Here is a 72,089-nt window from a genome sequence, read left to right as displayed (position 1 = left end):
AACTTTTACAGTGTACAGCTGAAACATCATTCTCAAATCACATAAAAATGGTTCATGTATTTTATGTATTTCATGAGTAATCATTATTTTGTCCTATAAGACAAAAAATTAAGACTTTTCTAAACACCTTGGAGCTTGTAAATCTGTTCTTTTTATCACTACTGGTCTATTTTTTATCTAATTAATCATCGTTGTATTAACAAGAGATACTGTAAGTCTGATGTCTGTAGCAGTCATAGGTTTTGAGAAAAGTGTACCAGAAGGTCAAAAAATGTAGTTTTGAGAAATATGGTATTAAAGTTTTTTCTGGAATTGAATGTTTGTGCTTATAGCTGGAAGATGTAGCTAGGTTGTTGAATTTGCACCAGCTGTCAGGTCCCCGTGGCAAAGGTTATGTTGTGGTTCCTCATCTGTTGAAATTTTATGAAAGAAAATAGCCCAGTTGGCTCTCCTCATTGCTTCTACATTGTTGCAATTATTTCTAATGGCCATACTATAATAAGTCTGGATCCTGTCTATTTCCGCCTTTGTCAGGCCCCCCTTTACCACCTAACTTTTCTTCCTTACATATCTTTAGAAGTCGTGATCCCATTCATTTCTGTACATGTCCTACACATTCCAGTTTATTAATTTTGACTCTAGGCCCATACGGTTTATCTTCTACCACTTTCCGATAAGCCTTACTGTCTCCGTCCCCAAGATAGTCTGTATAGAGGATACCTCTTGACTGCACAGACCTTTTGAAAATGTTAGCAACACCAGCCACTTCCGTGCCTCCACTAGAACCATCATAGTCCTTTTTGCACACATGTTGTATAGTGGGATTTTTGCTACAGATGTCACAGAACTTAGTAATAATTTCAATATCCAGAACCTTCCCAGAATCAAAATAAGTTGCTGACACAATGCCATTTAGGGATGTATGCCCACATTTCTGCCAACTGCCATCAAAACCAGCAGAAATTTGCCTTGGGTCAGATTTCATATCATTCAACCGAACTGCTTCTTTGGCTGCTTTCGACATTGTAGATTCACTTACCTCAGCTACAACTGCACCAATAGTCTTGTTGTAAACATCAAACTTTCTTGGAGGTGGAGGAATGTTCATCACTGCACAAAGAACAGCACCTGCACTTCGCCCTTTTCCAATAGATCTGAGTGCATACACTAATCTTATATTGTCTTCATACAATCTGCTTCTTGTTACGTGGGATGACACTGTATTGGCAGTACAGCTACATTCCAAACATGCCAAAACTAAATTACAGACAATTCCCTTGGTTTTCACCACATCTTCGTGCAAAGTAATGTTTCCACCACAGTTTTTACAATTTGTGTTTTTTTCGATAAGTTCACGGAATAACCTCATGGAGATCAGAATGTTTGTGTCAGTAACAACAGAAACACTGTTCACACCACATATTGCATTGTTGCGCATTTGAGAGGCACTTGGAAAACCGGCAGCACATAGAAGCTTCTTGCTTGAAGCACTGACACTCGCACTGACTTCACTTTCTATATTATTTTCTGCCCTCTGTTCAAAACTAGCAGTTTCGCGGTTTATTTTTACATATTTATTTCCACAAAACTTAGGCTTATATCCAAACTTCCTTATTCTACCCGTTGTGATATAATGTTTCACAAAATCGATACATTTGTATCACCAAAACGTAAACAACTAGGATGAAGAAACTGACAAATGATAGTCGACAATGCAGACAGGCTGGCAAACATCAGAATAACAATTCTCTCTTGCAACCCAAGTAAAGAGTATTTATATCCCTGGAACATAAATGATTGTTGTACTATAGTCAATGCTGACTACTGCGCAAGACACAGCAAAAATGGACGTGGCACTAGTTACCATGCTTCACGAACAAATTAATAACTCCAAATCTAATAATCAGATTTGTATGAAACAAACGGCATTTTGTAGCCAAATAATTGGAGCATAGATTAAGGCTAAGAAAATCGTTTTTTTTTTTAGCCTGTTCGTGACTGTGTCCCCTCAGTAAACTCTATATTTACCAACAAGAGGCAGATCTACAATAGATCAGCTTATGGCCATGGGAACCAGGATGGCTCCTTCCTATGCCAAGCTTTTCATGGGTTAGTTGTAGGTGGCTTTCTTGGGATCAACAAGCCTTCAGCCCTGGTTTGATTTTGATACATTGATGACATCTCTGCTACATGGATTCATGGTTAGGCTGACTTATTAAAATTCCTGGAATCTATAAATACTTTCTCCCAATTAAATTTCATATGATCCCGACCTATGAACTGCCAACAAAACTTGCATGACGCTTTACAGCAATACACCACTGTTCTCACCTCAGTCTTCACTGGACAGAATTACCCCAACAACCTAGTTCAAAAGCAGATTTACTGGGCCATCACATCCAATCCTGGTACTGCCATTCCCTCAAGAAACAGCTTCGAAGCACACTACTTGTCACTCAATATTATCCTGGTCTCGAATGAGCTAACCAGCTACTTCAACAAGGCTATGACTTTCTAAAATCATGCCCTGAAATGAGATCCAAGCGAGATCTGCAACATGACAGTCATCACCTCGGTGCCCGTTTCACCACACGCACTATCTGGATTCTTTTCGCAGACACCAGATTCTCAGAACTCCGCAGATCGGAACTAACACTACAACATGCCCTTGGTTATTGCCACCCACCTGGCCTTCATTTATGTTAATTCCATGTGTCTCAGCACTTCTTCACAGAAACTACTACTTTCTTAATTCAGTTCTAGTTTTTGATATCTTTCATTTTCTGATCTGCCTATTTTTTGCCATCCCACCTCCTATGTCTGTTACATACAATGCACTTCGTTTTTCACTCTTTTTAATGGGTACATGATGCTTTAGTAGAAATCTTTGTGTTGCATATTAACCTGTCTTCCACCTTTAAGCTCTCAGTTTTTCATACATCACCCAGTGCAGTCCCCAGCAGTCAGTCTTTCCTTATCATTCTGTCCAGCAAGTCTCCCCTGACCTGGGATTATGGGTGACCTTCCTGAATTCTACCCCTTTTCCTAAACTTCTCCACTCCTTTTCTGTCACCCCTCTTCCTTCCCCTTCAACTCTTCTGCTAGGTGGAGGAACCACTGGCTCAGAAATATTGCAAAAGTTAAACGTTTTTATGTGTGTATTCTCATCTTGCCGCTTGGTGAGAAGAGTTTTTTTTATCTATGCATCTACATTATATTATCAACAATTTATTATTTTTGTTGTTATAAACATGATTCCTTGTAAAAGTAACTCGAGTCTCTGTGAGTGTTTCTGAATAAGTGGCATACCTTTTGCTATTTGTCAGACTTTAAATGGGGCACCACATCCTGAGCAATGCAAACACTTTGGTTAAACCATTTCTGTCTAGTTTTGGCATAGTCTCAGACACTGGTTGCAGCTCAAACATCCCTCTCACATCCTCAACATCTTATGGCAAAAACTTACTGTGTGTAATTAAGCAAATAAATATCATTTTGTGTTGTTTTTCTGTCCCACGTACCTCTTGACATACAAAGTGTATAAGATATGGACCATTATCATGTAAACACAGTATACATGATACATCAGAGAAAGTGCAGTAAACACATAAATTTTTTTTTTGCACTTTCACATATAATTTGGGGGCACATCAAAATTTAGATTTTATCAGTAATCAAACATAGAGAGTTTTAATAATAAAAATAAATGAAAGCTGTTGGCTTCAAAATACTATTGTGCATCACTATGCTATAAAGTACTTTGATGTTTCAGAAATTTAGTAGAAATGAATGTACAAAACATACAAAAAATCTTGAAATATATAATATATTGCCACAGGTGGTAGTTATATGGCGAATTTTGTTGAAAAATGAGGTACTTTATTTACTGTTCAGTGTGGGCGCACTGCATTTAGTGTCCTCCTGGAAGCTTCCATTTTAACTACTTGATGGCCACAGATTTAGTTTTAAATAAAAACAGAAATACTGATCATCCCCATGAATCTATCAGCACCCAGCATGCATTGTATCTTATAACAACATTCACTCAAAGATAATAAGTTTTGCTATTGCAGTCAGTTCTTTGATATTTATATGTATAATAGAATCGCTGTGTGGGCAAATACTGTATGCTGATCTAAACTGGTGTTAACATGAATGTTGAGAAAGAGACTTACCATAAAGCCATTACATCAATTCTATTATGTACGCAGAAATCAAAAAACTGTTTTCAAGTGAAAACGTTATGCCTTTCAGTCAAAATCTTTGTATACATTGTATGTTGTATGTTAACCGGGGACCGAGAAATGATGGAGAGGCATCCCCGACGCAGCCGCAGTGGTCCACAACCCCATGACGACTACCGCAGTCCACTTCACCCCTCTGCCGCCCCACACCGAACCACTCTTTCAGGGTTATTGTAAACCTATGTTTGCGTAGTAGAGTAATGGTGGTGTACACATACGTGGAGAACTTGTTTGCGCAGCAATTGCTGACATAGTGTAGCTGAGGCGGAATAAGGGGAACCAGTCCGCATTCACCAAAGCAGATGGAAAACCACCTAAAAACCATCCACAGTCTGGCCGGCTCACCGGACCTCGACAGAAGTCAGCCGGGCGGATTCGTGCCAGGGACCAGGAGCTCCTTCCTGCTCTGGGAAGCCATGTGTTAAACCGCTCGGCTAACCGGGTTGTAGTATGCATTAGTCATTCAGAATATGCAGCTATATTTATTGTGTTAAATCAGTGTTTTATCTCAAATAAAATTTGAACATGATATGCATGTAATTTACCTTTAGTGCAGGATCTCCTTGTTTGCCATTAGTTTCCATCTTGCATTACCTTTATCTTCTTGAGTCAGAGTTTTCGAAATGCTGTGTGGCTAGGGCCTCCCATCGGGTAGACCGTTCGCCTGGTGCAAGTCTTTTGAGTTGATGCCACTTCAGTGACTTGCGTGTTGAGGAGTTTTCATTGCACACATGTAACAGAGTATGAGTCAAGCCCAAGCTTCCTTCAGTTAATATAATTAATGATGGAATAATAATAATCTCATAGACAAGTAACATGTTGCTTACTCCTACATATATCTCGTGGAAAGACCATGGTCCGCAGCTCGTGGTCGTGCGGTAGCGTTCTTGCTTATCACCCCCGGGTTCCCGGGTTCGGTTCCCAGCGGGGGCAGGGATTTTCTCTGCCTAGTGATAACTGGGTGTTGTGAGATGCCCTTAGGTTAGTTTGGTTTAAGTTGTTCTAAGATCTAGGGGACTGATGACCATAGATGTTAAGTCCCATAGTGCTCAGAGCCATTTGAACCATTTGAAATACCATGATAGTGTTGGAGACAGATTCAAAATAAAGTGGAGTCCTAGCAACAATCATTCTTCACGCACATCATTCATGATTGGAGCACGAGAAGGGGAAGTTACAGTTGTACAAAAAGTATCTCCTGCCACACACCAAAAGATGGACTGTGGAATACGGTACAGATCTAAAATAGACCTACACTGCTGGAAAGAAATTAGTACACCCTTTTAAAGTTTTCCAATTCACTCAAGATTTATTGTTACAACAGTGTATGTGGAATACATGAAATGATAACCTTTACAGATCAACATCAGAAGCAGTTCTCGACTACTAGGTACTGACCCATGCTGAAACACCCATATTAGTATGTGGTGTAGTCTCCACAGGCAGAAATGCAGGTTCTGACTACAGCATCCAGCCGATCATAAAGATGACGAATAGTGTCTTGCGATACATTATTCCATGCCTGCTCGGCCAGTTCACTTCATTCTGTACGAGTTGTTGGTTAACGAGTTGCACAAGTAACTTCTCGTCCCATCATATCCCAAATGTGCTCAACTGGAGACAAGTGTGGAGATTGTGCTGCCCAGGGAAGTTGCTATGCATCTTGAAGAGCATGGGCAGTGTGTGGGTGGGGATTATCCTGTTGGAACAACATACCATGTTCCAGTTGCAAGAAAAGGGGCTAACAACAATCTGTATGCACAGAGTGCTGTTTAACTTACCCTCCAGAAATGCCGAAGGTGGACAGGAGTTGTAGCTTATTGCATAATAATAACCTCCGGTGGGGCTGGAGTGTCTTGAATGAATGCACTCTGTGGGACAGGTCTATACTGTATGTACAAACGACCATACTTGTATGCAGACAGAATCTGTTTCATCACTAAAGACCACAGTCTTCCATTCTGTCTTCCAAGTGATTCTTTGACAGCCTCAGTCAAGCTGTGCATGTTGGTGCTGTACCGTGAGTGACTACGCATGCCTGTAGTCTCACTGTTAATAACCAGTTTGCAATAATTTGTGTAAACACATCTTTCTTATTTGTGCGTGGTGGCTGTACAATCTTCCACTGCTGCCCTTACAATATGACGATCATGATGGGTTTTTGTGTTGCATGGAGGACCAGAACCTCATCTACTGGTCACATGACCACTGCTACCAGCATCACTGCACAACTGACACGGCACATCCAACTTGTGTGGCAAGTATTCGAAAGAACAATGGTTCAACTCAGAAGGCCATAACTTGACCCCTTTCAAACTTGCTCAGTTGGTTATATGAAACAGGAGTGTATACAGGGTGTTACAAAAAGGTACGGCCAAACTTTCAGGAAACATTCCCCACACAGAAAGAAAGAAAATATGTTATGTGGACATGTGTCCAGAAACGCTTACTTTCCACGTTAGAGCTCATTTTATTAGTTCTCTTCAAATCACATTAATCATGGAGTGGAAATACACAGCAACAGAGCGTACCAGCGTGACTTCAAACACTTTGTTACAGGAAACGTTCAAAATGTCCTCTGTTAGCGAGGATACATGCATCCACCCTCCGTTGAATGGAATCCCTGATGCGATGATGCAACCCTAGAGAATAGCGTATTGTATCACAGCCGTCCACAATACGAGCATGAAGAGTCTCAACATTTGGTACCGGGGTTGCGTAGACAAGAGCTTTCAAATGCCCCCATAAATGAAAGTCAAGAGGGTTGAGGTCAGGAGAGCATGCAGGCCATAGAATTGGTCCGCCTCTACCAATCCATGGGCCACCGAATCTGTTGTTGAGAAGCGTACGAACACTTCAACTGAAATGTGCAGGAGCTCCATCGTGCATCAACCATATGTTGTGTCGTACTTGTAAAGGCACATGTTCTAGTATCACAGGTAGAGTATCCCGTACGAAATCATGATAACGTGCTCCATTGAGCGTAAGTGGAAGAACATGGGGCCCAATCGAGACATCACCAACAATGCCTGCCCAAACGTTCACAGAAAATCTGTGTCGATGACGTGATTGCACAATTGTGTGCAGATTCTCGTCAACCCACACATGTTGATTGTGAAAATTTACAACTTGATCACGTTGGAATGAAGCCTCATCCGTAAAGAGAACATTTTCACTGAAATGAGGATTGACACATTGTTGGATGAACGATTCGCAGAAGTGTACCCATGGAGGACAATCAGCTGCTGATAGTGCCTGCACCCGCTATACACAGTACGGAAACAACTGGTTCTCCTGTAGCATTCTCCATACAGTGACGTGGTCAATGTTACCTTGTACAGCAGCAACTTCTCTGACACTGACATTAGGGTTATCGTCAACTGCACGAAGAATTGCCTTGTCGTTCTAGGTCTTCCCCAGTAGCGAGTCATAGGCTGGAATGTTCCGTGCTCCCTAAGACGCCGATCAATTGCTTCGAACATCTTCCTATCAGGACACCTCCACTCTGGAAATCTGTCTCAACACAAACGTACCGCGCCACAGCTATTGTTCCGTGCTAATCCATACATCAAATGGGAATCTACCAAAGCCGCATTTGGAAACACTGCACTGACTGCAAAACCACGTTCGTGATGAACACTAACCTGTTGATGCTACGTACTGATGTGCTTGATGCTAGTACTGTAGAGCAATGAGTCACATGTCAACACAAGCACCGAAGTCAACATTACCTTCCTTCAATTGGGCCAACTGGCGGTGAATCGAGGAAGTACAGTACATATTGACGAAACTAAAATGGGCTCAAACATGGAAATTAAGCATTTCCGGACACATTTCCACATAACTTCATTTCTTTATTTGTGTGTGAGGAATGTTTCCTGACAGTTTGGCTGTACCTTTTTGTAACAACCTGTATATGTGGCATGGTTACCTGCTTGCTTAAAACACTGGCACCACACTGAGCCTTCTTGCTGTGAATGTTCTCTATCAAAGGATCGAGACTCATAGCTATGTCACTACACTATCTGTTGGCCGACGACAATGAAGCCATTACCAGTACATCTACTATCCCCCAGGTGGCATATGCCATCATCGGATCAAAATCAACATTGTCTTTCCGAAAGTACTAACTTTTTTCCGGCAGTATAGTTGGATTCTCAGGCAACAGTTTCAGAAAATTTGTTTTTCATGAAATATTTTTGGGCATTATAATATTTTATTTCAATTTAAAATGTTAGATATATCTAAAAACAAAGTTGATGTGACTTACCAAACAAAAGTGCTGGCAGGCCGATAGATTCACAAACAAACACAAACATACACACAAAATTCAAGCTTTTGCAACCAATGGTTGCTTCTTCAGGAAAGAGGGAAGGAGAGGGAAATACGAAAGGATGTGGGTTTTAAGGGAGAGGGTAAGGAGTCATTCCAATCCCGGGAGCAGACACACATCCATCCGCACATACACAGACACAAGCAGACATTTGTAAAGAAAAAGAGTTTGGGCAGAGATTTCAGTCGAGGCGGAAGTACAGAGGCAAAGATGATGTTGAAAGACAGGTGAGGTATGAGCGGCGGCAACTTGAAATTAGCGGAGGTTGAGGCCTGGTGGATAACGAGAAGAGAGGATATACTGAAGGGCAGGTTCCCCTCTCCGGAGTTCTGACACGTTGGTGTTAGTGGGAAGTATCCAGATAACCCGGACGGTGTAACACTGTGCCAAGATGTGCTGGCTGTGCACCAAGGCATGTTTAGCCACAGGGTGATCCTCATAACCAACAAACACTGTCTGCCTTGGTGCACAGCCAGCACATCTTGGCACAGTGTTACACCGTCCGGGTTATCTGGATACTTCCCACTAACACCAACGTGTCAGAACTCCGGAGAGGGGAACCTGCCCTTCAGTATATCCTCTCTTCTCGTTATCCACCAGGCCTCAACCTCCGCTAATTTCAAGTTGCCGCCGCTCATACCTCACCTGTCTTTCAACATCATCTTTGCCTCTGTACTTCCGCCTCGACTGAAATCTCTGCCCAAACTCTTTTTCTTTACAAATGTCTGCTTGTGTCTGTGTATGTGCGGATGGATATGTGTGTCTGCTCCCGGGATTGGAATGACTCCTTACCCTCTCCCTTAAAACCCACATCCTTTCATTTTTCCCTCTCCTTCCCTCTTTCCTGACAAAGCAACTGCCAGTTGCGAAAGCTCGTAATTCTGTGTGTGTGTTTGTGTGTTTTGTTCATGTGCCTGTCTGCCGGCGCTTTCCCGCTTGGTAAGTCTTGGAATCTTTGTTTTTAATATATTTTTCCCATGTGGAAGTTTCTTTCTGTTTTATTTACAACTTTGTTTTTAGATATATTTTTCCCACGTGGAATGTTTCCCTCTGTTATATTCATCATTAAAATGTTAGATAACTTTTCATGATAGATGATTTCAATTACTTTAGGAAAGAGAAATAATGATGAGACTGTTGTATAGTTTCGTATGTTGTAGGTATCATTTGTTTTACAAAGCAGTTTCTCTATTTTCAAAATATAGACTTTTTTCCAGAGTGCTATGCCAGCAAGGTGTGAAGGAGAACTTTGAAGTTTGTAAGGCAGGAGAGAACATACTAGTAGAAGTGAAGCTGTGAGGGGGCAGGGAAGTGGGTTCATTAAGTCATGTTTGGATAACTCAGTTTTTACAGCATTTGCCTGTGACAGGCACAAGCACCAGATTCATGTCCCAGTCTGTGATACAGTTTGAGGTTTGCTGGAAAAATTCCTGTACTAAATGACACATGGGTCATGTTAGTAGTTAACAGTCTACTTTGCTTAAACTGTGTTACCTATCTGGGATAAGTCTTTTTTATGTTTCTGGTTGTTTTTCTCATTTCTGTTAGAGTTACTGGATAAAGATACGTGGTATTTTCATTTCCTTTCTACACTGGTTTAATTTTCTTGCTTCCTGATTAATAGTTGCATCATATACTAACTTTTTGGCTGCTACAGTACGTTTTGTAAATACCTTCTGCTGTGTCATTGAGTATCGTGAGTGGCACAGGAAGACTCGACCAATGCAGAGAGACTGCACAGCAATGCGGTATCGCGAGGCACCAATGAGATTCTAGGAAGAAGCCGTGCATCACATAGTTCCAAGATGCTACCTTTCCATCTCTGACCTGAAATAGCACCTTCAGAAGCCAGAAGGGCAGTTTTGTTTGAGGTCTGATACTACTCACATCTGGGAAGTGCCTGTCAGAGTAATGGTGCTGTGCTGCCTAACTGCTGTGACACAGCCCACGTCAACCGTCTGCTGCGAACTGCACCTAGGTGCCAATGCTGTCAGCACCGTGTCAACAAATGTCTACGAACTTGTGTTTTCCAGAGATTGTAGTGAAGCCGCAGTGCAGCCATTCTGAACTTGAATTAGTTTGTCACTCAGAAATTGTGGATCATTTAGTGTGTTCTGAACTGGAAGACCACATGTGCAGTGCAATAGCTATGCAAAACTATACAAAGTATTAGTTAGATTGTTCTAATTAACTGTGTTGTTACTAGCCACCTCGGTGTCCAAGAAATCAGATGGAACAGCTTACATATCGTTACAGAATTGCCATTTTGTATTGCTACAGCATTATACTTTTCTAAGAGATTCTAATTATTGCAATATGCCATATGTTATCCATGTATTTGAGGTCTGTGGGAATGCTACATCATAGTTACAGAAACAGCAGTCAAACATTTTGTTGAAATTGTCTAGGGCCTTCTTTTATCATATTACTTTTTGTAGCATGCAACTGGAACATGGACTGCTTCAATTATCTTATCTTCTTGCAACATAGTTAACATCTAGTCTGTAAATATTACTCAGCTCATTGCAAGTACAAATTTGATTGCCTTATTATCTGAAAAACCAGTTTCTGTTACCTAAGTGCCATAATCATATATCCATCCACCAATACATACCTGGTCAGTTGCTGTTTCAGTCCCCTGGCTATACCTGCTGGTCTCGTGTACCTTTGGACACAGGTTTTAAGAGACTTATAATGTCAACAGTCGATCACTTTTAGCACTTGCAGTTCTGGGCTTTACACTGAAGTCGCCTAGCACAATTGTGCATATTGATTCAATTTTCTAATCTTCTAACACCTTCAGTATTTTCTGAAAACAAAGAAAAACTGTATGTTGGTGATCTGCATATTAATTTTTCCATTGGTTCACAAACACAGTACTTAAAGTCTCTTTCACTGACTTCCACCTGTTTTAGTTTTACACCTCTTGATTTACAGCCCATTCTAACACACATTCCCTGCCACCATGCCTATGGGTTGGCTTAATGAAGCAGTTTACCGTTTGAAAATCTATAACTGCAGTGGCAGTGCAAGTCTGCATTTTCCTCAACCAATTTCATTGATCAAAAGCACCAAGACACTTAAGTATTCCATTTACAACTGCCTCTAGTTCACTCACTTTGGTACTTAACCTTTGAACAAAGTCTGTTCAAAAAGTTCTAGAACATGGTTTGTTGGAGCGATATGCAGTCGGCATGCCTCTTTAATGTGTAACTGCTGGAAGTTTAGTTGTTGTATGTCTGTTAGCACAATTTGCAAATTTCCTGAGGGCACAATTAGAGGAGCAATGCGTCTGCATTACATTCTGTGTGAAACTCAAGAAAACCTTTACAGAGACACACCTAATGATGCAGGAAGCCTATGGTGATGAGTGCTTAAGCCATACTCGGTGATACAAATGGTTTACACAGTTTAAAAATGGCAGGACATACGTTAAAAGGTGACCCTTGTTTATGGTGGAGTCAATGAAATGAAATATCGTGTGACGAGAGCCTCCCGTCGGGTAGACCGCTTGCCTGGTGCAAGTCTTTCTGATTTGACGCTACTTCGGCGACTTGCGCGTCGATGGGGATGAAATTATGATGATTAGGACAACACAACACCCAGTCCCTGAGCAGCGAAAATCTCCGACCCAGCCGGGAATCGAACCCGGGCCCTTAGGATTGACAGTCTGTCGTGCTGACCGCTCAGCTACCAGGGGCGGACGGTGGAGTCAATGTCTACTGATGACACTCATGTCAGGAATATCAACAAAACAGTGCATGCCAATCTAAGACAGACAGACTGACTGAGAGGTTTCAAAATAATGTGACATTTCAGTTGGATCATGTCATGAAATCTTTATGCAGTTTGGCCCACAGCTCATTCCTCAAGACCAGAAAGTCCCTCAGCTCGCAATCTGTGAAGAGCTTCTGGATCGTGCAAATGAGAAAGACATGCTACTTAAGAGAACCATAACTGGTAGTGAGATGTGGGTCTACAGTTATGGTGTTGAGATCAAGGTTCTATCTTCAGAATGGATTGAGGAAAAAAGTTCGTCAGACTCAAGTCAAATGTGAAAGCCATGCTTTGACTTTGAAAGATTAGTTCATCATGAATTTGTGCCACAGGGACAAACTGTTAATCAATGGTACTATTGGGATGTGTTGCAAAGACTGCGACAAAATGTGAGAAGCAAATGGCCTGAAATGTGGCGAGACAATTCATGGATCTCGCATCACGATAATGCATCCACACAGTCACCCCTGTTGGTGCATGACTATCGCACAAAGAAACAAAATCACTACAGTAACTCATCCTCTGGGCAGTTCAGATCTGGCCCCAGCAGACTTTTATTTCCAAAGTTGAAAACCCCATTGCAAGGATGAAGATTTGCAACTACAGACAAGGTAAAAGAAAATTTGCAGACAGTACTTCACGCAGTCCAGCAGGAAGCATACCAAGACTGCTTCCAGAAGTACGAACGGTAATGGGAGAAGTGTATCAATTGTGGAGGAGTGTATTTTGAAGGAGACCATGCACAATGCGTAAGAGGTAAGCAAAGAAACATTTTGTGGACAAAGTTCTGGAATTTTTTGAACAGACTTCATACATTTTGGTACACCACTGTTACAGTACCTACATATCCTATCTTATACCCACTGTCTACCTCAGTAATTTCTTGGTGCTGTTTGGCACTGGAGCTTCCTTCAATGTGAATGTCTACTCCTCTCACATGCTGGTTGCTTCCAAAGCAACTGGTTGTTATAATGCTCACACGCCATACGACAGAGGGACAGAAGAGTTTTGGCGAGCAAGTTGGCAACACTGGTGTTAACCTTGAACCGTTAGTTTGGCAGTTGAACGTTGCTTCTTGTTGGAGTAGGTCATGTTTAAAATGGCTGTGCCGATTCAGAATCCCGCCAAATGCAAAGTGCACTCCGTCACACGTTTTCGTTATACAAAAGGTCAGCGACCAGCGCATATTCACAAAGAAGTTGTTTCTGTTTATGGGAACCTTATGAATTGACAAAATGTAACAAAATGGTGTAATCATTTCTCTGAAGGTAGGACCGATGTTCATGATGAACAAAGAACAGGTCGGCCATCTGTGAACTCTGATGCCCATCTTCAGAGAATGGAGGAAGCAATTCGTGCGAATAGATGTCTCACATTGAAAGAATTGAATCAGATCATACCCGACGTGTCAATGACAACTCTTTATGATGTTGTGACTGTCAAGTTAGGGTACAGGAAATTGTGTGTACGCTGGGTTCCAAAACTGTTAACAGAAGAACACAAAAAGAAGAGGATGGGCTTTGCACTCGACTTCCTCACATGCTATGCTGAAGCAGGTGATGAGTTCCTTGATCACATTGTGACAGGTGATGAGACGTGGGTTTATCATCTTACACCTGAATCCAAGCAACAATCAATTTGAATTCACCAAAAGCCAAGAAATGCAAAACGGCAATTTCAGCGAAGAAAATCATGACTTCTGTTTTTTTGGAACAGACAAGGCATTCTTATGTTGGAATTTATGCCTCCTGGAACGGCAATTAATGCCGCTGCATATTGCCAGACTTTGAAATGTCTTTGAAGGGCAATTCAAATGCAGGGGACTACTGACAAGTGGAATCCGCTTGCTTCATGACAACGCTCGGCCTCACACAGTGCTCGTAACCAAAGCACTACTCAAACAATTCAAATGCGACATATTGGACAATTCGTCATACAGCCTGGACCTTGCGCCCACCGACTTCCATGTCTTCCATTACCTGAAGTCGCATCTTGGTGGAAAATCATTCCACGACGATGAAGAGATCAAAGATGAAGTTGAAATGTGGTTCTGACAACAGGCGGTAACCTTCTATGACTTTGGGATACAAAAGCTTGTGCACCGACTTAACAAATGTTTGGATAATGGGGGTGATTATGTCTAAAAATAACAAATAATCCAGTTAATAAGATGTAACTGATGTTTTTTAAGTAAATGTTCTATTTAAGGACCGCGAGCCATTGTATCTTTACTTTTAGAAATGCCCTCGTAGTCACATGATGTTCGAGGTGGGTGCCCACATGATGACCATTCTTGTGGAGAACATATGGCCAACTGTCCCCATGTTTGGTTTGGCAGGCACTCAACTACACTGTCATCAGTGCAAACTGTTCCCAAGACTTATCATGAATTCCAAACCACATTTATTGTTGCCATATTTTTTTTGTACAGAATGCATGCACAGAAATATGCAATGAATGGCAAAAATCTTTTGGTAACATTTTTTTGAGTCTGTTCCTGACTATTGGTATCTTTGAAACTGGGGATTGCTCCTATGCACACCTCCAGTATTCTTGTAATTCATGGCAACACTTTGTTTTTGCACAATGTCATTCCTCAAGCTTATTTCTTGAAACATGTCATGGAAGAAGTTGCCCATAACATCTTTTTTTCCCTTCTGTGTCACTAACATCTGATTGTTTCTGCACATCATTACATATCTACATTTCTCGTGTCTTTCATCTTCCACAAAGTCAGGGAATTCCTTTCGGTTTTGCTGCATTATTGGTGTTCTTACTCGTTAGATTGTAACCAAATGTGAACTAGCATGTCAGTTGTCAACTTAAATACAGTAACCCATTCCAAGCAAATGACAAACAATCTCAAGAAACTTAGACTGCTTTTTTTCAAGACAGAATAGTCTGTGTCCTTGCCAGGTTAATAAATAATATTAAATATTAAATAATTAATAATAATATTAAATAATATTAAATATTAATTATCATGACTAATGAGATGTACTGTCAAGTGTAGTGGAGGGTGTATTAATTAATAGCATCAAAACAGCATGCAGAGAAAATGTCAGGTTTGCCAATCACTGTCTGAGAAAAACATTTCAATGGCAGGAGTGAGCAACAATAGAATCCTCCTGTGCAGCTATTAAGGAATAAATTACACATACCCGAGACTTGCATTCTGTGCTTGGAAGCTCAGGGCAGGTGGTGCGAGTGGCTGGTGATGCCACTTTCAGATCACAGACAATGCAGGTTTTCAGAAATTGCCACGCAAAATGTCAGAACATTGAAGCAGGTGGGTTTCTGCAAGTAGCAAAGACACCTAACGTTCTTCCAGTGGGGAGCAATCAAAGGTTGTCTGACAATTACTGTCTGACCAAATTTGAAAACAATAATATGCTAGTAATTAAAATTAATGTTTACAAGAAAGAAATAGTGACATAGGACTGAGACAAAAATGACTATTATAATGAAACTAAAATTTAATGTAAGCAAATATTAAAATATGATAACAGATACTAATTAGTGTTGACCTAACAAAATGTGCTATCGGCTTGTGATTCACTCTCACCTCCTGTAACTGATGATGTGGGAAAGCCCACGGGGAGGTATTGTCAAGTTCACATATAGTAGGGATCTGGTGGCAATTTCTTCATATTTAGGTCTAGTTGAAGTAAAAGTGTGGAGGTAAAGTGTTACACTCTCATGGTAATCGGTAATATTGTTGGAACTACTTACCACCTGCAAATCCAAGATCACACTTTTATTCCTCCTAGGATTGTAAAATGTCACTAGAAACTTGTTAAATGTGCTGACGTTTGTAACACTGCACTAATGCTCAGCTAAAAGCTTTAGTAATGCAAATGTAGTAAACTTAAATGTTTATAATCACATTTGGTGGAGTGTTTGCACTCCTGGTAAGAAACTCAAAATGTGAATAGTAATCTGACTGGTATTTTGTGCCAATTAATGGACATTACATACAGGAATCAGCTCAGATGTAATCACATGTACAAGGCAGTATTTTTCTAACCAATCCATGTACATTCATAGCAAGCATTGGAAAGATGTAGCATCTCCTTTATTCGTCCTGGTGGTGAAGCATGTGCCTGGAAACAGAAGTTGTAGGGTCAGATCCTGATGGGACCACAGAAATTTTCAGTCTGAATCTAAACTATCTCACACCTCTCAACGATGTTAAGAGTTGGCAGGAATGACACGTGGTTCAGATTCGGATCTGACACTGATTTGTAGGTCCTTTCCGTAGTTGAAGACTTGGATAGATTAGGGCCATACAAATTGTCTTAGAGGCAGCCAAATGAAATATTTGCACTTTGCATGTATGGCCACATGAAATTATATCACGTCCACCAATAATAACAATAATAATAATGATGATGATGATGATGATGATGATGATGATGATGATGATGATGATAATAATAAAATCTTATAGCTAATCCTACTATCACCAGTACAACATAATTAATAAAAATTAAACAAATTTACCCAACTAGTTCAAATTTTGTTACACTAATTACTTTAGATTCAATGAAACTTAATGGCTGAGTTTTACATAAAAAATCTTATTGGATTGGGCGAGGAGAACTGTCAGAATTTGTCGTAGGTGCAGGAGTCACTACACCAAAAGCATCAATTTGATAGCATAAGTAGTTGATCCAGTAATTAGAATTCACAAGGTGGCAGCTAATGAGAAGCAGCTGTTTCTCTTTTGAAGGTGGCTACTTGTTAAGGTTTTTCTCTCCAATCCACAGTAGGTGCCAACTGAATGCAGGTCCAACAGTTCCTCCTTGGTCAGGTGCCGAGAAACTGAGCTTACATTGCCTCCTCACTCTGTCATGAACTTCATTTGTGTTAGATCTTGGTCATTTTGATAGCTAAATATAGAGGTACCATTAGTAGAAGATCCATTTGCTTAGAACATCCATCTTGGTCCAGTTTCTGATACAGACAGATTTCAAGTTTGAGGTTGTGATGGCAAGCAGAGGAAGTCAGGCACCTCTCTGCACATTAAGGCACCATCTTTGGATTATTAATTTTAATAATTGTCACATTTTTGTTAGTGATTCACTTCTGCCAAAGCTGCTCACACCAGCACTCTAGACCTCACAAGCAAGCTAGGTAACAGGATCCATGTGCACTCTCACCCTCTCTACGCTCGTCTTGTTCTTTGCAACCTCTTACAAACACTTTACCTTTGCAAATCAATTTCAGTGTGTTCAAGAGCTCTTCATGACAAGATCAAGAGCAATGACTGCTGGTCTAACTACCTGGCTCATCGTAGTGACCAACCCCATTTTCAGTTTGTGATTATTTTTCTGTTAAATAGTTCCCATGAATCCTGCTATATACAATAATTAGTGCTACTGTCTGTTAGTGTTTCCCTTCATTCCAATCCTGTTGTTTATTACAGATACATCACTGACTCTTTTTCACGTATGGCCACTTTTGCTAGTCAGTGGAACTGAATCCCTGTGCTCCCTTTCTGCTGTGCATCTCCACCAGTCACCATCATTTCATGCCTGCATTTGATGACCTGATTGCCAGTTGCCAGCAGTTTCAACATTTTATGAGTTTTTCCTGTTGCAAAGTTCCAGCCATCATGGAGAAATACAGACGTGGAATGGCAACATAACATTAGACTGTAACAGTGGCAGCTGCTGCTCACTTGCATTTGACAGCATTCGGTTAGGTAGGTGGGGAGCTGCCACTGATGTGGGCAGTTCTTCGCTCCACCGTCACCAACATACTAAAAAAGAAGCTTTATCTCACAATCTTTGTGTGTACACTATTTACTTTTATTGCTGTTTACTAGTTCACAGGTCTTGCTGTTACATATGTCTCTTCTTATGTGTCCTGTACACTTTTGTAATTCTAATTAAAGCCTGTTAATGGGATATTATAGACCATTAACAGGGGTAGAGTGTTGGTTAGAAGTTTTTCACACATAAAATAAGAAACATGGCAGTATCAGATGAACAACACATGCTACATCTGCATCCGTTTGTCCCCTTTACAGATGCAAATATAAAGTATCAGAGGTGTGGCGAAGACCACCTGTGATGTAAATCATCTACTGCAACAATTATATTTTGGCATTCATGTTTACAGAAATAGGCTGAGTCAGAAAGATAAAATAACAAAGGGATAAAACATCACTTTAACTGTGTTCCTATTGAAAAAGTAATCTTTAACTGCAATTATTATTTCCCTGTTTTAGAAAATTAGAGATGTTTCTTTGCACAAAAATGTGTCTATGCTTTCATGTTGATGAATAGTTATACCATACAAAAATCTTGAGATTTAGTTCTCCAATTGCTAAGTCAAGTGTTCTACCACTCAAATCACTGAAAGAGATCACAAATTTACGAAATTATAGGAAATGGATATTGTCCCTGGTTAGTGTTCTTTAGAACAATAATTATTCACATACATAGAATCTCGTTTCAATATGTAAAATGACAAACTCCTTCAAAAATTTTTGGAAAATTAAAACCAACACGTAACAGAGGAGTCCATTCCCATGGACCAACCAATTTCAAAGATAATTTTTGTTGCTTGAAAGCACAATGTGAGCAGTCACTTGTCATAACTGAAATATATCAGCTCAGTGATTTAGCTGTGACGATCTTACATTCGTTAAAAGTCCTTGATATTTCAAACTATATAATAAAGCCTTTATCAAGTGATGAAACGAGTAGTCAAAGTGTCGGTAGGAACACAGATGGTAAGAGAATGATCACTTACTTCGGCACCACACAGCATATTATGTAGTTCCTGAGAATGTAACAAAATGTAGGAACAGCCTTCCCTTTTGCCTGCTATGTACAGGGCATATGAAGCACTTGCTTACATAAGATGGTGTAATGCCTACAGAATCACTTACAAATATTTTTACCAGGTGCCGAAAGAATACCTGATACTGAAGACAAAGTGTGAGGGAAAATAAAGTGCAGGGCCAAACTTTTTCAAGCACAGTTGCGTACAATGACTTGAAATAATTGTCTTCACATTTCTGTAACACATTAATATCCCATTTTCACAACCAGTTCTGAACACTGAATGTTGGCAAACTGCAACTGAAACCATTGCACAAGTGTTTGCATTGTTTAGTGAGACAGCATCGATAAACATAAACAGGCTCTGGCTCATTACGTGAAGTATCACAGTCTAAAATATTAGCTGTGAAATCTCTGGTTCTGCCTGAGCTTTCAATCACCCCTTGATCTGGCAATTTCTGTTGGTATTATCTCCACAAAGTGTCTTAAGGCTATAGTTCTATTCTATATTTAATAATTAAAGTAGCGGGTTATGTGTGAATACCTCTAGGGTTTCAGAACATCACTGTGTAGAACATCTCTCCAAGTTTAAGGTTGTAGCAAGTGTTATAGCATAGTTGGACTACAGGGAAGGCATCACAGACCACCTAGACAAATTACCCACTTCATAATGTCACACAGAACTAGTTCTTACTTTTAGACAGAGTATCCTAAGAACAGATGTCCAAATACATCAACTAAAATGAGTTGCATGCAGGTGTGAAATTTTCTGCACCTGAACCAATGCCCATAATGAGATGCTCTATCCATTGATATGTCTTATTTTGTTTCTATCTTAGTTTCTGTAGTGTTGTCTTCTCTAACACTAGGGGTCTTTGCTGATAACATGATATAGGTAAAAAAATAGACTGCAGTACCTTCAAAGGTGCAGGTATATGTACAATCAGCAAATAATAAATAAAAAGAAGTACACAATTACAATTTAGTCTTATTTTCGAGCTTTCGCTCATTCTGTCCAGAGATGCGTTAGTACTATAGCCACAAAGAATCTTTCCACTGTAATTTCTTCTCAAAATCACAGTTGCAGTCTATGATTTCCTTTGTTTTTAATTCTTCCTTTTGGCCTTGTATCTAAATGTTACCATTTTGTTTTTGAGGTGATCAAAATATGGTAATTTTATTTACACTGTTCTAGTATGTTGAAAGGGATCAACATATTTATTTGCGATGCATTTGAGAAATGAAATAATATTTTACTGGGGTTACAGTCAATTAGCATATTCTTGAAAGTAATATGTTCACCTCTGAATGTAAGCTTGACTCAAAAATCAACAAAAATGTTTGATATACTTACATACAGTATGTGTAGTCTTAATGTAAATTTGTTCAAATATAGCAGGAGTTTGTACCACATTGAGCTTGGAGTAGCAGGAAGTCACAAACTTATTAGACTCTGAATATTGTATGTTTAGCTCTACTACAACATGTATCTGAAAGTAATAACTTTAGGATCCTTAACCATCAGGACGTTTTCCGAACAAAAGGTTTGACACAATGTTAGTATCTGTCCTCACTGGTAACTTTATGCTGTGAATGCAGTTGTAGTTCAGCTAGACAGACATCAAAGGTGAGCAGTCCTCCTCTTGCAGGACACAAGACTGGAGTCTTACCTCTAGTACAAATCAACACACATCTTTTAGCAGCATCCCAGGGGAAAGACGGACGACTTTAGGTACACAGTCAACTTCTTCCACATGCCCAAGCATCTGCCAAGTGACACCTCAAGATGAATTAATACTGTCACAACACTGTCACCAAGCACATCCTCTTCACCACACTGCCACTACAAAGCTGATGTATTGTTGGAGCATGTGGCGGTACGAAGTTCCCTTAGGATTATGTGAAGAAGAGACAAACACTGTCAAATTTTAGTGATATTTGCATTCTAGTCTAAAGAAAAGATGTGATCTCCATAACTTAAAACTCATTTGAATCCAGTCCTTACACATTTATTCAGAAATTTCTTTGTGTGGAAGGCAAATATATTGTGCATAAAATTATGTCACCAGGTAAGTACATAAAGATTGCATCATTGCACATGAAAATGTTTATATTCCACAGACTGTGAAGAACATCAGGTACCATATTTCACTGGTTAGAGAAGTACTGTTCACATTCACACATTTGTACTTCACTATTACAGTTAAGCCTACATTTAGTAAACACTGTACTCAGTCTGCAGCACAATTCGCACCCCTCTGGACTGCAGGTAATGACAATAACTGATCTGCCTTCCAGCACATTCAACTCTGAATAGGGGACAATATATAATTTTCATTGCCTGGGTCTTAAACAGCTGGCAACATACTCCTGGTTCCTGTGTAATTGGAAAACTGAACAAATATGTAGGTGAAGCCACGATAACAGCTGGGAGTCACTGTCAAGAACTACTCTGCTTTCTCTTAAGAATAAAATGTTCAAAGAAGATTACGTATTGTGTATCTATCTTATATTACATGTGAAGTCTATCATATGTAAGTAGTAGTTGTCGTTCTCTCCAGTCCAGAGTGCTTTGATGTAGCTCTCCATGCTACTCTATCTTGTGCAAGCTGCTTCATCTCCAAGTACCCACTGCAACCTACATCCTTCTGAATCTGGTTAGTGTATTCATCTCTTGGTCTCCCTCTACCATTTTTACCCTCCAATACTGAATTGGTGATTCCTTGATGCCTCAGAACGTATCCTACCAACCGGTCCCTTCTTCTTGTCAAGATGTGACAGAAACTCCTCTTCTCCCGAATTCTATTCAATACCTCGTCATTAGTTATGTGATCTATCCATCTAATCTTCAGCATTATTCTGCAGCACCATATTTCGAAAGCTTCTATTCTCTTCTTGTCTATTTATGGTCCATGTTTCACTTCCTTACATGGCTACACTCCATGAAATACTTCCAGACTAAATCCGTACTTGATGTTAACAAATTTCTCTCCTTCAGAAACACTTTCCTTGCCATTGCCAGTCTACATTTTATATCCTCTCTACATCAACAATCAGCTATTTTGCTCCCAATTAGCAAAACACATCTATTTTAAGTGTCATTTACTAAACTAATCCCCTCAGTATCACTAGATTTAATTTGACTACATCAAATTTCCCTCATTTTGCTTTTCTTGATGCTCATCTTATACACTCCTTTCAAGACACTGTCGATGCCATTGAACTGTTCTTCCAGGTCATTTACTGTCCCCGACAGAATTACAAAGACATCGGCAAACCTCAAAGTTTTTATTTCTTCTCCATAGATTTTAATTCCTGCTCCAAAATTTTCTTTTCTTTCCTTTACTGCTTGCTCAATATACAGAGTGAACATCGGGGATAAACTACATCCCTGTCTCACTCTCTTCCCAACCACTGCTTCCCTTTCATGCACCTTGATTCTTGTAACTCGCTCCCTGTATTTTACCCCTGCCATCTTCAGAATTTGAAAGTGTGTTCCAGTTAACGTTGTCAAAAGCTTTCTCCAAGTCTACAAATGCTAGAAATGTAGGTTTGCCTTTCCTTAATCTATCTTCTAAGATAAGTCATAGGGTCAGTACTGCCCCATGTGTTCCAACATTTCTACGGAATCTAAACTGATCTCCCAGAGGTTTGCTTCTACCAGTTTTTCCATTTGTCTGTAAAGAATTTGTGCAGCTGTGACTTATTAAATTGATAGTTCAGCAATTTTCACACCTGTCAGCACCTGCTTTCTTTAGGGTTGGGATTATTATCTTCTTGAAGTCTGAGGGTGTTTCACCTGTCTCGTACAACTTGCTCACAATGGTTGAGTTTTGTCATGGCTGGCTCTCGCAAGGCTATCAGCAGTTCTAATGGAATGTTGTATACTCCTGAGGCCTCATTTCAACTTAGATTTTTCAGTGCTTTGTCGAACTCTTCATGCAGTTATCGTACCTCCCATTTCATCATCGTCTCCTTCCTCTACTTCCATAATATTGCCCTCAAGTACATCGCCCTTGTATAGACCCTCTATATACTACTCCCACCTTCCCTTCTTTGCCTAGAACTGGTTTTCAATCTGAGCTCTTGATATTCATAAAAGTGGTTCTATTTTTTCCAAAGGTCTCTCATTTTTCTGTAGGCACTATCTATCTTACCCCTACTGATATATGCCTCTACTTCCTTCCATTTTTCCTCTAGCCATCCCCTGCTTAGCCATTTTGCACTTTGTCGATCTCATTTTTGGGGCGTTTGTACTCCTTTCTGCCTGCTTCACTTACTGCATTTTTATATTTTCCCCTTTCATCAATTAAATTCAATATCTCTTCTGTTACCCAAGGATTTCTACTAGCCTTCCTTCATTTTACCTACTTGACCCTCTGCTGTCTTCACTATTTCATCTCTCAGAGCTACCCATTCTTCTACTGTATTTCATTTCCCCATTCTCGTCAATTTTTCGCTAGCGCTGTATCTGAAACACTCGACAACCTCTAGCTCTTTCGGTTTATTTAGGTCCAACCAATTAAATTCCCACCTTTTTGCAGTTTCTTCAGTTTTAATCTACTGTTCATAACCAATTGATTGTGGTCAGAGTCCACATTTGCCCCTGTAAATGTCTTTCAATTTAAAATCTGGTTCCTAAATCTGTGTCTTACCATTATGTAATCTATCTTCCACATTTACAACCCTCTTTCATGATTTTTAAACCAAGTGTTAGCTATGATTAAGTTATGCTCTGTGCAAAATTCTACTATGTAGCTTCCTCTTTCATTCCTTACCCCCATTCCATGTTCGTCTACAACTTTTTCTTATCTTCTTTTTCCTACTATTTTATTCCAATCCCGCATGTCTTAAATTTTTGTCTCCCTACACTATCTGAATAACTTCTTTTCTCTCATCATATATTTCTTTAATCTCTTCCTCACCTGCAGAGCTAGTTGGCGTAACGTGCACTACTGTGGTAGGCATGGGCTTTGTGTCTCTTAGCTATGATAATGCATTCACTATGCTGTTTGTAATAGTTTACCAACACTCCTATTTTTTATTCATTACTAACCTACTCCTGCATTACCCCAATTTGATTTTATATTTATAATCCTGTATTCACCTGCCCAGGAGTCTCATTCCTCCTGCCACCACATTTCACGAATTCCCACTATATTTAACTACAATTTACCCATTTCCTTTTTCAAATTTTCTAACCTACCTGCCCGATTAAGGGGTCTGACATTCCACACCAGTTTTGTTCCTCCTGAAAAGACATCCTTCTGAGTTGTCCCTGCCTGGAGATCCAAATGGGGGACTATTTTACCTCCGGAATATTTTAACCAAGAGGACACCCATCATTTAACCATACAGTACAGCTGAACACCCCCAGCTGTAGTTTCTCCTTGCTTTCAGCTGTTTGCAGTACCAGCACAGCAAGATTTTTTTGGTTGATATTACAAGGCCAGATCAATCCATCATCCAGACTGTTGCCCCTGCAACTACTGAAAAGGCTGCTGGCCTCTTCAGGAACCACACTTATCTGGCCTCTCAATAGATACCCCTCCACTGTGGTTGCACCCTACATTATGGCTATCTGTATCGCTGAGGCATGCAAGCCTCCCCACCAATGCCAAGGTCCATGGTTGATGGTTGGCATATGTAAGTAATGATCTATAACACACCTATCACTGTGTGGTTAAAAAATGTCTTCTTTAATTTGTGCCATGTACCTATCTTGAATAGAGTAGTTACTCTACAACAGAAAGAAGAAAAATAGTTGTTCAGTTTACTGGACAGTCAAATGTGGCACAAGTCTATTAGTAACTGACATTAAAAGAATTTTTCATTTATTAGTGAAACACTTGTGAATAGGCAGTCAACATTCAAAAGCCATTAGTGAAGAAACACTTATTTGCAAACTATTACAAACTTCAAATAATATTGTTGGCTTTACTGAACTTTGGAAAGTGACACTTATTACATTGAATAGTTGCATTATAAACGGTTATAGTTTAAAAAGAAACAAAGTGATAGCCAGGAATCAAGCCTGTGAAGGTAATGCAGTTAATGATAGATTAGAATTTGAAACTGTTGCATGCAAACCAGCTGATGTTAGAACACTGAGTGTACATTAACTTTGCAACAAATCCTAATTTGTGGATGGCTACCGGTAGCTGTTTCAATGTTAAAGTGTTCTGGTGCTTATTACCTAGTAAGAACTGAGAATATCAAATATTAGATTCCACAGTGGAAGTTGGAAGTAGTTCTAGCAGTTGAACTTTCTGATATAATTTATGGAAATATTACAGAGCAGTTTTAATTAAACAGAAACTGTATATTACTGACTGCTGATGTGAGGCGTCACTGTATCTAGAATGCTCACAATTTACACTTCAATGGTGACTTGTGTTAACTTAGTGAAGCAATTCACTCTCTTATGCAGACTGATGGCCATGTTTGATATTTGACGAATTATTTCATTTATTTGCAGTTAATAGGAGTACTGGAATATAATAGAAAGCTTACAGCATGCAGTCAATCAATGTAAGAGGGTCATTCAATGACTAAAGAAACAAATTGGTCTGGAGAAAAAAAAACTTGTTTTTACAAAAACAATATCTTTCCTACTTTTCAACATAATACCCTTTAACATTTATGCACCTGTTCCAGCAGGCTACGAGCTTTATTATTTCGGCTGCAAAGAACTATATGTTCGAACCAAATTCCCACACACTTTTTCATGTCCTCGAACCTCTACGTCTACATTCATACTACGCAAGCGACCCAACGGTTTGTGGCGGAGGGCACTTTACGTGCCACTGTCATTACCTCCCATTCCTGTTCCAGTCACGTATGGTTGGTGGGAAGAATGACTGCCAGAAAGCCTCCGTGCGTGCTCGAATCTCTCTAATATTACATTCATGATCTCCTCAGGAGGTATAAGTAGTGGGAAGCAATAAATTCGATACCTCGTCCAGGAACACACCCTCTCGAAACCTGGACAGCAAGCTACACCGCAATGCAGAGTGCCTCTCTTGCATAGTTTGCCACTTGATTTTGCTAAACATCTCCATAACGTTATCACGCTTTCCAAATAACCCTGTGACGAAAAGCGCCGCTCTTCTTTGGATCTTCTCTATCTCCACCATCGACCCAACATGGTACGGACCCCACACTGATGAGCGATGCTAAAGTATAGGTCGAACGAGTGTTTTGTAAGCCACCTCCTTTGTTGATGGACTGCATTTTCTAAGGACTCTCCCAACGAATCTCAACATGGCACCCACCTTACGAATTTTTATATGATCATTCCACTTCAAATCGTTCCACACACATACTCCCAGATATTTTACAGAAGTCCGAGTTTCCAGGAACGACATGACACGCGAGCAAAACACATGTTCTCAAATTCTACAACAGATTGATGTCAGAGATATGGGTCTATAGTTTTGCCCATCTGGTCGACAACCCTTCTTGAAGACTGGAACTACCTGTGCTCTTTTCCAATCATTTGGAACCTTCCGTTCCTCTAGAGACTTGTGGTACAAGGCTGTTAGAAAGGGGCAAGTTCTTTCATGTAATCTGTGTAGAATTGAATTGGTATCCCATCAGATCCAGTGGACTTTCCTCTGTTGAGTCATTCCAGTTGCTTTTCTATTCCTTGGACACTTATTTCAAGGTCAGCCATTTTTTCATTTGTGCTTGGATTTAGAGAAGGAACTGCAGTGTGGTCTTCCTCCATGAAACAGCTTTGGAAAAAGGTGTTTAGTATTTCAGCTTTACGCGTGTCATCCTATGTTTCAATGCCATCACCATCCAGGAGTGTCTGGATATGCTATTTCGAGCCACTTACTGATTTAACGTAAGAGTAGAACTTCCTAGGATTCTCTGTCAAGTCTGAACATAGAATTTTACTTTCGAATTCACTGAACGCTTCACACATAGCCCTGCTTACGCTAACTTACATAGTTAAGCTTCTGTTTGAGAGGTTTTGGCTGTATTTGGCTTGCAGTGAAGCTCTTTGCTTTTGTAGTAGTTTCCTAACTTTCTTGTTGAACCACGGTGGGTTTTTCCCATCCCTCACAGTTTTACTCGGCATGTACCTGTCAAACATTTTACGATTGCCTTTAACTTTTTCCCTAAACACTCACTCAGATTCGGAACAGAAATTTTTGTTTTGATCTGTTAGCTAGTCTGAAATCTGCTTTCTGTTACTCTTGCTAATCAGATAAACCTCCCTCCAGTTTTTTACATTCCTATTTACTTCCATATTCAGGGATGCTGCAACAGCCTTATAATCACTGATTCCCTGTTCTGCGATTAGTGTGTCGAAAAGTTCGGGTCTTATCAGTAGGTTCAAGATATCTCCACGAGCCGGTTCTCTGTTTTAATTGCTCAAAGTAATTTTCAGATAGTGGACTCAGTATAATGTCACTTGATGCTCTGTCCCTACCACCCGTCCTATACACCTGAGGGTCCCAGTCTGTATCTGGCAAATTGAGATCACCACGTAAGACTATAACATGCTGAGGAAATTTATGTGAAATGTATTCCAATTTTCTCTCAGTTGTTCCGCCACTAATGCTGTTGAGTCGGGAGGTCGGTAAAAGGAGCCAATTATTAACATAGCTCGGTTGTTGAGTATAACCACCCGTAATATTTCACAAGAACTATCCACTTCTATTTTACTACAGGATAAACTACTACTAACAGCGACAAACATGTCACCACCAGTTGCATGCAATCTATCCTTTCTAAACACTGTCTGTGCCTTTGTAAAAATTTCGGCTGAATTTGTCTGGCTTCAGCAAGCTTTCTGTACCTATAACGATTTCAGCTTCGGTGCTTTCTATCAGCGCTTTAAGTTCCGGTACTTTACCAATGCAGCTTCGACAGTTTACAATTACAATACCGATTGCTGCTTGGTCCCCGCATGTCCTGACATTGCCCCGCACCCTTTGAAGCTGTTGCCCTTTCTGTACTTGCCCGAGGCCATCTAACCTAAAAAACCACCCAGTCCACACCACACAGCCCCTGCTACCCATGTAGCCGCCTGCTGCACGTATTGGACTCCTGACCTATCCAGCGAGACCCGAAACCCCACCACCCTATGGCGCAAGTTGAGGAATCTGCAGCCCACACCGTCACAGAACCGTATCAGCGTCCGATTCAGATCCTCCACTCTGTTTTCAACCTGCTAGCAGGACTGGCAGTCTTCACCAAATCAGATAGCTGCCGGAAGCCAGAGAGGATTACCTCCGGCCATAGCGACACACTTCATTGGTGCCGACATGAGCAACCACCCGCAGATGGGTGGACCATGTACCCTTGATGGCATCCAAAAGGACCCTTTCTACATCTGGAATTAATTTTCATACAAAATTGTTTTTTTAAAGTGAGTCCATTGTTACAGGTGATAGATGTTTTCCACTGATAAGGGTAGTTCAACAATACTTTGATCGTGCAACTCAAACTGAGCACTTTTCTCCAAAATAATTGCCTGATTGGTAAACAAAGAAATACAAATGGGTGATGGTATGAAAGCAGTGTAACATAATTAACAGCTGTCTGCAAATGATCAAAGCATTGAAAAACTTAACCTAAATTTCCTGCGAATTAAAATTTTATGCATACACAGATAAATTATCTCATTGTATTTTAGTAATTGTTAGTTCTTCCTTTCTAATACTTCACTTGCCACATGGGAGGTGTGTGTGTGTGTGTGTGTGTGTGTGTGTGTGTGTGTAATTTGGAAGGCAATGATCAGTAAAAAGTGAAATCGCAGTGGCCTCAGTTTTAATTTGTTAGTGGTTCATACTGTTAGTGTGTCCCCATGTACTTGCAGATAAGCTGAGCTATAGGGTGAGTCCTAGGGTCTCAGCTAGTAGATAGTGGCCTGCTTATCATAGCTAGCGCATTTTTCTGAAGCTCCAGAAATACCCATCTTGGAACCATCTAAAACAAAATGGCCAACATGTACCCCAAGGATGGGCTCTTCAAAGAGAAGAAAAGGAAATGGCAATAGCCTACAGTGTATGTGCACTGCGACAATATCAAGATCTCAGGAAATCTAATGGTTGCTTACAAGAGCCTTTTGCTTGGCTATCACTATTTGAGGAAGGTCGATCATGAAAGAACACAAATAGCCACACCGTCCTGCATATGGATGTGAAACTTTGGAAATTTGGGTTACTGCTCAATATATGCTACACAACACCATGAATGGTGACAGCTTCTGGTATTAAATGGATGCATTTCGATCGCCAGAAGTGGTTGAGAAACATCAATGGATCAGTATTCATGCAAGATGAAGCCCCTCAACATGTTCCACTTCCCATCTGGTGCGACGAGCTATTTCAGACACATTAGCCTACTACAATAATCTCACCAATATCTAACAAAACTTAAAGAACACTCTTGCAAAATATTGTCAATTCAGTCATCTGGAAAAGCTGATCAACTACTGGTGCCAATGTCGTGTAATTAAACCATACTGCAGTCTTAAGAGAAGGATATGAGACAGAAGCTGGTAAGGGAACCAGACAGGGTTGCACCCCCTCTTTAGTGTGTTAAAGGATAACTCATTTAACAGCTGAACATACTAACCTGTTATAGTGTGGCTGTGGAATTAATTTTGAAACAGTTACCAAACTACCACTTCAACTAACATTAACACTTGTGATTTTCATTGTTTGCAAGCCACTGCATTGCCGAAGTTATTTATATGTGAAGGCCCTGCAGGTTATGGTTGAACTTTGAAATAGACACAAACTTCAAGCATGAAAGACAAACACGTTATCTTAACTGATATCTAATTTAATGGTCCTCTGACTATATGATGTCCAGTCCCTGTAACTTGTATGATCAACTTACTTCCTGGTAAATATTTGCAAGAAACACTGAATAATGAATGTACATAGAGGCAAAGAAACCAATAACAGTACAAGCCTTTTATGCAAGTACACTATGCAGGCATTTAATCTGTAATGGCTTAAACTGTTTCTGTAATTACTGTTTTTCTAGCAAATGTTATATACTGTGAAATGATTTTAATCATTTTGAAAGTTGATCACTTCATACAGAAACTTCAATTAAATATTTCTTTACTATGCTTTGAACTTTCAGGTGTCATATGGAGCACCTTACACAAGGGACTACTTACAACTCCAAAAACTATCACTCCATGAAAATAGTTCTCCCAATTACTGCAGTTCAGTTCAGCACTTTCTTCAGAGCTCAGAATATTCTTTCAACAGGAAAAGGATCCTATCATGGTGAGTGACTTAGGATAAATCAAGGTTTGTGACACAGTGTTGAAATTAAGCATTTATAATGTGAAAATTTCAGCAAAACATGGTTCATGCAAGCATATACAAACTTAAAACATTACTTTGCCTGAAGGCAGATATAAAGGCAATAATCTGTGGCTATGACACTGCTGTACAATGAAATCATGGCTCTTAATGTAATGTGCTCTGACTAGTTCTTGGAATCAGAAATGCAAATTTCAGAGCAAGTCAAATGTCATTGTACTGTGGCAGATTATAGTTCACTTTGTAGTCTTACTTAATCCACTTTTCCACAGATCCTTATCTCACCGAGCACTGTATGTTTACTCTTTGAAGCCTAACCACAGAAACTCTTGGCACATTAACACTCACAAATTCACCTTTTACACTCCCACTTAAACCATTCTGTTATGGAAGGACTTCATGTTTTCTGTCACATAAAACACTACATTCCCTAACCACAAACATGTTACATATGTTACACTTTAATACATACACAAAGTCATACAACTTTGACAAAGACATATACAGAAGGATAAAGAAGTATTTACATGCATCTCAGGTTGATTTACTTTAATATTAGAGACCTTACAGCATCTAACATTGACGTAAGTAAATATTGGACAATGACTCAGTAACAGCTGCCAACATGAATAACTTCAAAGTAGATGTCCTCAATGTATTGAAGCAACTTAAATCAATTAATAAAGGTAATTCTTCCAGTCCGGGTTGTATAGCAATTAGGTCCCTTTTAGAATATGCTAGTATAATAGTTCCACAGTTAGCCAACATACACAACAACTCACTGAACAGGAGATCTGTACCTTAAGACTGGAAAGCTGCAGAGGTCACATCAATATTGAAGCAAGGGAATAAGATTGATCTCCTACATTACAGACATCACATTTAATTGCAGTAGGTTATGGAACATATACTGTGTCTGAGCATTATGAATTACCTCCAGGAAAATTATCTATTCACACACAGCACAGACTCTGAAAATGTGAAATGCAACTAGTTCTTTTTCATTCAAAGTGATGGAGGCTATGAAGAGGGGAACTCAAATTGATTCTCTATTTACAGAAAGGTTTGGAATTACAGCCATCATTCAAATTTTATGCCTCTACGTTATCATCTAAGTTTTGTGACTTGACTGGCAACTTCCTGTCAGGAAGGTCACAGTTCATAGTAACTTACAGTAAGTAACAATATCTGCACTACTGTAACTTTTTAGGCTCTTTGCTGTTCCTGATCTATATGAACAATTTAGGTAACAATCAGAGCAGGCATCTTTATTTGCAGATGATGCTGTGATTCACCACCTATAAGTCACCAGAAGATAAAAACAATTCTAAAATGATTTAGACAAGGTATTTACTTGGACCAAAAGGTGGTAATTGACCAAATAATGAAAATTAGATTATAAATTTAATCTGTTAAGAAGGTCCATGTCGACATTATAGCATCTTCCACCTTCTTCAGGCTATTTTAAGTTCGTTTAGTGAAAGTTTTTTTTTGACACCCCCAAAAGTTTGAATTATCAGCTTTACATGTTGATTAGTTCTTTCATCAGTAAAAGGAAATTGAGCTTTCAGCTAGAGTGTGTGCTTTCATATATCTGGCAAATTTTATTTTATTATTTGAACTCTAAACTCAAAGCTCTTCCTGACACCAGTCATGAAGCAAATCTAAGGCAGTCATTGCATCCTGTAAACTCTGTGCCAGTGTGTGTGTGTGTGTGTGTGTGTGTGTGTGTGTGTGTGTGTGTGTGTGTGTGTGTGTGTGTGAGTGTGTGAGAGAGAGAGAGAGAGAGAGAGAGAGAGAGAGAGAGAGAGAGAGAGAGAGAGAGACTCCAAGGTGGAATTCAAGGAGCTGCCCAGCACTTGCCGAAACGAGCAGGCTAGCTAGTTTACCAGCCCAGTCGGCCTGCAGCATGGATCTGATCCAGGTGTGGCTCCTGTGTGTCTAATAAGCTGGCATGCTTTTGTGCATTACACTGTAGAAGCAGGCATCTATTACAGGCAGGTTAGTCATTAATTTTTTTTTCAGTAATAGCAATGCAGCAGCATTTTTTGTACAATTTAGAGAGATTAATGTGCAGTTGATATACTGTCTAGTTGTAAATAGCACAAGTTTCACCTCCACTAAAGACATTTATTTTTGGTGGGATGGCCTGACTAATTCTGACAGGGATAACCCGATTCTGATAACTTTTATTGCTGCCTCAAGATTTGTTATGGGGAGAGCACACACAAAGCACATTGCTGCAGGGCAGTCCAAGTGCTCACATGCTCATTGCATTACTAGCAGCATTCACACATTAGAATACTAGTTAGGTGAATGAAATTTTATGTAGTATGGCAGAGTGTGCACTGTGTTTAAACTTCTTGGCAAATGAAAGATGCGAGCTGGACTGTGTCTAACCTGAAACCTTTGCCTTTTGTGGAGAAATGCTATCAGCTGAGTTACCCAGACAACTCACAACACACCCTTAAGGCTACACTTTTCCTCTCTTCTACTTTCCTTCTACTTTCCCAACTTCATAGAAATTCTCCCTTATGCTTGTATCTTGTGGAATTAATACTATTGGGATTAAACCAAGTCTTTCAACAGCACACCCTTCACTGTCAAGCAAAAATTCATTCCAGAAACACTTCATTAGGTTGGGGCTAATAATTTCTCCACAACACCCTTTCTTCCAGCACTACTACAGCTAGGCATGCAAGAGAACTCCAGTGAGGTTTGGAAAGTAGCAGAAAGGTACTGTGAAGTAAAGCTGGCAGGGCTGATGATGAATGAAACCTGAATGAGAGTAACTGAGTCAGCAAAAGCATTTGCCCACAGAAGGCAAAGGTGACAGGTTTTAATTCCAGCTAGCATGCAGTTTTTGTCCACCAGAAAATTTGTTTCTTCCGCTCCTGTAATCATCTCTGCCTCAATCTAAGGTAACCCAGTCTCCCCACACACCAAACTGTTTACCTTTCACCCAACCTCTCACCCCACCCCAATTCATGCCTAACAGAAACAGGTAGCTATTCTTTAAGAATAAGCAGAAGAAGTAGTAATCCATATCATTTGAATTGGAGAACTGCACAACTGGTTCCAAAAGCTTTGGAAAAAATAGAGTTTATATGTAGGTACACCATTTAAGAGACTAGCCTAGAAAATACTGTTTATGAAATACATTGCTCCAAAATGGGAACAGCCTTTAGACCTACAGAATACATTTACAATAAACCATGCATCTCAAAATACACAGAACTACAACACTAAATCATCAAATGAGAGTATTTTACAGGGCTGAACATACACTGCTGTATCCAATGCTGACTGCAGTTGTTCTGATGATGGCCACCGATGGCTGATAGCCTCTCTGCTAAGAAGATCCACCAAGTACTGGCTCACGAAACACACATCATGGTGGCTGTGGAGCGGTTCAGAGTGCAGATTTTAGCGGAACTTAAAATATGTTCCGAGGATTGCCAATGATGGCCGACTGCGGTTAACCAATAATTTTTCTGTAATTCCATGGAACAAAAGTTTAACTGCATAATTAAAAAATATTCTCTTACCGCCATACTGTAAAGGGTACACACCATGGGCAAGATAGTTCCCAGGAATGCAGAATCTCATGTCGCAGCACTTTGAACCGCTCCATAGCCATCACGATGTGTGTGTCGTGAGCCTGTGCTCGGTGGATCTTCTTAACAGGGAGAGCCACTGTTTCACTTTCTGGAGGCCTCACCCATGCCGAGTTTCAGGGCTCCTCATAGCCCCCCCCAGATGTCTCTCACGCTGTAGTACTTTAGTCTGGCGGTCAGAATACTTCAGGAAGGAGGTGACCAGGTGCAGCTTGGTGAACATTCCTCTGCACCTGGTCACCTCCTTCCTGACATATTCATCTACTAGTGCCTGCCATTTGCTCCGACCCTGGGACACTGTCCACATCCTGGTGCAGAACACTGTCACTGTGACACGAGTCTGTCAGCAAGATAAATATAACATGTCTATATACAGTAATTTGCTAATTTATCTGCAGGAGAGACAAGTCACAGCAGGACAGCCACACATCATTGTTTAGTATCACGTATTTCCAGGAGGTCTTGTGCTTGACCGGGGCAAGCAGGGCGTGTGCCTCTGGGGCTCCCCCGGGTCAGCACACCAGCACCATGTTGTTGAACTTTCCCGCATCCCACTGTTGGCCGACAACTGGAAGAGTAGCCAACGTCTCAGACAGCGAAGAAAGGACAAAGCCAGCATGTTCTCTTCATACCGGTTTTCCTCCCCTGTGGAGAATGCTCCATTGTTGTATTCCATGGCAGCAGACCTGCAACAAGCAATATGATAAAGACGGTAATAGTTTCAGAGGACTAAACGTCAGTGGTACCAGCACCTTTGTGATAAAATATTTTTCACATTAATTAGAACAACAGTATACAATATATGATGTTGCCATTTCTGAATGTAGACTCCCTGCCTGCCAATGCACTGTCTACCATTGCACAAGGTTTACCAATTACCTTACAAACAAGAATTTCAGTTTAGCAGCCAGCAACATATGAGGTTCATCATTCAAATGAAACCTGGTCAGCATGTCTACCTTTTCCTTACAAGAAGTTTGCACCACATAACTGTGGGTATGGGGGTGTCATCTATTTGTATAGAGTGACACATGCACACCATTTGATGCTGCATAGTGCCATTGCGGTTTCACACGAGAGAGAAGGTGGTCACGGAATTTATCGTCCACTACCGAACATGAAGGTGAGTGAGCAAGAACAATGAGGAGTGATTCGATTTTTGCTGGCGGAAGGAGTTGGAGGCCCTGATATGTATTTATGGATGAAGGGTGTCTACAGTGAGACCATCAAAGTGTTGAGGAATGGCACAAACGATTCCTTGAGGAGCGCAAGTAACTGGAAGACGATGCTTGTCCTGGACAGGCTCATTGTGTTATCGAACCAAAAATGGTTGTGGAAGTGAATGCTTTAGTCTTGGACAATCACAGAATCACTGGACGAGATCCATCAAGTTACTGGGTGTTAAAGAGTGGGCACTGCCCATACCATGAAGCATCAATACTTGAACTTTCGAAAAATCTGCTGTGGGATCCCACCAACCGACTGCCAAACTTCGCATCTGCAACGTTATGAGGAGGAATACGGCTTTTTGCTATGTATTGACACAGGTGACTGAACATGGTGTCACCAGTTTGAAGCAGAAAGCAAATAGAGCAAGCAGTTGAAACATGCAACTTCACCACCTCCAAAGAAATCCAAGGCCATGCACACCAGCTCTGGTAAGATCATAATGTCCTTTTGACTACAAGGGCCTACTGCTTGTATAGTTCCTGGAATGAGAAACCACTATCAATGCCCAGCATTATGAATGCCACTTTACAGAACCTTAGCAGAGCCATCAATTTGAAATGCCGAGCCATGATGTGCAATGGCATTATCCTCCTGCATGGCCCGAACAGGGTAAGCTGACTTTATTGGTACATTGTTTCACCATCATTAGGACACATACAAGACATCCAACACTTTTCCTAATACTAAGGTCATTAAGAACATACATGTTAGTTATGATCACAAATAGTGGAAAATTTTTGTAAAAACTGAAGTTAAACAAAAAAGTTTGGAGCATAAATGCTCCAAGGAAACAATGTTTTGGCATCACTCATAATTGAAAGTGATGGTTTGAGACTAAGTTGCAAAGACGATATAAGTAGCTTCATCAGTATGCAAGTGTTGGTGTGAACAATTTAGCGAAAAAGATTAAGTACTTAAAACTTTCGCTTTAGAGCTGATTATTTGCTAAAGCACTGTATTTAAATGCGATACACATCATTTGTTTGTTTGGTTGATACATTCCTAGAATTATCTATAAATCATCTAACATGTTTCCTTCTAATTGCAACATACTTTTTTTTAAAAATTTACTAGATACTTCACATGGAAATAAATTACTGGTGAAGCAGTATTCAAAACAGCTAACTTCTTGAAAAGTATGATCACAGATAAGCAACCCATTATTCTTATTGCCTGTTTGAGCAGAACACTTTCTTTCCTACTGATCAGTTGCCCCAGAGCATTACTTCCATATTGTATAACAATGTAAATATGCATGGAATATCAACTTACTGATCTGTCCCTCAAGATTTGCACTGGTTCAAAGGGCAAGTTAAATTCTCACCAATATGGACACCTAAAACTTGACATTTCCACCTTAGTTTATTACCTCACCAAGTACTTCACTTATTGGTGTATACCTCTAGATGTGCAGAGCTGAATATGTTCTGGTTTTTTGAAATTTAGAGTGAGACCAGTAACAGACAGTCCTTAATACTACTCTGAAGAACATTATTGACCATTTCTTCTGATTCATGTATGTTTGGGATTTATTACAATGCTAGTGCCCTGCACAAAAAGAACGAATTTTGCTTGTTGGCTGTCTGATAGTCATTTACATGCAAACTGTTTCAGCTGCCTCTACCACTCATTTTATGCAACCTGAAATGTTATATCTGACCTTCATGGACCACACACAAGATTTTCCCATTCTCTCCCTCACTACGTGCCAATAGTCTCACGAAAAAATGAGCAAGACTTTTTTTAGGAAATTTACTGCTGTTAAATTTTGTACTGGCATATGTTTTTGGTGGAGGCCACTGTATTCGAGTTATTCAAGAAAACCGTACAAGAGTGGCCTTTAAATGCACTTTCTCCCCATACTCTTCTCATCAGCCAGGATATCCAGTATGTTGTTTATGGCACTCCTACCACTGAACAAACATTTTCAAATACACCAACTATTCACAATATTTGGCCAAGTTTGGTCTCTGATTGGGCAATTATGCCACCAGAATAGTAAGCTACTCCAACATAATATAAACATACCTGTGAGTGTAACAAATGATGAAACTTATAAATATTAAGCTACAATTAATTATGTTGACAACCACAGCAGTTTAGTCAAAGTCTGATGAACGCAATGATGTAATTGTTCATTTTTTGCTGTCAACATTAATATAACTGTTAGGCAAAATTTACATGAACATGAACTGCACAGTTTGTATGTGCTTGACTAGTCAATGAAGACCAAAAGACATTTAATGTGGAAAATAATTTGCTCACTCACAAAAATTTGTACAGTGAGTGAGTGAGTATGAGTAATTTACCAGGAGGTTTATTAGTGAACCCGCAGAAATAATTCTCTGACCACTGTGTGTGTTTCAGTTAAAAGAATGAATGAGAACTATGCTAGTGCGCACAAACTTTATACTTAGACTAAAGCAAAGAACAAACAATATTATGATAGAATCCACCATTCAAAAGAGTTCTGACAACGAAATAAAATTTTTTATTTGATGAACATGTACACAGAGAAAGATCAAAGAAATTAAGACTCATTGACAAAGTCCATATATTATAAAACAAAGTAAAGGGCCAAATGTGGTCATACATTTAAGATGGACATGTATGTGACAGTGCATGTAAATTGCCTAAAAGTTCTTTTAGTTACAGGATGGTTACATCATGTCTGGTAGTGGGAATTACTGTACTACCATTTGAGATTTACTTTGGTCCACAGTGGCACTTCATCCAGATCTACAACTTATAAAATTCCAGTCATCCCCAGGATTATATAACACGAGGAAAATATAGCTTTACACTAACATGGAGAGTAAGCTATTTCATTTTAGTGCCTGAAGAATAAATTTGGAAACACCGAAGTGCATGCAGAGGAATATCAAAAATTAAGCTGTCTGTGCTCAGAGCTGTAGAATTCTGCTGGAGAACACTACTTAATACAAGTGCGAAATTGCGAAACAGGCACTACAATGGCACATTGAAAAAATACATCTCAAAGGATAATTGTACAATTAGTTCATCATTAAGATTAACGAAACAGTACTGAATTTAGTTGGTGATATCAGAAATATATTTTGAACCCAGATAAGTATGATAAATATTATTTAAAGGCAAAAATTGGAGTGTTGGAGAGAGACCAAAATTAAGGGTAACCAGATAGCAAGTTACAACAGTAAAAGGCATTTTAAGAAGTTTTAGCTCAGTTTTAAGTTTCATGGAGAGAAATGAACAGGTTATTACACAGGGGATGAAAGGCCCCAGTCAGCACACCATACAGAACAAGCATTGCACTGACAGGAAGCTACAGAACTACTTTTTGAATAACCATAGCCAACACCAATCTGTAGTGAGCTTAAATGGGAATATGATTGGCTAATTAAAGCACTGGTAAATGCACAGAAAAGTATTTTGAAACCACAATCTTTTGAACAAGCAGTGAAATTTCTATAATTCATAGAAGATATTAAACATAAGCGAATCCCAACTGCACTTACAGTAGACAATGGTTATCAGTAGCTAAAAGTATTTCTCTTGATGCCTTCATTGCAAGAAATATCTTAAGTTACATATGAAACATTCCTCTTGCAGACAGCAGCATGTTTGACACAAAATTTGGCCACTTCCTGTAGAAGTTAATGCAAGGAAACAGTTATTTACCTATTGCCCCAGAGAAAGAGATATTGTCAATAGATGCTAAAACATTATGTAAAGCTGAACAACAATCCATTATCGTGTAAAAAGGTAAACCAAATTCACACAGTGAAAAATGTTTGTTGTATTGTTTACATATGATCATTAGGTGTGAAGCAAGACCTGTTACAAGTATGCCCAAGGATTCTTTTCAAAAGTGTGTAGCATTAAACGAAAGTTCTTGGACACTAAGGGAAAATGTATGTTTCTCTGCAGCACAAAAAGATGAAGGTATTATGTTATGCAGTGGGGATGAATCCACTTATGTTATTCACAGGACAGGTAAATTGAAATTTCTGGGTAAATGTTGATTTAGTGCTCAAATATTGATATAGTCAGAGCGTATTATAACAAAACATAAATATGCTAATGGATATAGAGTTTTATTGTTTAAAAAAAAAAGAATTTGACAGAACTTCGAATTTACCTGTTAAGTATATGATTCGACAGATTTAAATTCAGCATGTCAAATTATACAAATTGAGAATGAAATTTTGTATTGGCAAATAACTACTTTTACCGAGTTTTCATTACGTAGTATTATCAGGAGTTACAGAGTCAATATAGTGATTATAATTGTAAGATCTGTGTATTTAACAATATAAATGTTGAGTGTTTTTGGTACATGTTTACAACAGCCGGTGATATATAATGTGAGAAGATGTGTCAAACAAGATAGTGGACCATCATCGTAGTAGAGAGCTGATCAGGTATCCGCCTGCTTGAAGAGATTTAGGGAAAAAAAAACAAAAAAAAAAAAAACACACACACACAATTTCAGAGAATATGACATTAGAAATAAAGGTAATGTGAGATGAATGAAGCCTTGTACCAACAAGATACCTGAAAGGCAAGAGAATATAGCCATTAATGCTAGTGCCAAGGACAGATAAAAGATGAACCTAAACGAAGTGTAAGAGAAGGGAAGAGTTCAGTTGGATTGCAATTCTATTAAGTGTGTAGTTAAAAAGACTGTCGTGCAACCTTGAAAAGAAGAGAGATCATAATGTGATTACAATAAAGAGTTGCTTAGTGCAAATGTATAGATGAAGGAAAAGAAACCATATTATGTCTATGATAAGAGTTGCTTTGAGCAAAATTACACACCACGATTGTGTGTGTATGGTAACACGGTAAGACAAGTATATGTTGCCCTACGTAATTGAAAGGTTACATTGTGTTTTTGGTAAAGAAGTTGCTTCATGGAAAATTGTGCATCGTAAAGAAAATTCTTAACAAGATAAAGAGTTAGTACCACTGTATGCAGGATTTAATTACTATGACAGAAGATGTGCAATTCGAAGTGAGAAAATGTGTGTAACTGATGTAGAAAAAGATGTAAGATTAATGGAGCATTTATAAAACTCAAGTGTTTGAAGGTTGAAAGCAGTTGAAAAAACAAAATGTTTACTAAAATTTTAAGTGTAAATGAAGAAAAACATTTACTTGTCAAATAAGAAAATTATAAATACAGTAATGAATTTACAAGGCACATGCTATGACAGGTGACAGAGAAACTTAGCAGTATCTGAGAACAAAGACTTCAAAATTTCTGCCTCAGGGACAGGGGTGTAGTGCACCAGTCACACGAGATATTAAGAACTTAAGAATGAGTAGTAATACTGCAGAGAGAGAGAGAGAGAGAGAGAGAGAGAGAGAGAGAGAGAGAGAGAGAGAGAGAGAGAGAGAGAGAGAGAACACAGACACCAGGCAGCACAAGTCTTTGTGATGGGCTCATGGAAGGAACCGAGGTCAGGATGGTGCCCGACCGCATGGGAGGCACATCGTGTGCTTTCATAAATGATGCCACCGGCACTGCTGGATATTCCAAAATGTTTGTGACAGACACAGGACCTGCATTACTCTGCACCCAGGACAGGCCTTAGTTTCTTGTGGCACTTAGCTGCACAGGGCACATGCAGGATTTCACAACAGCATGTCAATGCCTCGTAGGATTCTCATTAATTTACTATCTTACTACGTTGAGTTGCAGTCACCTGGGAGACTTCCTTTTCCCATCGAGTTTCCTTATCAAGGAGTGTTTTCAGACACCTGGTCTACAAGTTGCACGAGGCACTTCACAACTGGTGATAGCATCAGCTCCGATCCTGACCCACTTGCACGCCACAGTGGATTTGCAGCTCACTAAGAGAAAAAAACTCAAAGCCTTAAATGGACAGTCAAAAGTAAAGAAAATTGGCAAGAAATGGACTTCACACTTAGAAATGTGGAATTTAAGAGATATCAACTACAAGAAAAGAATTACAATGGTATAATATGGGCATGGTAGCTCTCACAGAAATCGAGAATAAAGGGAAAGAATAAAGGAAAGCTATGGATACATGCATGGATACAGTGGTCTATCTAAAGACTGAGCTTGAGAAGGAGTACACCTAGCAGACAGAAGTAAGGCAAGTATAAAAATCTGATTTTTTGCCAAATTTTTATAAATTGGTATTGATGTGAGGAATAATTCTTTGGTCAACATAGTACCATATGTCTCAATGGACAATGCCGTAAGTACCGGTAATGACAATTTCTTTTCTGATCTGATGGCAACATTAGGAAACATTGGCAAACAGAACTGTTTCTGACTGATAATGGAGATTGAAGGCAATCTGTTGTGAATAATAATGTTGAAAGATTTATTAATATGAGCAACACAAAGAATTGCTAATGCATGATTTTCACACAAACATTCACAAAGGTGCCTCAATACAACCCACAGGTAACTAAAACTAATCATTGTCGTACAGAAGACTGAACTCAAAATCTCAAATGTCAAAGTCATGCGGGCACAGAAGTGTCTCAGATCACTTATTAGTTGTAGGAAAAAATGTATTTTTCCTACACACACACACACACACACACACACACACACACACACACACACACACACACACACACAGTACGAGACCAGCTGAACTGAATACCCGGAGTCTTAGAAATAACTTTATATCAGATACAACTAGGTATAAAACGGGACAGGGTAACAAAATATGCAGCAAATGAAATGTGTGTTTTCACAGAAATGAGTAAATGAAGCCCTTTGACAGAAAAAACAGTCCTTGGAAGGGAGAGAGAGAGAGAGAGAGAGAGAGAGAGAGAGAGAGACACTTAAGAAATAGTTATTTACACGAAACAGTCAAGGCAGATTAAATTTTGATAAAAGGAGAAGGTACAAAGCAGGCAACACCAAAGCAAATGGACCACAAAAGCTAATCAACAGGATGTGAACACACCAAAAACTTTCTAGGACCGAGTCTGATGTCTGTGGAAGAGTAGAAAACCTATTAACAAAAATCTCCTGATGGAGAAACAGGGCAGGATTCACAGCTGATGAAAACCATCTTGTTGAAACAAACCAAATGATGAACACTAGTAGACTTAGTTGATGTATGCACAATTCCCCCAACAAATGAGGAATAGGAAAGCTACAGATCTGGAAGTGTACCTCTATAATTTCTAAAGGCAACCCCTCAGAATTGTGCAAATTATAGAGGAATCTATGTTATTTGTACAATAGCTTGACTGAGAATAGGTTATAGAGGAGGAATGATTGTTCGCTTTGTTTATCTGCAGAAGACTGTCCCATTATGTAAGTTTTGAGCAGCAATGCAAAATTTTGATATCTAAATAAATATGTCCAGACTGTAAGAAGCTTATATGAGGCTTGCAACAGTACAGTTAAAAGTAGGTGGTTAACAAAATTTCCCATGAATTCTCCGTAAGTAATACTGTGGTGCTGCAAAGGCTAAGACCCCGCTGTACCCAAGCATGAACCCACCAGAGAGTGATTGAGCCCCCTGGGAGGACCCATCTGATGTGTTTGCTGCTCCCAGATGTAACGTTTTTTCACTCTCACTCTATATCTAACAGATCTACATACACAATAGATAACCATCACAGGAATATGTAAAAATGAATGATTATGCAAGCACTCAGTTACAATTATATTTTAATTCTGTATATTTGCTTTCTTGATTACAATAATGGAAGTGGTTTCACGAGAAATGTGAGTAATTTCTCTCAACACTGACCAATGGTATAGGTGGTTGTTACAAGATGCAGGTTAGCATCTCACTTCTGTAGATAAATGTTGCCAGCCTCATCAGGAATTGTCACACATTTAAGGACACAAATATGTGCCCAAGGGGAAAAATTCCCAGATTTTCCCAACTAAAAATGAATGTTCTTCCAGATGAACACCCTTTTTTTCTGTGTTAAGTGACATACTTTGCACTGAAGCTGTAAATCCTTTGAATGGCTGGTTTTATGCACCAGTGTAGAATTTCTTGGCACTTTAGAAAACAAAACTTGGGAGAAGGGGAAACGTTTTGGAAAGATCTTTGACGTGTAGTAACATGTATGCTGCTTATTTTCGTATTATAAAATTATAAATGTGAATTCTACCAGACACCACGTTACTTTCCGAAGCATTTAAACTGCAATTGCGATGTGCTTTTGTAAGCCAGTCACAGCTCGTGTCACGTGATCTTGCCATGACACTGATGACAGCAGATATTCAGAGCATAGGACATGGTTTAGTCACCCAACAGCAACATCACTGTTAAATAGCACAAACACACACAAACAGGGAAAGTTCATGGTTTAAATTAATATACACAGTGTTGCTAAAAGAAAAGCAAACCTTCACATGTAATATTGGTCTGAAGATTTGTGGGGATGTAGACCCACTGGCTCACCCCCCAATAATATTACTACTGTACCACAGCAAGACAACTATCTTTGCCAGGTCAGTTCTTTGTAGTACAAGCTCTATGCTACACACATTGCATAGTAAGTGACGGGGAGTGCAAGTTATTTACCGTTGTAATTACCACACCCACTCTCCCCTGTCTATAGTTTAATAACCTGCAAGAGAAGTTAAGCTTTCACTTAAAATGTTTGTCTCTTTCGTATGTGTTACACTTTAAGATACATCACACAAATGTACCAGTAAAACGTTTAAGAATGACAAATGATCATCTGGACTCTAAATTCTTCTAAATGGATCATCCTCAAAGAGTTCATTTTTAAATGAACTGAAACACTGATTTAAGAAATCCATTGTACATTCTCACATGTAATTCATCTGGCTTAAAAAGAAATTATTTCAAAGCACTTTTCAAACCACCATTCACAATATTTTCCTGCACCCTGTTAGAAATCTGTTCACTTCAGTAGTTGCCAGAGAGTGCCAAGTAACAAGCATCACCGCACTTGTGCAGCTACGATTAAGTAGGAGGCCCGTATGTACATACATTTAGGACGTTTAAATATATTACATTGTCTCATGAAAGAAGACATCAGGATACTACAAGAGCATCGGAATTTTGTGAACCATATTACAATGCATAATTCAGCTTATAGTGCACATTCGCATGTCCAGATTTCTAATCAAGTAGGCCTTGACCTGACAAACTTTAGTGTAAATTTTCTTGGTGTACCAGTACTGTATTATCTCATGTTTGGTTCTTATTGTGGCATAATGTCATATGTGCCAGACGATGAAAATGTGCACTTTAAATGCAGCGAACAGTTTAAGCTAGCCAGTAGTGTAGAATTAAACACTTATTTTCAAATAAATTGACTGCCTCAACAGAAAGATTAATAAAAGCCAAATCATCTTAGCAAACTGACAAAAATAACTTCATTGTTCTGCAAGAATGCTTGCCTGTCAGAAAGGCAGGAATAAAGTAAGATCTGAAACCAAGAACATTTTAGCCCTCCATAATTATGTGAAGGAATTTTTATTCATTTGATAGCTCCCGGGCACATAAATCCATTTTGTTTTCATTTGACATGAAAGCAGTGAACTATGAGTTAACAGCAAAATCACTAATCAACACATCATGTTGAGACTACACACCTCCCCCACTACAACTCAAGACTGCTCTGCTCATCCACCTCGGATCTACGATATTTCGAATCACGCCCTTCCCAAGTGAGGTAGGATACCAAAATCTGAAAATCTAATTACAAAAATTTTCTTCATTTTGTAGCATACATCTTTCTGAACAGTCTTTAAGACATATTTGGCCTTCAGCATGCCGAAGTGCAGTGGCACTCCTTCAGAGAACATTCTTCTATCTCACGTCAGTATTTCACTTTGTGGAATTGAAACGTGTATTTTGTAATGGATGTCATTAAACTATATTCACAACTGTGTGAATTAAAATGTCCTGTGGTGCCTCTCCTGCTCCCAGTCGGCCTGTCCCTCTTACAAAAAATAAATAAATAAATACTAATAGTACCCAAGACGTGTGCTTCTCAATCTGATTACCTCTATTTTGTTACTGTCCGCTAGATGAAACAAAATAGGCCTGTCTAATATTGCAGCAATTTAACAGCCCCCCTCCCCCAAATAAACAAGACTTACCACAAATGGTCGTGACAGAATGTAATTCACGAAGTACCAGTCTCAGATGCCTTTTAGGACTACTAATAACAAAAACCTTTATGTTAGGAAAGTTTCATATTTCATTCATATGCTCCAGCTTCTCAAGTGCAAGAATGAAACTTAGTAGTACGAAATTTTTGTAAATTTGGAACGATCATTCTTCCATAATTTGTGTGATGTGCCTGTTTCTTCTCCTTCCTCGTTCCAACAATCGAGTCATCACTAATTTTGTAACTATTCCTCACCCGTGTTAATACTCATCCTCTGGTTAGCTTCACCAACCCTGCCACAGTCACCAGTTTAGTTATCCCACATTTATTCTCCTGTTAGGTATTATTACGTGTCTGCACAACACGTTTTCGTGCTACTCCCAGAATTTAACGTAAGCGACTACTAGAGACGGGCTGTACACTAGTAAATGCAGCGATCTGGCCAAAACTTTTCTAACAAAATTTCACTTTCTTGGATACACTGAGAAGATAATATGTAATCTTTAACTTATTCCAGTCTTATTTATTTGCACTCTGGTAGTCGATCTCTGGATTTTGCTTGTAATTATAACATAGCCAATCATTCGCAAACTCAGTCAACCACATAAACAGCAATTGGCATTCACCCGTTTGACTTTATTCGGCTAAGCACTTATAGCCCTGTCCCCTTTTGTCTGCAGCATCCCAGTTTGCCCCTCCACCCCCCACCAAGACCCCTAGATCTGGGCTTGAATATGTGGCAGATTAGGCACACCAGTAAAATTTTTCCAGGTAGCATCTGGCTGCTTGCTGCTACTGCCTTTACAGCTTACAGCCACACTTCTGTAGCCAGAAGTGGGTGAAGGTACTACTCATACACAACTGAAGATGCGTACAAGACCACTCACAACTGCTCAAACGAACCTAATGTAAACAGTTCTGACATAACACTGAGAATTTGTCGTCATTAAACATTGCATGTTCTTCATAAACCCTTTGACACATTTTGCTGGTGGCAGATGCTTGTATGAGCACTGTATTTTTGCTGTATGTGAGGCATTTCCTTTGCATCTGAAGTTTTATTTTAATGATTTGTCTGTTTTATTGCTGCAGCATTATTCTGCAGTAATGGGATACAGTAATCCTTTGTTGGAGTATCTGTTCTTACCAAGCAAGATTACAAAAACCTAACTAACTAAAACAATGAAAAATTCCCAGAATTCTAAAAATTCCTGGGTTTTTCCAATTTTCTCCAAGATGAAAAAATTACCAGGTTTTTCCCAGATCTCCCAGGTCAGATACACCCTGTTCATACATTTTGCCAGGAGCAGCATATGAAAACATGTGCAACAAACAATTTCACAATAAATGCTTCTAAACAGCATGTGTTTATTGAGCACTTGCAGGTATTTTAATATCATTAATCACCATGAAGCCCTACTGGATTATAAGAACAGAAACACAGAAACAATGGTTGCTCGTGACTGATGATTTCCTTAATTCTCCTAACAAGAATCCATTAGAATCAGTAACACTCATTCTACTTAATTTCAATTGGTTAACTTCCCAGCTAAGGTAGCTAGTTGCTTATAAGCAGCCATTGATAATATCTAAATAAAAAAGTAATGAACAAAATTCTATCACAAAACCAATAGTCAATTGTCTCTCAGACCATGAACAAAGTGTCTTGTTAAACGTTAATACTGAACACTGTGTAGAACTATTAAATCAGGACTGAAGGGGCTGGGCAATAAGCCAAATATTAGTTATTTCAGGACACTCCTCGAAGACATGAAATGAAGTGATGCACGGGTTTTAGTTCATGCACGTTAACAATAACACTTTATTAATAAAGTACTTATCTTCTTTGAACACCGTTTTCTCCAAAGCTAACCCAGATTAGACTGAACTCTACAATAACACTATGGATTACTCAAGGAATAGAGTTATCATATAAAGCAGAAAAGGAACCTTATCTGTAATTCCAAAACAGTTCTGATGTTGACACTATAGTACATTACAAGACATCTCAAAATACTGAAGATAGTAATATGGATGCCAAAGCAAATACATTAAAAAAATCACATCAGGTAACAAAATAAAGACCGTATCAGATATTGTGAAGGAGGAGACTGGTAGAACCAGATGTGAAGAGAGGCAGTACGAGTAAATGATACATTAACGGTTTAGTGTTGCAGAACTTTTTAACTGTTGTATCTGTAACTGAAAGATGGGGCTGCCGTTCAATAGATACTGCCATGGAGTACCTCAGAACAGAAACACAGCTTCATGAACATTAATAAGACCCCTCACTATTCAAGCAGAAGTGCTGTCCCATCATATGAAGTTTTTAAATCAAAAAAATTCTAGTGGTTACAATAAAATAAGAAAGTTAAGGAGTGTGCTGAGATATCTGTGCAACCAGTAGTTTATCAGGAGGACACTTCCTCAATGGTTGAAACATGCTGGAGGTAAGACAGACAGGAGAAAGAAATACCATCAAATTTCCACCAAATTTCACTTTTGTTAGCATTCTCAATTTTTAGAAAAGGTTATATAGTGAGCTATGACAAATAATATGTTGTCCAAGTTGGTTTGTATTTCTTATGGTTTCTGATATCTAGACTGCTATCTCCACATACAGTGAAAATTTACTTTATACATGTATGACAGCAATTACAGGCTACTGGTGCATTTTGTGGTCTGTCAAAGGCATTCAGCTATGGAAATCACAATAGGCAGTTAAGTAAGTTAGAATATTACGGTGTAACAAGATTCTGCAAAACGTTTCCATTCCTATATCTGACAGGAATCAAGAAAGAGTAATTAGAAGGAAGCAAATTAAGCTATCACGAATCATACAACTGAACTAATTACATGTGGCATTCCACAAGTGTAGCCTTAGAAAGATCCACTAACTAACCCATTTTTTTGTCACAAAACTGAGAAAATGCACTACATCTACATGGAGTCTCTGTAAATCACACTTATCAGGTGTACCAGTATGAACTGAGCATTAAGAAACATGTGTTGTCAGGGAACATTTGTTGTTAACAAGCCTTAATTTCTTTTGTTTGGTTGGTATGACAGCTGTCAAAGATATTTAGTATACATCAAGTCATGGAACAAACATCACACGTTTTCATCATGTTAATGTCAATTCTGTACCAGGAAGTGATGATTTGCAGAAAGCATTAATTTTTGTTTGCATTTGAAACAAAGTGCTGCAGAGTCGCATCGAATGCTTGTCGAGACATATGGTGACCATGCTCTATCAGAAGCAACATGCAAAAAGATAGTTTCAATGGTTCAGAAATAATGATTTTGATGTTAAGAAATGAACGTGGAAGACCACGAAATAAGTTCGAAGACACTGAATTGCAAGCAATATTGGATGATGATACTTTGAGTCAGAAGCAAATCGTAGCAATGCTAAATGTTGCACAACAAACAATTTCTGACTGTTTGAAAGCTATGGGAAAGATCCAAAAGTGTAGAAAATGGGTGCCACATGAATTGAATGAAAGAGATGGAAAACCGAAAAACCATTTGACAAATTTTGCTTCAAAGACATGAAAGAAAATCAATTTTGCATCGAATTGTTACTGGCACAGAAAAATGGATTTATATGAAGAATCCTGAACGGGGAAAATCATGGGGTAATCTAGGACAACCATCAACTTCGACTGGAAAACCAGATCGATTAGACAAGACAATGCTCTGTGTTTGGTGGGATCAGGAAGGTGTGTACCATGAGCTTCTAAAACCCGGTCAAACTGAATACTAATCGCTACAGACAAATAATCAATTTGAACTATGCATTGATCAAAAAAGACCAGAATGGGCCAGAAGACATAGCAAAGTAATCTTTTATGCAACAATGCACCTGCACACAAAGCAAAACTGGTTCAGGATACAATCAAAACACTTGACTGGGAGATCGTACCCCACCCGCCGTATTCACCAGACTTTGCCCATTTCCGATAACACTTGTTTTAATCAATGGGACACGTGTTGGCTGAGGAACACCAATTCTCATGAAGTCGAAAATTGGGTGTCTGGTTTGCTTCGAAAGACCAAACATTTCTATTGGTGTGGTGTCCACAAATTACCAGAAAGGTTGTCAAACTGTATAGAAAGGAATGGTCAGTACTTTTGAATACAATGTTTTTACTTTTCAATTCAAAATTAATGTTTCATTTTCACACACAAAAAAACTCGTTTCATACCGGTACACCTGGTAAGCACCTGGCAGTGTGTTCATCAAACCACCTTCACAATGATTCTCCATTACTTCACTCCGTATCAGTGTGCAGAAAAAACTAACATTTGTATCTTTCACGTGATCTCTTTATTTCCTGATTTTATTACAATGATTGTTTCTCCCTACGTAGGTCACTGACAACTACAGTTTCACAGTCCAAGGAGAAAGTTGGTGATTGAAATTGTGAGGAGAGATTCTGCTGCAACAAGAAACACCTTTTAGTAATGCCCACCTAAAATCCTGTAACATGTCCATAAAACACACCTCCCTTCTCATTGTACTCCATTAATCCTATCTGGTAAGGCTCTCTCAATACACAACAGTACTTCAGAAGAGGATGGACAAGCATAGTGTAGGCAGTCCCTTTAATAGATCTGTTTTATCTTATAAATGTGCTGCCAATAAAGTGCAGTCTTTAGCATGCCTTCACACAACATTTTCTGTGTGTTCCTTTGAATTTAAGTTGTTTGTCATTGTAATTCCTAGGTATTTAGTTTATTTTTCAGCCTTTAGATTTGATTGATTTATCATGCAACCAAAGTTCAATGGTTTCATTTTAACACCCGTGGATGACATCTCACTTTGTGGTCAATTGCCAATTTTCGCATAATTCACCACATGCAATTCAGAACCTCTATGAGTCTTCCCACCACTTTAAGCCTAAAATATGAAAAAGTTGGCAATAGTAAATTCTTGGGATTATAGCTTGATAAATTCAACTTTGAGCAGCACACCACAGAACTGCTGAAGCACAAACCCCTATTTGCAATGTGATTGTTGTTGCAGTAAATATAAAAATGAAGAAGCTAACAGAATGCTTACTTTCATTCCATAATGACGTATGATATTTTTTTGGGTAATTCACCAAGCCAAGATAAAGTTTCCCAGGTACAAAAATGTGTAGCAAGAGTTACTCGTTCTGTAAGCTCAAGGCCTGTTTAGGGAACTAAGGATATCAACTACTGCTTCCCAATATATGTATTCCTTAATGAAATTTGCCATTAAAGATATACCTATTTTAAACCAACAGCTCAGGTCATGGAATCAATACTGGAAATAAGAATAATCTTCAGAGATTTGAGGTCACTTTTGTTCAAAAAAGTGTCAATTATTCAAGAACTCATTTTCAATAACTTACCAGCAGCCATAAAGAGTTTAATTATAAAAACATTCAGTTTAAGGGGGGGGGGACACTGAGTTAGGATTTATTGGTGACCAGCTACTCCCACTCCATTGACAATTTTTTATAAGTGTTTTGTGTGTGCTGTAAAAATTAGGTGCAGTGATGTGATTATAGATACATGCTGTGAAATGATTCTTCTATTCATTGTTATATATATGAAAATATGTTTAAATATAGAGGGAAACATTCCACACGGGAAAAATATATCTAAAAACAAAGATGATGTGACTTACCAAACAAAAGCGCTGGCAGATCGATAGACACACAAACACTAAAGCTCTAATATTGTGTGTATGTGTGTGTATCGACCTTCCAGCACTTTTGTTAAGTCACATCCTCTGTTTTTAAATTATGTTTAAACAATTTTATAAATTTATGCTACATCTATGACAATCATTCCATTGGGAACTGTGAAAGTTACATTAGCATAATGTTTTCATTGTTCATATTTATTGTATGTTCTGTTTTTTTTTGTTTTTTTTTCTGGCGAGTTCTACATCTTGGAGGATCTCCTCACTATCGATCAATTGGAACAGAAAATACATCAAATCTAAGCTAAAACTTAAAATTTATGGCTAACTGAAGTTACAGCATTTTGAGCAAACCAACAGCATAGGAGATATTGTTACACTTTGAACAAAGCTGGCCACCTTGACTTTCCGAGAACATTTGGAATTATCAGAAATTAAGTTAGAAAGTAATTGACATCAAGTTCAAACACTGAAAACTATTTTGATATAATGCTAGGAAGATTCGGAACTTTAGCAAAGTAACTTTATCGCTGTAGTTTTTCTGCATCAGACAGTGTGTCTAATACAGCCAGTAATTAAGATTTTGAATAATTTAGAATCATAAAACACTCATTTCAGGATGGATGCTACACGCGTAAATAGGGGATTTCAGGTGACTTAATAAAAATCTTACATATACTTTTGTGAATTGCTAAACTTTTCCACAAACCAAACAGTGAAGTCTGATGGGTCCATGCAGAATATAAAAATCTAAGTTAACCAAATTTCAAAGCGTTAAGCAGCTTTGGATGTCACATCATATTCTTACATCAGTTTATTAATGGCCACCACTACAAAATAGCTAGTCCGCGATCAGAAAGCACTCTAGCTAACACCTCCGCATCAGCTGAAGTGAAAGTTTTTGTCCAGGAAGTAAATGTTAGACATTTATGCCACTCGAAGTCAGACTGCGAAGCACACAGTTACCATCAGTGTCAGTTCATGCGAAAAAGCTGTATTTAGCTAGCCTGATGCTTACATTTCACTGCTGGCATAGTCAGCAACTGGCTATTAATTGATCAACATCTCTTGAGCGGCACTAATGAACACACTGTTGGTTGTGGTGAAAGTCTGCGCCCAGATACTGTAAGTGCCTTGTCGGAATTCCAGTTCGCATTAAAGTTTGCATCTTTTTAATACAATTACAGTATAACCCCGTGTCTGCAAAGGAAATTAGCATCTGATTTTGTGTTAATGTATTTATACTTTTCCTGTGATTTATGCTTTATGAAAGAATGTTCTTTGAGAAAAACAATTTATGTAAAACTACACTGGCATGGTGTTGGCCATCAAGTAGAGTTCACAAACTTTCCATGGCTAAGTTCCTTGAAAGCAGGGCCCTCTACACAGCATAGCTAAATAGTAAATGTTTAACAGTTCATGCCGTACATCCTGCCACTGCCAAATTCTGCTCAGCATGGTGATTGATGGGAGTAACAAAGTCCACTCTAATAAAGGTATCATGACCAATCAACCATTTCCAAACTGTCAACAACACATGAGCAGCTTCATGATTGTTGTGGTCATCTGGACACCTTTGTTGAACCATTTTTTGCATGTTTCGTTGTTTGGTCACTTGTAGTGCTAGATGACACCTTTACTCAGTTTACATTGGTCAAAGACTAATGTTTTGCTTTAAACACCACAAGTTATGTATTTTCCATGCTTAGCAAGATTTGTTTTGAGAATTTATTCTCATTGTGAAGTTCAATATTTATGAAAGCATTTGTGATACGTCACAAACAATGTTAGTGATAGTCTGCACATGTGCCATTTTCTGCTTAACTGAGGATGCACAATACCTGATAACATCAAGAATGTTATTACAGGGCAAGAGACGCAGAACAACACATGCAAACACCACATGGAATGCTTACGTAAATATTTGCAGTTGACAAGAATGAAGTCTCAAAAAGCATCATACTAAGCACAAAAAAATATGTAGCTTGTGCAGTTTTTTGTTGCTGGAAGAAGGAACGAGAGCTGCAGGCTCTCCAAAAGCAATTATTATGATGTATGAAATTAAATCAAACATTTGTATTTCACAGTTACCAGTTCCCATTACATCAGCACTTCTTATTTGACAAAGGTTTATTATCTAATATAAACAAGTCCCTGGTGTATTTTGATGTGTGTGTGTGTGTGTGTGTGTGTGTGTGTGTGTGTGTGTGTGTGTGTGTGTGTGTGTGGGGGGGGGGGGTGTAAAATTACACACACAGTGCAAAAATGCAAGGGGGAGGTCCCATATGTAACTTTTGCTGCTTAGAATGTTATTTTACACATTTTACGTCATTTTGAAAATCCCGTGAAGAGTGTAGAAGTTGGGATTCACCGTGTTACATTTATTTGAAAATGTGTGTGTTGATGGCACACACAAAACTCATCTGCATCATCTACGTCACGTCATGTTAGTTAATAAAAAACCAACCTTTTAAAGTGTTTATGTTCAGTAATTGAGAGATTCAGCACATTCTGTAACTTTGGTTGATAATTGGCAATTTCTCTTCCACATGTGTTTGGAAAGCAAGAGATGGATTTCTGGTTTTGTTTTGACTGAATTGTAAAGCGAACTCGTGATCAACTGTATTATACAAGGGATACCAACCTTTAAAATTCCTCTCTTGTTCAGCCTACATCATTTGGCACTATTCTGCATAGCATTAGTTTCCATAATTTGATATGTTCTCAGTACATCACAATCAGAGCATTAAAAGCAACACATTAGGGTACAGTGAGCTGAACAGAATCTCTAGTGTCTGAAGGATATTAGATGAACAATGTGATAGAAGGGCAACTGAATATGGTCAAATTAAATCAGGTAATGCCACAGGGATCAGATTAAGAAACGAGCCATGGAGCAGTAGATGAGTTTTGCTCTTTGGGCAATACAGTAATTGCTAATGACCAAAGTAGAAAAGATACAAAATGTAGACTGGATATGCCAAGAGAAGTGTTTCTGAAGAACAATTTGTGAGCACTGAATATATATTTAAGTATTAGGAAGCTGTTTCTGAATTTCTCTGAATTATAGGCTTGTATGAAACGCGAAATGTGGATAATGAACAGCAGAGACAAGAAGAGAATAGAACCTTCGGAAATGTGGTGCTACAGAAGAATGCCGAAGGTTGTGAGGAGGTACTGAATAACTGGGAAGAAAGAGTATTTGTGGTATAACTTTAATAAATGAAATGGTTGGCTGAAAGGACACTGTCTAAGATATCAAAGGACTGCCAATTTACCACCACCACGAAAATTGGCTGTAAGCCCTTCTCTGTTACATCTACCTCTATCTACATCTACATGGAGACTGCAAATCCCATTTAAGTGCCTGGCAGAGGGCTCCAGAAACCACATTCACAATTGTGTTATTCCAATCTTTTATAGCACGCAGAGAAAATGAACACATACCTTTCCATATGAACTCTAATTTCCCTTACTTTATCATGGTGATCATTTCTCCATATCTAGGTCAGGGTCAACAAAGTATTTTCGCATCTGGAGGATAAAGTTGGAGATTGAGGGCAGAAAGGGTGAATGGTAAAGAAGAGGGTATGAAAGGACTGGCAAGATTTAGGCAATAGTGAGAGTTATTAAGAAGTCCCTCTCAATAACTACAACTAGGTTTCCTTCCTGGCCATAATTTACATCAATTTCACTTTTTTTTATGAGTAACTTCCTTTTTCACTCGCTTAAATTTTCTATTTATTTTCTTAACTATTTTTTTTTCTCTCACTCCTCCCCACACCCAATCACATACAATGGACTTAGCTTTCCACTCATAATCTGTGCACAATGTTTTGTCAGTAATCTGCCTCGTGTACTACCCTGTCTTACACCTTTAAGCTTAAGTTTTCTAATCTTGTCCAATGCAATCCCTAATAATCAGTAGGCCTATGTCCCGTTCTTCCTATCTGGTAAGTCTCCCTGAAACCATAGCTCAGGACTTTTCCAAACTAACCATTTCCCTGAACCTCACCAGTCCTTTTCCTTCACCTTTGTTCCTTACACCTCAATTATTCTGCCCAGAGGAGCCACTGGCTCTGAAAGCTTGCAAACTTTAACACCTTTATATGCATATTCTCACATCACTGCATGGTACATAGATTTTTTACCTATCCACTTTCATTATATTTTGAAAAATTGATTACTTTAATTCTCATACTCTTTAGATGGCTTGGCAGCAACAGTCTCGATACATCTAAATGAAAATTAAATGATTTGGCTGTATGTGCTGTTTATTGTACAACAATGATTTCAGCCTTTGGCCATTTTCAAGTACCACAACGTTGTTTGGTCAGATTTCTGTAAATTAATAGTCATAATTCTGGGCTTTATACTGATCAGGAGACAAAAAGAGACTACATCTGATCACCTAGGGGTCACATCGGATAGAACACTGTCTTTCAAACAAAATGGACAATCCAGAACTACCGATACATTCTGACATCAGCAATAGAAATGCCAATCGCCTGTGTTCAAGAAAACCACCAAGAGATGGCATGCACTTGAACAGCAACTACCATTGAGTGGCAGAAGAGAGCAACAAAGGCTGCCCAACGATGCCTCCTATTAAGATGCCACATGGTTTTAACTTCTCTCGCAGACAATAGTCCACACTAAACAGAACCCAAACCAACCACGGAAATTGTGCAGCCTCCCACTTCAAGTGGAACATAATTTCGATGTCCGAGTGTGACTCGTGCTACACAACAGACAATCCAGCGAATCACTGAATGTAGGACAAGAAAACATAATGGCAGTGCTAGTGACTGGTTTCACGACTCCACAAACTATGGACTACATTTATAATCTAGGCATATAAGTGTAAATTTTAACCATGATAGATGTCTCATATCTAGCCATACGCTAAATAAATAAAATCTGTAAATTAAGTCATCAAAATCCATTACCAAGTTTTCGACATCCTGACTGTTTATGAAAGCCTGATCATGCTTAACATTGAAGTAGGCCTACTTGAATTCATGATTGTCTACAAATGAACACAAAATTACACACACTATACAGTCAAATGGTGGAACTTTAAATTAAACAACTGTACAACATTTTAAACAATCTATTGAAATATTAAGAACTGTGGATAGGAGTTATCCTGTGCCATATTTTAATGCCCCAATTCAACAAGACATTGTTGCTGAAAGACTAATATGCCACTCAAGCCCATATACAAGCATGGAGATAAAACTCAGCTCAGTAACACTCAATTCTATTTCATTAACAGTTTTCTCTAGAATTTTAGAAAAATTAATGCATGGTACAATTACTGGACACCTCAAGAGGAGCAGAGTTACCAGCAAGAGCCACTTTAGTTTTCAAAAGGGCTCTGCAAGAAAGCCAAGCTAGTTCGAATGATGGGCGTTGTCGGTAATTGGACACCATCATATCCTGGCGAGAAAAACGGGATCTACAATAACTGAAGTGGGATATGGCACATCTCTGCTCAATCTAAATGGACTCCTCAGTTCCTGTCAAGGCTCAGTTTTAAAGCCACAGTCATTTATAGATTACCACTATGTGCAAGTCCGCCCTGTACACTTATTTGCCAGCAAGACCACAATCTTCACAAGTGGATGACCAGATGACAGTTTTGAGAAGTCAAGGAACAACAAAATGGTTAATTGGTTCAATGCAAATTAATTCAACTAAGACCAGTTTTATCCACAAAAACTAAAAATGATATAAATGTGACTTGGAAATCAACTTATAGAAAGACAATGTGTCAAATATTTGGACTGCATAGTGGAAGTAAAAGTAACTGTCTCATACCCAACCAACCCTAAGAAGATTGAGCTCATCTACATGTGCTATCAGAATTCTCATCATTTGGAGACAACAGTATTTGTCCACATACTTCATGGCTATTATCAGTTATGTGTTATGGAATTATCTGCTGGGTAAATTTGGCTTTGGCAACTAAAATTTTTGTACCCCAAAATAAGACTAAGACTTTATTCCGTAACCTTCTCACCAAGTCACAAATCATGACCACTGCAGTCCAAAATGTGTTCAGTAATTAGGAAACCCATGGTCTATATGACTATATTATAGTCAACAACTCTGGCAAGAGGGGAAACCTGCAGTATCAACTTACAAACCCGATAGTGGTGCAGAACACTGATAAATAGCAAGGAATCAAAATCATTGACTGCCTCCCACAACATAAATTGCCCTAAATAAAGCTGAATTAAAGAAATATTTGTTAGATATATCCACTCATTAAAAGACTAATTTGTAGAAAGGTTACTTATTTAGAAAGAGCTAATTGACTACCTATGACATTCAACCATAACAGTTCACTTTGTACTTATATATGTCACTTATAAATGTATAATACATTTCTTTTGTCATCTACTCTGAACACTTCTCATAAAATGTTCTTTCATGGTTTATGTGACTACTTTTGGACATGTATTTTTGCTCTTTTCCAAATAACACACACACACACACACACACACACACACACACACACACACACACACACACAATGGCTATTTAAGAATCACAGGTAAATAATGTGAATCATTAATTTCTATCTTTGTATCTGACTTTACCTACAAGTTTTATGTACTCACAACTTGGGTTTAATATAACATGAAATAAAGTAACATGTCAGACTGTAGATGTGTTATCTTTTGTCGCAAGCTGCTGTGAGACCAGCAGTAAACTAGTCAAAGTTATCTTGAGTGACTATTTCTGGCTTAACTCTCCACCTACATATGTCATGTTTTGTACTTTTTGCAAAATCTAACATCATTAGGGCATTGATAATATTGAAAAGTTACATAACTTGTTTTTGTAAAACTAAATGGTTTCAGCTTCTGGTTGCAGCTACTGTATTGTGTTGAATAAACCAGTTTAAGTCTCCATTAATTTGCAGCACTGACTGCCTTTACATAAGATTATAGTTACACTGTAATGAAGCAATTCCTTTTAACTATTAATGTGACTGAATCAGCCACAGTTTTAATTTTTGTTAGTTTGTGCAACAAAGTCTACAATGATTTCTTCTGCAAGTTAACATGCAATTTAATTCATTCCACACCCCCACAATTAGGATTTACAGAACACCACACGAATGAGAAGACATTACTCTGCTTTAAAACTGAAATAGGCATCAGTAAATTATCTTACAGTGGAGTAGTGTATCAAGAGTACTTACAAATAATCTGAGAAAGGAACTCCGCATAGATTGTAAACTGGTATTCTGCAAAAATGATCTTGTATGGCTCTTGGTAGACTATGTCCTATTCCAGTGTGGACTTGTGGAATACAGCTGGTTAGCCACACTACTGTTCCTGTTGATACTCAATTTCCAGTATCATCAGTTGGGTGTTCTGGTTCACACAGGAGTAACCTAAACACGACATTTATACCATGCATTAACTATGACACTGGGAAGCCAAAAGCAGTTTTAACTATCATGTAACAGGTTTTGTTTCAACTTCTTGTAAAACTGAAGTTCTGTGTCAATTTCTTTATTACAATGAGTTTCACTGCAAGAAAGTCCAGATAATTAAAGACTCTGCAGTATCACTTCAGTATAAATTATTCTGCATAGTCAAACACGTAATTGCACATTCTGGGTAACAGCTGATATTTTTGCTGTATGTATCATGAGGCTAATTGCATCTGATTCGGAAGTTTGTATCCTTGTAATAACTTATAAAACAGAGAAAGCAATCTTCTCCTAATATGTATCTTGCAAGCTCTCCCCTTTCCATTGACAGTATATTGTGAAGACATACCACTTTTTCCCATGCAAAGAAATAACGCTTTCATATACGAAAGATGCTCTACAAAAATAAAACTTAAAATTTTGCAACAGCAATGTTTTTTGAAAAAAACTACAGGCAATCGTATTTTGTAATAGCGTCAAGTTTTGGATACACCACAACTTATTTCTAGTACCCTAGTAACTCAACTGAAGATGGTACAAACTACTTGTCTACAGCACTGTAAGGGCATGTAGCAATGACAAAATTTAAAGACTATCCAAGTTAGCACACAAAGTGCCGCATCAGGAATTGGTTACAACGTAAGAGTGACTTTAAGCCGTTACTTACAGTTATTAACACTCATGGCTTTAATGCTGGTTCGCATTTTACTCTGTTAAGTCAATGTATGCCTCAGCCATACGCTGCGTAGTACAAAGTACATATAAACTTTGCCACACGCAACAACTCCCACGATAAACAAACCACGCAGACCTTTACAGTTTACACGATAAAGAAATACGTGTCCTCCATTTCACAAGACTACGTGCAAACATGACGTCATTTTGACGTCACCAACTGCTATCGACTTTCGTTACATTCTATGCTGGATGCTTGCGAATGAATTTTGGATTCCGTAGTACTGAAGTATTTAGTTCAAGGCAACGGCACATTGAAGATTTACAAAAACAAACCATTCTTCGCCCGATTTGTGATAATTACACTTCACGTAATGACTGGCGGTTAAGCCCTTCGTGCGGTCTACGATACAACACACCCTATCTCTGTTTCTGTGTGATCATCATGGTCAGTACCTTACAATTAAGCATGATACACGAATAAAAACCATTTGCAAAATTATTGAAAAAATAAGTTTTTTCCAAACAAATTCTTCGACATAAGCAGAAGAGGTATATATTCTGGCACTGGTATACGAGAATACCTGCTCTTGCTTTGTTCGTCGTTTCAGTTTTTTCCAAGCCCAAAGGAGTAATTTCGTCTTTCTCGTAATGCATTGTCATTTTTCGTACAAATCAGAACCTAATTCAAACAATCAGAACGGCTTCCCCTTGGGTCAGCTGAAGTGCGTACTTTCCCCAACACCGTATATAATTACGTAAATAACATCAAATTTGCAGGTTTTACTTGCCACGAAAGAAATGGAAACAATAGTTTCCAAAATTACAATGAATAAACAATCTGCTGCTTTAATTCGTGAGCAAGAATGGCCACCGGAATCACGATACTTCGTTTTTACATTCTTTTCACGGTTTCGGATGAGTGCTCTGACAGTACTACATTTTTTTTACTCTGCTGTACAAAGCACGTACAATTTTATTAAAAATTACGTTGTGTACTCTAATGGTCCTCAAGTGCTTATATAGATCCATTAAAAAAGTCAGTACACAGATAAAAACAAATAACGTGAGGGAAGATGACTTACTTACTTGCGTGTAACTAATAAACCCGTATCAATTTTTTAGTACTAATGAGGCACACGCAATGACTGCGTATTTGCAGATAATTTCTAAAGAGAACGTAACCCTCTCATCCACACATTTCTTTCATGTTTGGAAATAACTGTATTTTGAAAAGTATAACCATTCACATTATTTCAGAGGAATGAACTGCTATTACAAGAACAATCAACACAACGATTGCACTTATTTCCTGTCGAAATCTTCGGCTAATACACTTACCACAGTCACACCCCACCTTAATATCAAGATGGATGACTGTTCTAGACTAACTGCGCCAGCGCTGCCAACGTTTCAGCGTTACTGGCTCGCAAAATTGCAGCGATGTTCATTTTGTCGAAGGATCGTACAGAGCTACAATATAAATGCCGTTTTGTTTGTCTGTAATGAACTTTTTGTTACAAGTGGCGTATCCAGACAGCTTCCAGTGGAAACAAACATTTTATTTTTAATATTTCGTGTCATTAGTGATCGAATTTAAAAATTTGACATGCTATAATCTACTCATTAAGGGTAAGTTAAGTTTAACGCGATTAGATAATTATTACAATTAGAAAGTAAGCATTTGTCTTGAAACTCATGCCGCTCCAATATTACAACTTTGTTCATCTTTTACTCACAAATGATGACACTTCACACATAACTTCAAATCTTTCCGAAACTTTTACTCGCTAACAGTTCCCATACAATGTTACAAGGAAAAAAGTTTATCGTTCACTACATTTTCGCTGTTCATGTGGTCGAACTTGAGCATCTTCATGACGTTTTAATTTGTTACTTCTTAACTACTCATCAAACGAACACCAAGGTACTAAGAAAAAATAAACACTAAAATAACCTAAAACTTTTCTCAGACAGTTTCGGAAGAGGGTTAGCTATAGAACTGAAAACAGATGATGCAGAAGGAAGGTTCAAAATTCAGGGACTAGTAATACCTAATGAAAATTAAGATAAGTTGTTGGCAGTGTTGAAGAAGAATGAAAGAATCATCAAAGGACTATTAAGTAATTATAGGAGGTACTGGTCAGCATCTAATGGCTTTGGAAAGTCGCTTCTAACAAAAAAAAAATCCTTGGGATTGTAAGAGCAAAATTAAGCTCTGCTAATAAAACAATTTATAGGCTTCAGTTCAAAGATATGGTACAGGGAAACTCCCAGTAGTGACCAAATCTAACACAACTTGGATTTGGTCACAACAGTTTGCAAAGGACAGTAAAGATAATGCAACATAAAAAGCACCAAGTATTCCTCCCTGTAACAAAAACGATTTAATGTTATTTCATGTTAATGAGTTACAGTACTTGGCAGACAAAGTTAACTGTAGCGTACTGTGTATTAATGAGCATTGGTTGCATGACTCAGAAATAGATTTGTGTGTACCTTATGGCTACATATTATCCACAAAATGTTGTAGAACAAATATTGCACATGGTGAAGTTGCAATCTACATCAAAGGAAACTTAAATCTGCAGCATTCAGTGATAGACCTACACAAACATTGCATTGAAGGTGTATTTGAAGCAGCAGCCATAGTATTGCATACCCAAAAAGTTATCATTGCTTCTGTGTAGCGTACACCAGCTTCTGATGAGGAAGTTCTTACAGATATACTAAATTCAGTAATCAAATTATTCACTAAACACAAATTCGCAAAATTTTTATTTCAGGTTACTTCAATATAGATGTAAGGGAAAGTACAAAAATGTAAACGACATGGTTAACAGCCTAAAGACACTAAACTACAATTGTATAAATGAAAAACCTGCTAGACTAGATGTATGCCTTGATAATGTAATTCGTAATGTAAATCAGGATCAACTAAAGATTGATGTGATTAAGTTAGAGTCATCTGATCATGATGTGATATGGGTCAGAACAGGCAGTTTGAAGCCAGAGAGAACTAAACAGTTAGTCACTTTCAGAATACTAAAAGAGAGCAATATTATACGACTGCAACATGAACTGAATGTGGTAGATTGGCCAAATAGACTACATAATATAAAAAGTCTTGATGAATGTTTCTCTATGTTTTTTTATATATCATTAAAAATGCAGTAGATATTCACTGTCCACTTATCACAAAAAGATGAACCCCTAACAACAGAAAAATACCTCAGCACTCTAATAAGTGGTACACTCCAGAGCTCAAGCAAATGAGAACACTGCTACTTACACTAAAAAAAAATAGTGATAAAAATGAGGAAGCCAGGAAACACTATGTGACCCATAAGAAGTTGTACAAATATGAAATAAAGTCAGCTAAATGTAAAGTAAATGATGAATATATTGCAGGCTCAAAAAATGCCTGTCAAGCAGCTTGGAATATAATAAAAAGTGAAATCAATATGGACAAACAAGAAGCCACAGTGCCTATAAATTGCAACATCCTTAACGAATATTTTATAAATTGTGCCAGCTCTGATTCTTCTTCTTCTTCTTCTTCTTCTTCTTTTGGTAAACGTAATTCTGGTAATATTTCAGGTGCTGTAACCCTTCTTAAACAACAAGCACCAGCAACCAAGTAATTCTCTTGGTCAAAAATCAACTCCAACCACATTATCAAATCTATGAAGAAAGTTAAAAACTCAAAAACAGAGGATTATTATGGGCTTAGTAACAGTATTGTTAAACACATAACCACTGCATTCTTAACGCCACTAACATATCTGATGAACCGGTTACTTGAAGAAAGAGTATTCCCTGAATGTCTGAAAATGACAGTTACATTCCTGATCTATAAGAAAGGTGACAAAAAATGTCAAACAATTATAGACCCATATCAATAGTTCCCACTACATCAAAAGTAATAGAAAACTGCATACATATCAAAATTTAAAATTATTTTCAAAGTAATACATTATTGAGTAAGAACCAGTTTGGCTTTCGATCTGAGCTATCGACAACCAAAGCAGTTGAATTCCTACTTAGTAATATATATGAAGGATATGAAAACAAGAAACTCACTTGTGCTACACTGTTAGATTTAACAAAAGCCTTCGACTCAGTCACACATGAAATAATGACAAAAAACTAGAACATTATGGTGTTGTAGATAAACCATTGCAATGTTTTTCAGTCATACTTAAGCAATAGGATACAATTAGTTAAACCAAACTATCAAAAGTCAACACCCATGAAAGTAAAGAGACGAATTCCACAAGGCTCATTGCTTGGCCCTTTCCTGTTCATTGCTTACATCAGTAACTTCTCAAATTATATGCCATGCAACAATGTAATGTATGCTGATGATATGACACTAATAACAGATGGAGAAAATCTGCAAGATGTCATAGAATACAACAAATTAATAACTGAAGTGAATTGTGACTGGTGCAGAGCCAGCGTTTTATCAATAAACAAATTGAAAACTGAAGAAATTTACTTCACCCTGAAGCCAATTGAACAGAATACAAAAAATATCAACTTACTAGGTTTACATATAGATCAAAAACTTACATGGGACAGACACACAAATTATCTGTGTGGCAAACTTGCTCAAACTCTCTTTCTATTACACAAGCTGAGAGACGTTTTCAGTAAAAATCTGCTAATCTCCATATACTTTGCTTTTTTCCATTCACAACTGCAACATGGGGTACTTTTTTGGGGTAATTCAGTGGGTTCAAGTACCATCTTCAAGTGGCAGAAGAAAGCAGTTAGGTGCATTTTAGGACTAGCACCAAGACAAAGCTGCAAAAATCATTTTAAGGAACTAAAGACAATGACACTACCTAGTATATACATTTATAATTGTTTAATATATGCTAAACAGACTATAAAGAACTTTAATCTAAGATCTGAAGTGCATGTTTGTAATACTCGAAATAATAGTAACATTGACCTACCGTACACAAGGTTGACATTAACACAAAAGAGCCATAAACACCTTAGCTTGAAATTTTATAACAAATTCTCAAAGACTGTGAGCGAACTACCGATGAATAGTTTTAAGCAAACAATAGAAGTGTGGTTCAAATGTACGACATATTACTCACTTGATGTTTCTAAACAGTGACGCAAAAGAGATATATGAAACAAAGAACTGCTATATGAATTACACCTATATGTTGGTTCCTGTAATGCACCAACAAAGACTTTTTACATGTATACATAAGATGTACCATAATTATATCTTGATACTATTGTATATTTAACTATTATGATGTGTTATTACTATTGTGAATGAATAACTATTGTATTATTAATATTACTTTAGCATACGTATCTATTTGCCCTGCACAGGCACAATTATGTACAATAATAATTATTGTAATTTTAAAATAGGTATTGAACACACTGACGATGCCAGTTGTATGGGAAAAATACTGAAAGGCAAATAAAGATTATATTCTATTTTATTTTACTAATGCTATTCACAACACACTTTGCAGACGTAATCTACATATATCATTGAATGCACCTGCAGAACTATAGCAATGTGCGGCACATAGTTCATGGTGTGTGTGAAGTGATAGAAACTTACAAGAGTCAAAACTAGCTTCTGCTTACATTGGTGAGCATTAAAACTTTAACATCAGGTATGGAGTTTTAATTTATCACTTCTTTTGAATAATGCCATTCACAACACATTTTGCATGTAGTATCTGCACATATCACTGAGTGCACATGTGACATATATCACTGTGCAGCAAACAGTCCTGGACATATGAACCCAGAAATAATGAGATTCGTCAAAAACGAGCTTCTGCTTAATATGCGGCGCAAATTACCTATCCTATAATCATCCAGTATTTAATAATGAAAGCACCTAGAGACTTCCAACAAACTTTAATCATAATTTCAATCCTTTCTAAACTTTTTCTCACTTACATGTGTATCTTCAAGAACAACGGAAATAGAATGCTTTTATGATTGTTACAGTGCAGTGGGAAGAACTCATGTCCGATTATATCACAATAACTTCTTCACATTTTAATTCTATTGACTTTTTAACTTTTAATTAAGAAGCAATTTATAAAAATTAAATACAGTCCATAACATTATTTAAAAATTACTTAGTTATTCGCTTACTTTGGAAGAAGACTTAAAACTGGATTGCAGCGTCATCATCACCATAATCATTGTCACATTATGGGCAGCCAGGAACAGAACAACTGCAGGTGAATGGTCGGGAATGCTGCTGAGCATATTTACAGTAGGAGCAAAAGTTTTGCATGAGCTGCTGCTCCTCACATACTGGCTGGCAAGTGAACACTCGGGAAATAATGAGCCTATTGCCATTTTTCACTTGTATAATGTTCATCGCTTTTAGTCATCATTGGAATATGGAAGTTACAAAATGAGAGCACAAACCCTAGCAGGGCTGCGAATTTTCTCTCGCCAAATAGAGTTTTTATATTGAGTATGTTCCTCCAAAATATGGCCACTTTTGAGCAGTATTTAATATTTTCATCTGTTGTTTACAATAGGGAGTTTCCTCTAGCCATCACTGATTTGTTGTAGATGCGTATCATCATGTTGTTGTGGTCTTCAGTCCTGAGACTGGTTTGATGCAGCTCTCCATGCTACTCTAACCTGTGCAAGCTTCTTCATCTCCCAGTACCTAGTGCAACCTACATCCTTCTGAATCTGCGTATCATCATATAGAGAGACTATTCTTGGCAATTTTGACATAAGAAATATAACAGAGGGAGTTTTTTCGGTTTCTTTGTTTGAAAGAGCCCTTTTAGCCCTCAAAATTGCAAGCAATAAATCATTATCAAAGTTATATATCTTTCCTGTTCCGAACATCCCATCTGCATGAAATTCATTGACCTGCGATAAAAGTCTTTTATGGCATACTGTTCATTATATGTTTCTGATTTCTGAATTGCCTTGGGAACATCAACTCTTAAATACATTTGGCTGTCAGGAAGGAAATTTGACCTGTTGTTGGAGCCAGTGTCAATCAATTTGCTGATTACAACACATGCTTGTCCATGTAGTAAAGCAACATTTCCTTTTTCCCTCCGACCATCTTTTCATGCAGTCAATGATGACAACCATACTACTCTGTATATATTTATTTAAATCTGAATTTCGGTAAAGTATAGGCAAAAATAAACAAAATAACTTTAAAAATTGTCATTAAGGGATCAGCGAATTTCAACTGCAACTAGCCTCTTCTCTAGGTATTTGTAATCAAAATGGAGATGCAAAGCATTCCACTGTTCTAAAATTCTTACTACAAAGGCGCTAAAAGGTAGCCATATAGTATGTGATGGATGCAGCAACTTATTAATTTTGATATCTAAAAACTTTTCAAAATTCATGTAGTTGCGCCTGTCTCTTATCACTTGCTTTAAAATGGTTAGAAATGATCCTATCCAGGTCTTCACAACTTCTGGGAATACATTTACAAGCTTCACTGGCACTTATTTGAAGTGAGTGATATATACATTTGAGAATAATTATGGTAATCCAGGACTTTTTCAGTTAACCAATTAGCAACACAGTTTCTTGAGCCCATCATAGAATTATAACCACCACAAGAAAATACTATAATCTTGATTTCAGCAACATTGCACTCAGAAAATGAAAGCATTAGATCAGAAGAAATGTTTTTATTGGTGCACCTTCGTTTGCCTTACCTACTCAAAAATTTCACAAAGATTCCAAATTTTACTTTCAATTTTATTTGTGTCTCTATCAAAGCATCTAACCACGACACACAACGTTTTAACAGATACTGTATTCACTCATGAAAAAGAACACTGAATTTTAAATTTTTGAGATTTTCTGGAAGTTTGTTCTTATGGCTCCCTCCTATCATATTCTTTATGATCTGGGAACTATGTTATTTAGGATCTAGGAGCATTTAGTGCGATGCAGATTAATGCTATTGGCGATTTTAGGACCAGAAAAGCAAATCTTAACTATTCTCTGCAGGTGATCTACAACATTGAAAGGAAGATTGTGTTGTGCCACGAATCATTCCAATTTAATTTCAGCAATGTGAGCCTGACTATTTAAAGACATATCAATTGTAACTGATTTCAAAAATATACTCAAAATTGTCTGGCTTTTAGACGTCACCACCTTAACTTTTCCTGACGTGTTTTTCACTTTTAGAATGCTTTTCAACACATCCCAGGTAAGACACAAAAGTTACATTTGCAGATTCTACATCTAGACCTTTCAGAGTTCGATTCATCAGCTCACAAAGAACCTTGAAATTCAGTTTTAGTTTCCCAGACTTTTCTATATTTTACATTTAGATTCCTTTGGGATTAGTAGGACCACTATAGCTGTCTTCTGTTCCCACTGAGCCGCTGACACAATTTTGCAGTACCGAACATCTGTCCTCACCTGAGTCATGAAGTTAACAGTAACGGTTTTCACTTGTGTATGAGCACCATGCAGGATGCTAAACAGTCAGTGTTGTGAATTTCCCACGGAATTCTTCTCGTGGAATAACGTAAGTTGACTAATGCAGCTCAATGTAATGAAATTGGGAACTCCAACAGCTGGACAGACTGGCAAGTAGGCTGCTCAGAATGTCCACAGACTTGATACAACCAGAAAAGCCGACAGATATCCAATACGGTCGAAAGTGGGCATGTACAAGTCATAGCGACATTACAGTGAAGTGATACTGTGGTGAATGTAGCGTTTTCCAAGATGTACACAAACCAAGAGTTAAACTAACGTTAATTTTCTTTGCCCAACACTCACATTTTCGAAAGTTGCACACTGATAACATTTTCGAAAGTTAAACACTGACAACAGTAGATCTGTTTACTTACTAAATTCCATTTGTTATTATCAAAGGATATGTTCATCATTGCAAAATTAAAATGTGCTATTTACAATCTATAAAACTAGAGTTCAGGATGATGTTTCTTCCATAAATTTTGTACTGAAATTACATTTAACATCTCTGTTCTTGTTTTATGCATATTCATTATAGACTGATTATGTTGTGGCTTTATTTCATTGTGTATATGTGTTTTCTTGGCATTTAGCTTCAAAGTAATTGCTTAGTTTTTGAAGGTTAAAGAGTCTTTAGAGGTCTGAAAAAATGGGTTGGTTTGCTAAATCAGTATGTTAATTGAAGATAGTTTCAGGGGAAACTTGCCCTCTACTTGAAGTCATTTAACTGTAGGCACATCTTTATACTTACATACAGCATACATTGGTGAAGGAATGCTCACAACCAGAAAGTTGGTAACTAATTTGTTGTGCGAAATTTCGTTTGTTCAGCATTGACTACATCAATGCAAAACAGGCTATTGTTTTAATTTAAGTCGAACTATTACGTGCAATAGTAAACAGTACAAATAGCAGAAGAGCTTCCTGATCTTTTCACTACCAAAATGCACGATTTTTAGAATGCAAGCACTGAAATGACGCTGTTTGGTCAGAGGTAGATGATGATATTGTACGAAAATTATTTATTGAACCTATGTGCAGTTAAAATCAAATGCATACACTTCATGTCAAATAAAACCTATCTTTGTCTTTCTCACACAGTTTTGAACTTCTAAGAATGCTTAAGTCATTCTATACATTATTTTCTACATTTGAAAATTGTGTGCAATTGAGAATACATATTTAATTCATGACTTCAGCTTCCCATTTCCATCACGAGGGGAGGGTAATGCTTGTGTGGACGCTTTTTATATTTCATGTTTTACCTTAAAACTGTTTGAGGCTGGTTTTCAGAGTTTAATACTTTGGATTATTGAGTTTGCACACTAAGACAAGCATTAAATCACTTAGTTGTGTATTCTGTATTCTGACCACCAGCTGAAGAGAAAGGCCCTACAGTCCATCCACATTTATCCCATGCAGTTTCAGCCATGAGAAACCCCATAGCTGAAATTGTATGGTGTAAAAGTGGACAGTGTGGTTTTGATATACATAAGGCCAATCTTTCCAAAAAGTTTTATGTATTCCTTCATATATTTCACAATTATCAAAATATCATTTTTAGTGAATAATTGAAACAGCCAACAAGTTGCACAAATTTTTTTGCATTGAACTGGTTTTGGAACTGATCAAGGGCATCTCCATCAGAGTTAGATATAGTTAGCTACAAAAGATTTTTAATCAATGTAAGAGAATAAGAAATATTTGAAAAATCTTCAGGAGTACAGAGAAAATTAAAAACAGAATGCATATTACTTACCTAGGTTTACACTGCATAGACAAATAGTAAAACCATATGAACTGAAGTGCTCAAGTCAAATAAGTAAAAGTTATACTGTAAATCAGTATTACTTACTTGACTTTAGCATTTCAGCTCATATGGTTTTATTTTCTCACCAAGCAATGTGAACCTGTGCAAGTAATACTTGTTCTGTTTATAACAGTTCTTCTGCTACTTCGGGGTTTTCAGTGTATATTTTTCTTGTACCTTCTATAAAAAAATTTATAGGCAACTATAACTTATGAGGGTCACTCAATAATTAAAGAGCCAAATTGGTCTGGAGAAAAAATTGTTTATTTTTACAAAACAATACTTTTTCTACTTTTCAAGATACCCCCTTTAACATTTATGCACTTTTTCTAATGGACTGCAAGCTTTTTTATTCCAGCTGCAAAGAACTCTTTATCTTGTTGTTTAAATCAATTTCCATAAACTTTTTCATGTCCTCATTGTCCTGGAACCTCTTCCCACGTAATGCCTCCTTCAGAGCAGCAAACAAATGGAAATCACTAGGTGCTAAATCAGGACTGTGAGGGGGGTGAGGCAGTACTTCCCAACCCATTTTGTCGATGGTTTCACGGATTATTTGAGCAACATGAGGATGTGCATTGTCTTGCTGAAGAATCACACCTCAGCTCAGATCTACGATGTCTCTCTCTCATGGTTGGCTTCACCTTGTTTAATAGCAAATCCAAGTAGTGTTGGCTGTTCATTGTATGCTGCTCTTCGACATAACAAGAAACTGGATCTTCAGCATCCCAAAACACCTTCAATGTGATTCTTCCTGCTGATGATTTGGTTTTGAATTTTTCCTTGACAGGTGAGTTGGTGTGCTACCACTCCATGCTTTGTCTTTTTGTTTTTGGCTCGTAATAGTGAATCCAAGTTTTATCACAAGTTAAAATTTTGTTGAGGAAGTGCTCACCTTCTCTTTCATAATGTTCATTTAGCGCTGTGCACGCTCTCAACCTTGTTTCCTTGTGTAGCCATGTCAACTCCATTGGGACCCATCTTGCACCTGCTTTGCAGTACTTCCACTTGTTACAGATAATGTTATGAGCCGTCCAAATACTAACTTGAACCTTATCAACTATCATTTCCACAGTCACAAGTCGATCGGCACGAATAATGTCATCAATTCGTTTTTCAAGTGAGGGAGTTGAAACTGCTACTGGTCGGCAAGAATGATGTTCGTCAGTCACTGAGCTGTGACAATTTTTGAACTGCTCTACCCACTTGTAAAAATTTGTACGATTCATACAATCTTCAACATAAACTTTAAACATTCTATAGTATATATCCACAGGTTTCTCGCCTTCAACAAGATAAAAGAAATGAACAACTGAATGTAGTTCAACTAATGTCGACGTTTCAAGTGGACTCGCCATCTTGAAATGTATTTTTGAGGTTATAAACAAAACAATGTGGATACATCAGGTGAACAGGTCTTATCCCAGTGATGCCAACTTAAAACCATGAAAGTACCAAGGTTGCCCAGCTAACCAATTTGTCACTTTAATTATAAAATGACCCTCATATTTTGATGAAGATAGCCTTAGTTTCGAAACCAGGTCAATGAAATAAATTTTGTGCAACCAGTTGGTTGTTTTCATCCTTCATTAAAACTCAGACACAGCTGTTGAGTGTTAGCCCTTTTCAAGCTTGTAAAGCAAATATGTTTTATTTCCCTAACAAACATTATACATTTCAAAATTAACATTAAAATGCAGCATCCTCCCTTACCTTTGTGTCCTAGTTGTTTTTACAGAAGTCAGGAGAGAAGTACTGTCAGACCACTCTGCTACTGACTTATCGGGGATAATAGGGAACATACATCCATAGCCCTTCTCCACAGACAGCAAACATACATTTCCTCTTTCCCCAACGGTATTCCTAACCTGGCCAATATATTACTTAACAGTCTTCTTGGTAACAGAACGAACAAAAACAAACTTACCAGACCACACTTCATCATCTACAAACTTCTGTAAAGTTTGGGCTTCATCATCTTCTCTTTCACAGCATCCCTCATTCTCAGATTTCGGCACACTTGATAAAAGGCTTTTTAACTTACTGTCTGTACCAGTATAAGTTTTATTTTTTGCAGAAATCTTCCATTTATTCTCGCCCTGATAAAATGTCTTCTTTAAAGCTGGTCTCATTTTACCCCCCCATTGCTGCCCTCAATTAATCTTTGATTAGAGTACTAATGTATACTACAGATTTCTTATCTATGTCCACTTGACTATACTGCAGTTCACTGTTAAGTGTCTGGCAGAGAGTCCTCCGAACCACCTTCAGACTATTTCTGCACCTTTCCATTCTTTAACAGCATGTAGGAAAAATGACCTGATAAATATTTCTGTATCAGCTCTGATTCATCTTATTTTATTATTTATAATTTTTTCCTGTGTGGGCTGATGACAAAATATTTTTGCAGTTAGAGAAGAAAGTTGGCGATTGAATTTTTGTGAAAAGATCTCGCCACAATGAAAGACACTTTTGTTTTAATGACTGTGACCCCAACTCAGTTATCATATTCCTGACACTCTTTCCCCTATTTCGAGATGATACAAAACGAGCTGCCTCTCTTTGGACTACTTGGATGTCTTCCATCAATCCTATGTGATAAG

At 38.1% G+C, this 72,089-nt stretch overlaps 1 long non-coding RNA gene across 2 annotated transcripts; it reads right to left on the bottom strand.

Moving 5' to 3' along the window:
- Positions 1 to 30,448: 30,448 nt before the first annotated feature.
- On the bottom strand, positions 30,449 to 60,601 carry LOC126291801 (uncharacterized). Of its 2 annotated transcripts, XR_007551876.1 has the most exons (4): positions 60,528 to 60,601; positions 60,272 to 60,408; positions 58,275 to 58,469; positions 30,449 to 34,751 (listed from the first exon to the last, which is right to left on the bottom strand). It is a non-coding gene; the product is annotated as an uncharacterized LOC126291801 (long non-coding RNA). The 2 variants fall into 2 exon arrangements; XR_007551875.1 differs by having other exon boundaries at positions 60,272 to 60,568.
- Positions 60,602 to 72,089: the final 11,488 nt, after the last annotated feature.

The sequence above is a fragment of the Schistocerca gregaria genome, chromosome 9 (assembly GCF_023897955.1).
Source record: "Schistocerca gregaria isolate iqSchGreg1 chromosome 9, iqSchGreg1.2, whole genome shotgun sequence".
Classification (NCBI taxonomy): domain Eukaryota; kingdom Metazoa; phylum Arthropoda; class Insecta; order Orthoptera; family Acrididae; genus Schistocerca; species Schistocerca gregaria.
This window is presented reverse-complemented; position numbering and strand designations above follow the sequence as displayed.